The sequence below is a fragment of the Borostomias antarcticus genome, assembly GCF_949987555.1.
Source record: "Borostomias antarcticus genome assembly, chromosome: 5".
Classification (NCBI taxonomy): Eukaryota; Metazoa; Chordata; class Actinopteri; order Stomiiformes; family Stomiidae; genus Borostomias; species Borostomias antarcticus.
The window spans coordinates 3,776,309-3,838,808 of NC_140238.1; the positions used below are offsets into that span (position 1 = coordinate 3,776,309).

General features: G+C 46.6%; 3 protein-coding genes across 3 annotated transcripts in view; 1 reads left to right on the forward strand and 2 right to left on the reverse strand.

Moving 5' to 3' along the window:
- The window catches only part of pak6 (p21 (RAC1) activated kinase 6), a gene marked incomplete at both ends in the record, with an annotated part of 7,682 nt that extends 1,032 nt beyond the window's left edge, over positions 1 to 6,650 (forward strand). The window contains 7 exons of the mRNA XM_084438487.1: positions 967 to 1,623; positions 2,802 to 3,338; positions 3,566 to 3,699; positions 4,902 to 5,028; positions 5,144 to 5,269; positions 5,563 to 5,697; positions 6,483 to 6,650. Of these exons, the coding sequence (XP_084294613.1) occupies positions 967 to 1,623; positions 2,802 to 3,338; positions 3,566 to 3,699; positions 4,902 to 5,028; positions 5,144 to 5,269; positions 5,563 to 5,697; positions 6,483 to 6,650 (1,884 nt within the window). The remainder of the gene's footprint in view (positions 1 to 966; positions 1,624 to 2,801; positions 3,339 to 3,565; positions 3,700 to 4,901; positions 5,029 to 5,143; positions 5,270 to 5,562; positions 5,698 to 6,482) is intronic.
- Positions 6,651 to 8,483: 1,833 nt separating this feature from the next.
- ankrd63 (ankyrin repeat domain 63) lies at positions 8,484 to 10,058 on the reverse strand (the record flags this gene model as incomplete). The annotated part of the gene is made up of 1 exon (XM_084438376.1): positions 8,484 to 10,058. One exon carries the CDS (start codon positions 10,056 to 10,058, stop codon positions 8,484 to 8,486), a length of 1,575 nt encoding a protein of 524 aa, XP_084294502.1.
- Positions 10,059 to 22,333: 12,275 nt separating this feature from the next.
- plcb2 (phospholipase C, beta 2) lies at positions 22,334 to 45,076 on the reverse strand (the record flags this gene model as incomplete). Its single annotated transcript, XM_084438377.1, has 32 exons — positions 22,334 to 22,504; positions 23,302 to 23,385; positions 26,273 to 26,330; positions 27,013 to 27,066; positions 27,801 to 27,865; positions 29,025 to 29,166; positions 29,679 to 29,862; positions 30,366 to 30,590; positions 30,760 to 30,829; positions 30,972 to 31,039; positions 31,361 to 31,465; positions 31,656 to 31,755; positions 31,966 to 32,130; positions 32,875 to 33,026; positions 33,934 to 34,058; positions 34,262 to 34,346; positions 34,482 to 34,578; positions 34,662 to 34,744; positions 35,192 to 35,339; positions 35,819 to 35,903; positions 36,091 to 36,173; positions 38,423 to 38,580; positions 39,319 to 39,465; positions 39,745 to 39,911; positions 40,952 to 41,052; positions 41,242 to 41,317; positions 41,447 to 41,500; positions 41,609 to 41,688; positions 42,092 to 42,232; positions 43,704 to 43,772; positions 44,703 to 44,780; positions 44,993 to 45,076. The coding sequence occupies 32 exons, from the start codon at positions 45,074 to 45,076 to the stop codon at positions 22,334 to 22,336; spliced, it is 3,504 nt and encodes a 1,167-aa protein (XP_084294503.1).
- Between the last annotated feature and the right edge of the window lie 17,424 nt (positions 45,077 to 62,500).

Sequence of the window (62,500 nt, forward strand, 5' to 3'; positions counted from 1 at the left end):
TATAAAACCTTAGATGAGGTTGACATTGCCGGCTAACAACTTTCGGGGTCACTTTACACAATATGCAGTCTCCCCCCAGCAAACATGCGACGTCAGGGAGACGTTCAGATCATGTCTTAATAACGTCCGTCGGTCCAGAACCCCATTTGTAGGTCTGCTGGACCCCTCAATATTCACACGTCTGGCTTGGACCCCTCTAAGACGTCTCTGGACGTGCAGAACAGGTTCAATATCTAAACGTCTAAAAAAAAACTTTAATTCTGACTCCTAATTGGATGTCTTTTGGACGTCCGAAAAAGACATCTAAAACGTCTTTTAGATGTGTCTTTGCTCAGTGGGCCGTTTCTCTCGTCTCGAAAGGGCGCGGGGTGAGGTGGTAATATCGCGATGCCAGCGCCATGGCAGAGAAATAGGAGACGCTGTAGACAGAGAGACGAGCGTGACTTGGCCCACGCAGGCTGAGTAATAGGCCACAAGGCTTTGGCTCTGATAGGTTCAACTGAGAGCCCCCCCGGGTCGTCTTATCATCATTCTTCTCTGCCAGAGCAAGTTTGTGCTCTTTCCTCTCTGTCTCTCTCTGGCTCTCAAGGATATATGCAGAAGATCATCTAGGCCTAGCTGACACTGGGCATGATTGCAATGTTTACATTATTCAAACAGGGGAAGCGTTTATGTAGTGCTAAAGGGTTGTGTCTGCAGGGTACTGGGGACTTTATTGCTTTTTCTTGCAATATGTAGATACTTTGTGCGTATTGTCATAGTCAAAAGCCACCGGGGAGATGACTCAAGTCTGCGTCTTTGAATAATGACAAAACTGTCTTTTCAGACTCAGAAATCTAAAATTAACTTGCCTTCCAGCGATGATTATGTTACCCTCATTATTCTCTTTCAGACTGAAATACACAAGCTCCCTATAATGTGATCATTACAGTCCTAGCGGTGAACATGAGTCCCCTTGCCTTGCAGACTATCGTGCGTGGGAGTATGATCGGTCACGGGGAGTACATCTCGGCCATGATCAACGACATGAGCAGGCTGTCGGTGACCAGCTCCAACTCCCTGAGGAAGGGCAGCCCCTCGTCCAGGAAGAGGGCCCAGTCGCTGGGCAGACTGGGAGAGGTCACGGAGGGGGACGCCTACCAGTACGAGGGCCTGGGCCCGGAGGACGAGGACGAGGGGCCGGACCAGAGACAGTGGAGGGACAGGGCTAGGAACGTACACAGCGAGAGCGGGACTCCGTACTTGGGGATGAAGAAGAGCGTCACCCTCCAGCCGAACGGAACTCTCCCCAGGGCGAGGTCCACCTACGAGGTCAGCGTTAGCTCGTTGGAAGGACCCCCGGCTCCCCCCCAGCAGCCCATGCAGATGCCTGTGATCGGGGCTTACGTGGGGGGGGAGATGGGCAGCCCTACAGAGAGACTCATGGTGAGGAGGGAGTTCCCACTGGTCAGGGGGATGCCTCCCAACCAGAGGCCCATCGCTTGCTTCTATAGCCCGGCCGTGGCTGTCCACCAGACCCATGGAGACCCTGGAGGTCACATGACGGAGTTCCGTACCAACATACCGCTCTACATCCACTCCCACCACAGCCCTGGACGGCCCTACTCCTCCTATGACCTGAAGGTGGGCATCATAACACCATGTGATACTATATGCATTGCATGCCACACAAGTAAATCCACCATCAGAGAGTTCCATCAACTATGATTGGATGGAATGTTCTATAAGCTGTAAAAATGCAAAAATCGTCCCTCAAAACATGTCAGGTAGCCCATGACAGTAATTATGAATACATTTTAAAATCCCGGTCTGTGGAACTTTACTGCATCAAGGCCAAGGTCACTGTAGCATGTGACAGGCAATGTTTTTTCACGAGAGCCCTCTGCATAATAGGAAATGCAAGTGAGAGTGGCTGTAGAAAGCTAGATCTAATGGTCCAATCCCCTCGTGAAAGTCATATAAGGTTAAAGGATCCCGTCATCCCATAGCAGAAAATTGCTTCCTTAACTTTCTATACACTATGGACGAGTGCCCAATTAATACAGCTGGATTTTTTTTCATGGTGCTGCTAAAATATGCGTTAAGGTTTTAATGTGCTTGCAAATGTTAATAGAGGAAAGAGTTTTGCGAGATCATCAGGGAACGTTCTGGTGGTGTTTATGAACACAGGCCATATCAGGTGAAGTGGACGCATGGTGTGAAAGTGAAGGACGTCATTTACATTCAGCTACAGTATAAAGAAGGGCAGGGACCCTGGGACAACAGCCAACTAACACACTCTCTATATCTCTCTATCTTTCCTCCTTTCTCTCTCTGCCTCTCCCCCCTCTCTCTCTCCCTCCCCCCCTCTCTCTCTGCCTCTCCCTCTCTCCCCCTCTCTCTTTCTCCCTCTCTCTTTCTCTCTCTCTCCCTGTCTCTCTCTTTCTCCCTCTCTCTCTTTCTCTCCCTCTCTCTCTCTACCTCTCCCCCTCTCTCTCTCCCTCTTTTTCTCTCTCCCTCTCTTTCTCTCTCTCTCCCCCTCTCTCTCCCCATCTCTCTCCCCCTCTCTCCCTCTCCCTCTCTGCCCCCCCTCTCTCCCCCTCTCTCTTTCTCCCTCTCTCCCCCTCTCTATCTCTCTCTCTCTCCCCGTCTCTCTCTCCCTCTCTCTCTCTACCTCTCCCCCTCTCTCTCTCCCTCTCTTTCTCTCTCCCTCTCTTTCTCTCTCTCTCCCCCTCTCTCTCTGCCCCTCCCTCTCTCTCTCTCTCTCTCTCTCTCTCTGCCCCCCCCTCTCTCCCTCTCTCTCTCTCTCTGTTATCATACAGGCAGAGTCGGCTGTGAGACACCAGTCTGGCTTCCTCCCCAGTGGCACCAGCAGCCCTCTGGTAAGCGGCATCCGACCCCACAGGTCCGTCCGCTCGTCCGCCAGCTACACCCTGGGCCTGTCCCCCAACCTGGGCCAGCTGAGACCCGGCGTCCCCGAGCCCTTCCTCCGACACTCAGGCTGCCCCAACCCCCCGTTCCCCAGGCAGGACAGCCCGTCCCAGCCCAGGCCCTCCCCCACGGGGTCCCTGGCCGCCAGCCCCCCGGGCCCCTGCTCCCCGGCCTTCAGGCCCCCCCAGCACCCGTCCCCCCGGCCGCCGCCCGACCCGCCCAAGGTGACCCACGAGCAGTTCAAGGCCGCCCTGCAGATGGTGGTGGACAAGGGGGACCCGCGCTCGTACCTGGAGAACTTTGTGAAGATCGGGGAGGGCTCCACGGGGGTGGTGTGCATCGCCCGGGAGAAACACAGCGGCAGGCAGGTGGCGGTGAAGATGATGGACCTGAGGAGACAGCAGAGGAGAGAGCTGCTCTTCAACGAGGTACAAACCCAACAGGCCGTTCAGGGAGCAAACACAGTAGAACAGAGCCCGCGGAAATGTTCACACAATGTTCTTGGGCGTTGCGTTGTTTACAGCAGTGTTTTCTGTACGTGTAGCGTCGTATTTGCTTGGGGATGAGGCCCTGGACATGTCACCGGTACACGTCTTCTGGTCTGATGTTCTGCGCCGAGCGGCCCCGGTGTGACGTCGTTTGTGTGTCTGCCCAGGTGGTGATCATGAGGGACTATCAGCACAGGTGTGTGGTGGAGATGTTCAAGTCAGCGCTGGTGGAGGAGGAGCTCTGGGTCATTATGGAGTACCTACAGGGCGGCGCTCTCACCAACGTCGTGTCTGAGACCAGGTATGGACGCGCTATGCACCACCACCTCCATGTCCTAGTCACTTAGATAACCACACCCACAAATACGTCTATTTACATTGAGATGCCTGTGGAGAAAGACAACTGACATTTTGTGGCAGCTACAAAGTTATATTATGACACAGGAAAAAAATGCGACAGAATTCTATCTGGTTATGAAATTATGTTTTACGACTTTATCGACCACAAGGGGGTAGTGTGGTACTAACTAGTTGAGAAGATGGTGAACTAAGCAATGAATCCAGCACAGAGAAACCCATTCAGCCGCCTCTCTCTATCACACACACATGCACGCATACATGCACACACACACACACACACACACACACACACTGGAGCAAAACATATCATCCCCCCTATGGGAAAAAAAAATCTATAATCCAATATCATAACTAGATTTGTGCATGTTGAATTGACACGCGGAGAGTCAAATCTGGGACAAAAATGAGATTTCTCTATGCACCCGTGCAGTTCAATATATTGAATAGCGCATAAGCTACAACAAGAAAATTGCCCACTCAACAGCAGAGAGAAGCTGTCTGTGTGTATTATCTCCAACTGTCAATATATTAAACATTTTGAACCAAGTGTTGCTTTGTCACCATTCTATCACCCTGAAGTCAGATGTCTAGGGACAGTGCGATGGAGTGATTTCTCTCAAGCTCAGCGACATGTACAAATCTGCTCGCTGCCCCAGACGGTCCTTGTCAAAGCCTGCGTTTATCACCGCATTGATTGAACTGTCTGAAATGAAACTCTTTTGCTAAATTACACCTGCTCACATTCCACTCTGGCCCACGCATACGTTTTGAGGATTATCAATATCTCTGAGGTATTTTCAATATCTCTGAGGTATTTTCAATATCTCTGAGGTATTTTCAGAGATTTATCCGTTTCACAACCTTTCAAATACACCCAAGTCTGTTTTGCGACATCTTATGAGGATCTGCTGTATATAAAAATATATATATATATATATATATATAGATAGATAGATTTAAAATAAAATAAAAAAAGTAATCTTCTGTCGGGTGATAGTCTCAATGTGTGTGTGTGTGTGTGTGTGTGTGTGTGTGTGTGTGTGTGTGTGTGTGTGTGTGTGTGTGTGCGTGCGTCCGTGCACGTGTGTGTGCGTGTGTGTGCGTGCATGCGCATGTGTGTGTGTGTGTGCGTATGTTCTACAGGCTGAGTGAGGAGCAGATTGCCACAGTGTGTGAGGCCGTGCTCCAGGCCCTGGCCTACCTCCATTCCCAGGGAGTCATCCACAGAGACATCAAGAGTGACTCCATACTACTCACAGTGGATGGGAGGGTAAAACTCTCTCTCTCTCTCTCTCTCTCTCTCACACACACACACACACACTCCCTCTACCTGTCTCTCTTTTTAAAATTGAATTGTTAAGGTAATGTTATTATCTCACCTACAGATCAAGCTGTCAGACTTTGGGTTTTGTGCCCAAATCAGTAAGGATATCCCCAAGAGGAAGTCTCTTGTGGGAACACCCTATTGGATGGCTCCTGAGGTCATTTCTAAATCCCCGTACGGCACTGAGGTGAGAGACAGTGCCGATTCACACCCACAGACATAGAAACCAATACTTATGGCATACCGTACAAGAGGAATGTTGAATTTTTGTGGTTGTACCTAATGGCAACATGGTGTGTGTGTGTGTGTGTGTGTGTGTGTGTGTGTGTGTGTGTGTGTGTGTGCGCACGTGTGTGTGTGTGTACGCGTGTTTGTGTGTGGGCGTGTTTGTGTGTGTGTGTATGTGTTTGTGTGTGTGTGTGTGTGTGTGTGTGTGTGTGTGTGTGTGTGTGTGTGTGCGCGCATGTGTGTGTGTTCCAGGTGGATGTTTGGTCTCTGGGGATCATGGTAGTAGAGATGGTAGATGGAGAGCCCCCTTACTTCAGTGAGACCCCCGTGGCGGCCATGAGGAGGCTGAGAGATGAGCCAGCCCCGACTGTGAAAAATGCTAACCAGGTGAGAAAAAACACCCAGGGGGTGAAGTAAGTGGATGCAGGTGTATGAGCAAACTCTACTGCCCACTAGTGCTGGTGTGCAATGGTATTGGTGACTCCTGATTGTCTAAATGTCATGCTACTTACCGACACAGTCGCACATCACGTACAGAAGTGACTGCACTTCAGTTTTATTCATAGTTTTTGTCCCATTGGAATGAATAATGGAACGATCCATTGTTAGAGTTGTGGCAGTTGGTGATTTGAATATCCACACATTTTGCAAATTGTCGCTACTCCTACCATTTTCACAGTATTTTCATATGCTATACACCAAAATGTTCAGATTTTCACTTTCACTCACATTCAAATACTTAAATGATGCCATTAGTTTTAAAAATATTCAGTTCACACAAATGGTGGAATGCTCAGTGCTCCACTCTAGCAGCAGTTGGTAATTTCAAATTCATAACAATTTCCTAACTTATCACTACTCAGTTTTTAAGCTATACAGACACATTATATCTCAAAATGTTCCTTTATACTTCTTGTGATAGAGACCTGTCTGAAGCCGGTATTGGCAACTCCTGATTGGTCTAAATCTCATGCTACGCAGCACCGCCTGAAAAACATGTGCCTGCTAGGGGACAGCTATCAAACCACCCTGTGCATTGCTGGTTGACTAGTCATTTTATGCTTTTATGCTAGTGTGTAGGCCTACACAAGCACACTAGCATCCCATACAGTACACACACACACACACACATACACACTACTGAATGGCTTCTGTCTTTCCCCGTTCTGCAGATCTCCCCGGTATTGAAGGACTTCCTGGACCGCATGTTGACCCGGGACCCGGTGGAGCGAGCCAGCGCCACGGACCTGCTGGAGCACCCCTTCCTCCTGCAGAGCGGCTCCCCGCAGTGCCTGGTCCCCCTGGTGGAGCAATACCGCAAGCGCATGTCCCGCTGCTGACCTGCTGGACCCGCTCCACTTATACCCGCCCTCGGTCTGACCTGATAGGCCCCAGTATCCAGGCCAGTCTGAACCTGGCCCTGGCCCAACCCACCCAGCACCCATCCCGGCCAATGGGAGAGCAGAAATAGAGAGCAGACGGCGTCTGGTGTTGTTATATTGCTCATGGCGGGACGTTTGGTAGACGCAGCACGGGCCTGGACACCAGAGAAGCACTTTAGCAGGGAATTGAGGTTGTGTTAAAGGCCGCATGCAAGCAGTATTCCTGACAGTAACTCACTTCAATGACATCTGGACCTACCTGTGACTGACATCCAATGGTAATTCTCCTGACACAACACTAGTCTCACATTGGTGCATTCATGACTTGATCCAAGATGACCCTGAAATGCATTGTTATGAACATGTACTGCAATGGAACATTATAATGTTTGGGTACGAGTCGTGCATATTTTAACACTAAGGTCCCTGACTCAAGCTATGATAGCTCATGACTATTGGGGAGGCTGTTATGTAATATTACCTCTCCAGCCATTCTGGACAATGGACACACTGGAAACAGCTTCCAGCTTATTGGAACTGCACATATGAATGCACATATGGCAATGAACTGAACTCTGCATGGCCACAACGGAGGCGCACCTGGCCGGATCTGAATGCTTGAAACGCGTGCAACACTGAGACCAGTCTCCTTCATCACCATGACCAATGTGTATGAGGAATAAGCAGCTGCTTCTGTTGGGCTGAGGGAATCATCATGTTCTTTTGATATTTATTCTTGTTTTGTTTTGTTTTTTTGTTTCAAAAATGTGTTGTGGATTGTTTGTATGATGTGACGTTGCAAATAAGGTTTTCACTTTAGAATTATCCAATTCAAAATGTAGCTGATGAACAAATAATGTAAATACAAATAATACTGTACTTTAGGACCTAATACCTGCTAAGAGATGGATTGAATAGTTGATGATTTGACTTGATTTGGGGGCGGGAGGTGTTTAAACCTGGGATGCCGTGATAGTCCTCCAACACCCCCCCTGCTATATTTTGACTGACTTTCTAAACCGCAGTATGTGTGTTACTACTGAAAATATGTATGACTGTATTTGCATTGGTTTGCATAGATAAAGCACACAGGCTTGACATTTGAGGCTGAGGAACGTCCACCAGCGTTCACATTGCACATGGTGTTAGTATTCTGACAGGGATGCGGCATATTTCATGTATTTGTATTTCTATGTGTCATTCATGAAAAAGAGAAATATACATTATTTTAATTTTGTATAAATCAATAAATAATGCATATTAGATCTCAGCTAACCAGTCAGTCAATTTGATCTTTCTCTCTCTCTCTCTCTTTCTCTCTCACACACACACACACACACACACACACACACACACACACACACACACACACACACACACTGCAGTTTAATTAAAAAAACAATGTTAAGTATGTTCAGGTTTTTTAATAGACTTTATTAGTGAATCATACAGCTATACACAGCAATGCCTAGCCTAAGTAGGCAAACAGAAAACTTCAAAACTAGGCCTATATACATATTTTTTTCCATTATGAACAGATTGTATATAATTATGTATCAATAGCTTTTCAGAGTGCAATATCATACATTATGTAGGCTACACAAACGAACAAGTGACTGCAGAACCAGTTGCGCAGGTAGCACAGACTGAATTTACAAGCTCAAACATCAAAGTATAAGCTATGATTATTTTCCTTCTTGTAAGAATGAAATAGCTATTTACCACACATTTTATATGCATGCGCTTTTAAGTAATGCATCGACTGGCACCACTATTGCAATTTCAGTCTTTTTAGTCGAGAGTGACTCGAGAGCTGCTCTCGAATTCACACTTCACCCCGCTGATGCTGTCGACGCTGGGCTGGCTGTTAACTTTCTGGTGCGTGTGAGAGAAAGGGAAGGTTTCGGACCTGGACATTCTCCCTCTGACCTGCTGGGAGCCAGAGGAACAGTCTATAACCATTCTCATGAACTCGGGGGCAGTGAAACGTCGCAGCAACCTGGTTCCGAGCCCGGTCATTCCCGGTGCACGGATCGGAATCGTATCCGGCTCCAGCTCTCCTCTGTGGAAGAGAAGCTTGCGCCCAGTCGGCGGGAGACTGCCCCTCTTCTGACTCTCTCTACTGCTCGGTTGAGCGGTATCATCATCTTCATCTTCTTGCGATCTGGTGTTATCCTCGGGTGCTGCTCTCAGAGATTGATTCTTGCCGTTTAAAAGTCCTTTTGGCGCCGTGACAGTTTTCTCACCATCGTTTGTCACCGCGTTCTCAAGACATTCAATTTCTGCTATCAGGGATCTCTCGTCTTGCAGCGAGGCTCTCTTTAATTTACTGGCTGATATGCTCATGTCACCTACATCACCCTGATAGGACTGCTTTCTGCTGCTCAGGAGGTCCAGGTTAAATGACTTTGCTTTGCCCCAGAGAGGAATACTGTCCTGCTTTTTAAGTCCTCTGTCTCTTTGTATTGGCTCGGGGAGGTGGCTCAGTGTCTTAACCCCCCTCAGGTCCCTAAGCTTGCAGTTTTGTAACTGTTTGCCAGTGAATACAACTTCTCTGACCTCTTCTGTGTGGCCCCTCTCTGGACGGTGGGAGATAGTCTGGCAAGGGTTGTCGTGTTCTGGGGGCTGGTTCTGGTACCTGAAGCGATTCCACGACCCATTGCTGTCTCCAACCTTCAGTTGTCTCTGGAACACCCCGGGCAGCTGGTCTTGGCTCTTTCCGGGGGCCTCTTTGGAGAACCTCTCCAGAACCTGGACAGAGAGCTTGTTCGGCTGCCGTCTCCGATCTCCGATGTTGCTGAGCGGCTCCTCCAAGCCTGCACTCGCACCCCTCCTCCCGGGGAAGCTGAGGACCTGGACGCACTGGCTGTGGCCAAAGAAGCCGGCCACCTGGATGGCCGAGTGGCCCGCGTTGTTGGTGCGGTCCAGCCCGAGGCCCAGCCTCTTGAAGGCCCTGACCAGGAACTCCAGGACCTGGCTGTGGCCGGCGTAGGCGGCGTACATCAGGGCGCTGTTCCCCCAGGCGTCCGTCACGTCGGGGTCGGCGTTGAACTGCACCAGGAGCTTGACGGCGTCCAGGTGGCCGAGCTCGCAGGCCAGGCTCACGGCGGTGCGGCCGTTCTCGTCCCGGCAGTTGACGTCGGCGCCCCTGTCCAGCAGCAGACGGGTGAACTTGCCCCTGCCCCCGAGCTCCGGCAGGCACACGGCGAACATCAGCGGCGTGCGGCTGTTCTCCGTCTTGGAGTTGATGATGCGCCCGTCCAGCGCGTCCAGGACGAAGCGCGCCAGGTGGACTTTGCCGCCGTGCATGGCGTCCAAGAAGGTCTTGGTGCCAGAGCCCTGGCGTAGATCCTTGGGCCGCATCATACCTGAACCGTTACTTCTGGAACTTGGGAGCTGTACGTGTGTGTGTGTGTGTGTGTCCCAAGACAGAGAGGGATGAGAGAAAGAGCGAAGCAGCTTCTCGGGGCTCTCTCTCTGTGTTGACAGTGAGTGTGTTTACCTCAGAGTGAGATTGGGCACAGAGCTGTCTGTTTTTATAGCTCTCCCTCCGCATGGACCTCCCCACGTTGCCAAGGAAACAGCCATCTGAGGAGCGTTGCGTGGCTGCAGCAGCCCATTCAGAATCGGCGACCTCCACTCCGTCTGGAGGAAATATACGCTATTTGAGCCGAATAATTACTCGAGGAGAAAACTGTGCCCAGTGTTTTTCAGGTCTGCCAGGTAGAAAAAATCACTACAAAGGAAGGCACTTAAATCAGCCGCTTATTGTTCTTTCACAAGCTGCTCTAATTAACGTTTACCAGCCTCTCATCACATGTAGAATGCTCATATTCAGACTCCTTTGTTGTCAAAAGAGCAGGTAGAGTCAGGTCAGCTTTGCTGAACATAATTAATAGAGTGTTACAGTAGCCTAAAAGCATATAATGCGTGGCTTCTGGACTCCATTGTCTTGTCCTCCCAAAGTTTTCAGAGATGTAGAAGTCTGCTTCAGAGCACTGTACAGGGGAATGTAAAGGGGATGTTAATGATAGAAACGTTTTTATTATCAGAGTTGGAACTTTATTTTATTTTTATTTATTTATTTATTTTGGGGGGGGGGGGGGGTCCACAAGTTGTCTTTACAAACATGGTAGTTGTCTTCTTCACGAACATGGTATTGTGCCTCAGAATACAGATTTTACAAGCAGTATTTGTCCCATTGAAGGGTTTTCGTGGAACACCACAACTATAGGTGTGTTGTTTATGTAACACCATTTTCATGTAGGCTAATTGTGGATACTAGTGCAGTGAGCGTTCAAAACCAGGCCGATTGCTTGGCCTCCGGTGGGATATTGCTGCTTGCCGCTTTCTGGAGAACTGCTCATCCGAACAGCTTCACACTCAACACTGCCCTTCCTTGGGTCCTGAGCAATACACCTGCCGAACTTCATACAGTATATTTCCCGGTTCTCAAGAAAATCGAAATACAGACAAACATACTGTCGGTCTTCCATTATATCATGATTATGTTGCTCTTGAATGTCCTAGGTTCAATTATGCTTTCATAATGGACCTCTGTATTTGGTATGATACATAACTGTAATGATACATAACTGTCCACTATCACATGAGGCTCAAAGATAGGGGCTCTTTATTTAGAATGTTGTACCCCTATTGCTGCTCAACACTAGTCCCTGAGGCGTTCAGTACACTTTTATTCAATAGTTACAGTATAATTCTCTTTGAACCATTTTCACACAGAGAACCAATTGAAGTTTGTTGTATAATAAATTGGAGGCTTCCTCACTGCTGGGAAGGGCATGTCTGGTTTATCCTCATCATCCTCATCATCATCAGGTTGTCTGGTTCATCCTCACTTCAACAACATTTTCACGAAAAAAATGTGGTTTAAAACGTTAAGACCATTGATCTTTTGGCCTACTCTCAATATGGCATTACTGTTACTGTCCATTAAGGGATTTCCACCCACAATCATATATACTTTATATACTGAACATGATGTAGTAGGCTACATATAATGATATTATATAGGCTACAGAAGGTATATAACTCAAAACATTTTTTTTAGTTCTTCATATTACTTCAGAATTACCGACACCAGTCATCGTGCTATATGACTTTTCTAGTTCTTGTATTGTGACCAGAGCAGCATTCTTTGCCCAAGATCCTGGGCTTGTTCCTGCATGGTTCTGTGCATGGTTCTACAAAGAACCATTCTAATAAAGGTTCTCCGCTGCCCAAAAAAAGGGTTTCCCTACAGGGACTGTCAATCAATCAATCAAAGCTTTATTTATATAGCACATTTCATACCCAGAGGCAACACAATGCACTTTACAGAGAACAAGGGAGGTGGGCATACGACCCACTCTCTACATATTCCAGAGGGAAGCAAAAAAACAGTAATCACCCGGGGGCCAGATAAGTGAGCTGTAAAAATTCTTCCCTGACCCCTCTCAACAAGGCGATCGAGCAAGCTCCAGGAGTAGAAGACTAGAACCTCTATTTTATGAGTGTACATCCCTATGTTTTATGTAAACAGACAATACTTACAGGACAATGGGAGTCAGGGACCCAATTTCATAACTTGTGTACAGCAGCCATTCCCTCTATGCCCTTTCTGCTTTTAATTAGCTTTTAATTGCTAATATAAAAGACAGCAGGGGCAGAGCGGAGCCAAGATCATGTCTGTGAGAGAAACAGCGCTGGGGTCCACCTGTTCACCATCCGGTGACACAGACACGTCACTTCATCAGACCCACAGCAGGTCCCTAGTGTTCGTCAGAGACTGGAACTCAGTCAAACAAGCTGTCTGAGTCTGAGACATTCATACATCCACATGCATGTAGCATTTGGTGCATGTGTTGTCTTTACTGCACATGTGATGTCTCAGCCAAACCTCTGTAAATATTTTTAAACAATGCCACAAGGATATCATTTGTATATATAAGATGTAATGACCCATCTGCCATAAAGATGTATGTGTTGTCTTCCAATAGAAATACACAAAAGCAGTCGGAAGCGATAAAGAAACATGTAACCAAATCAAAAGAAGAAAGAAAAAAAAGAAAGAAAAAAAAGAAAAAAACAACAACCCGTCATTAATTCGGGTTAAGTCTATTTCCAGGAAGCAGCTCAGTCTGAGAGGTGTCAGCAAGGGGATTGCCTCTGAGGCTGGTGATTTATCTGTGGCTCTGAGCGTTTTGGCTCACCCCCTAGTCTAATTAGTGCAACTCCATGCTCTCCATACAGTAGAAATGAGACAGCGTTGATGTCTCCTCCAATGTTGATGACGTTCGAGGCCAATAAGGTTCAGCAGATTTAAACCAACACTATCCCCGAATTAAGTCAGATCAGTTGGTGGAATCGTAAAGAGATCTTTGACCACATCAGCAGAATACGATCATATTAACTAGCCTTTTTCACACAGGTAGCTCCCATCTACAAGGTCACCCATTCTCCTCATTAGATAAAACTGAAGCACAGTTGCTCACAGCTTGATAAAACTTGTGTTCTCCTTGAGGCCTGTATTCTGAGTTCTCAGAGCCCCTGACGGCTATTTCAGAGAACAGTTTTACCAGAAATAGACTGGATCACGCTGGACTGAATGTGTTTGACTTGTTGTGTTGGCACCGGCGCTATTGGCTACTCCAGATAATCTTTGCACACTGACATTTTCTTGCTGTAGCTTTTAGGGTACAAAAGGTACTATTTTAAGATTCATGATTGGGTTGCAGAAATAACTCAGAAGTAGAAGTGTGTGGCTTCCGGCACTCCAGCTCTTATCCGGCACTATTTCCAGTCGTACATGAACATATTTCACAGAATGTGCACTGCCACTGACAATCCCAAGGCTTCTTATGTAGGAAATAAGAAAAAAGCTATAGTCTTACAGACAGTGCCTTTGATTGCATTCAGATGAGACAAAACGGTCGAGATTGCAAGTGTCGTTAATTTACACTGCCTCCCTGAGACAAAGCTGAAATATGCATGTCTGAATGAGCAGGGCCCATGAGGCCATCTAATTGAGGAAATGTATGCTAAAAGACAGAGATGCTACCGTAAATATCCAATCTCCCAGTCCCTGAACTCTCCCTTGCCTGCAACAGCCCCCCTGAATGTCTGATTAGAAATTAAGGCTCATGTAAAGCTGGTGTGTTATCACCACTACTAAATGGCTTGATTAGACACTAGGGAGAATACACTTCCAAAGATACTGAGTCAACAAGGCTCCCGTGACAGGAAAATGGAAATAGATAACCCCCACAAAAAAAGAGGTAAAACCTTTTACTGTAGCTTTTGTCATCTATCTTGGACTGATGGAGGAAGTCAGAAGGTTGTTTGTTTGGGACCTGACACAGTGACACTCTTTCATTATAATTGTAAATCACTCTTAACAGGTGCCAAGAGGCACACAACCGATAACAAGTTGCCATGTATCTTTTCTTGTCTAATTGGAGCCCACCTGAGAATGCCTGGATCGGTAGTATTACCCACGATGCACTGTGGAAAACAGGATGTGTCTGCTCTGGTGTTGTTGCTGTTCCCAAGACACACACTCCTTCTGAGAAAAATATAACGAGCCAGGGCACAGAAGGGCCCTCCGATTTAATCAACAAGTACGTAGTTATGTAAGCTGTCATCCATCTCCAAGGACATTTACCTAAGTTTACTTTGGACTTCATCTGAGCTTTATTATCCTTGACCTTGAATGTTAATAATAGTTTTCCAGGCCTTACAGAGTCAGACCCTACACCTCGACAGTAACATTCTTTGTGTACACTTGTTGCAGGACCTTTGAACTTAAATGGAACTTAGAACTGTGTTCCTCCGTCACATAACATCTGAACACTTTTTTAAACTTGACACTTAAAGGAACACGCCACAGATTGGCTTATCTGTATGCAGCAGAGACAACTCGTTTGTCTCTTTCTCCTCAGTCTCTATCTGATTCCTCTAATGCCCTTTGATTTTCAACAAGGTCGCACCAGCTTGGGCTCAGAGGAAGCTTCGCACCCCCATCACTCTGAGGGGGGGGGGGGGGGGGGGGGGCGGGGGGGGGCAGCAGCTGGCACGCTGTCACGCTGCCGTGCCCAATGTGTACCTCCGCTGGGGGTTCAGGTGAGGATAGCGTTGTTGTGTCACACAATTAAGAGAGAATGTCACTTTGAACTATGCTGACTCCCTTTAATCAAAGTCTCCAATTTGAATTAAGTCACTTCGACATTGGCACTCAATGTTCTCTCGGCAGAATAAAAACTCAGAGTGAGTGAGTTTGTTGTTAAAGGGCTACATATTTCCGACATACAGCCAAGGCCGTGGCCGTGCAGCTAGCTGAGAGGACTATTACAGAGAGTTAGAGGCTTTCAGCCGGGGAGCCTGATTCGTTCCAGGACCTGTCAATCACGCGGTCCACAGAATTGCTATTGGCCACAGTCCCACCCAACCCCCGGACCCTCCGCTCCCTCACTCCTATCAATTATCGCCTCACCGGTGCTCACCATGACCAGATGGTCATTATCAGGCTGCGCTATCAGCCTGTGGATCTACAGTAGGGAGCCCTAATATCAGCCCTTTGATTAAGGCATTCTGGACAACCGAGAATTAGGGACGAGACGCAGCTCCCACGTTCCACGTAACCAGCTCCCGGCCTAGTGGTAGAGTGTCCGCCCAGAGACTGGGAGGTTGTGTGTTCGATCCCCAGCCGAGTCATACCAAAGACTATAAAAATGGGACCCATTGCCTCCCTGCTTGGCACTCAGCATCAAGGGTTGGAATTGGGGGGGCTACATCACCAAAATGATTCACCCACAGGGGATGGGTCAAATGCGGAGAACAAATTTAACACACTCAGGTGTGTGACAATCAGTGGAACTTAGTCTTAGTCCACTCTGCCCACTAATCCCTCCGTACCATCATGACGACTGGGAGACGGGAACATGAGGCTACACCAGTTTAAGCCCATTAGAATGACCATGACACAGCTACACTGTTCCAGCAACGCAGACCAATACAAGAGCAGTGTACGTTCAAACGTCTGTAGAACAGATCGACCTGAAAACTGTTCCCCTTGACATCTTTAATCACATTGAGACAGGCGTCCGGGCACCAAGAGGGACACCTGTACCCTATCCATAACCTTTCTACCCCCCCCCCCCCCCTTGAAATTCCCGGTCTCACATCTTGCGGATGAGCGCTGAGGGAGAGGATGTTGCCCAGAAAGCCCGCCCTCTCTATCTCCGTGCCTGACAGGTCCTATTTGTGGGCTTCCAGCCTCGCTCCCCGGCGACAGCTCAATAAATTGGACAATTGGATAACAAATGTATTTGTATGATGGCCACATCGGCAGGATGCTCGGCCTCACCTGGAGTAACGGCCTGCCAGCACCGATACGTTCTGGAAGAAGGCAGCTTTCCGCTGGGTCATAAAGAATGCCATGTTCCTCCGGTGTGATCTTAGTGCTGGTAAGAAGGCCAAGCCCAGCCAGCCAAGAAGGCCAAGCCCATGGATGACGACTACGAAGACTGTGGAGGTGGATGAGGATGATGATGAGGAAGATGATTAGATGGCCGGGAAACCCGGAGCTATTTACAAAACAATGTGAACCTGCGATGCCTTGTAACATGTTTATAGCGTGTCCATACACCCACGCGCCTGGTCACGTGTCATCGTTGTAGGCGTGAGATTCAATGTCGTTTAGCACGTTTATAGCATGTGGATTGATGGTGGTGTGCTGTGATGTTTATATTCTCTCTATATCATTTCCACAGGAACAATGCTTTGCAACCATTTTACTGTGGACCTGTTAAACCTATTTCTGTGTAGAATTAATAGTTTTTCAGGGTTTTTTATATAATAAAATGTTGTATATTATTATTTTAAAAAGCCAGTTCATATCTGTCTGATTAGGCTTAGACATAGTTACACCCAATGACAATTGTGTTACCGTTTATTCCTGCCTGATATTACACATTTTTTCTGATGTTTGTATTTGATAATACTGTACATTTTGATTGTAGGTTATGATTGTTTTTGATAATACTGTTGGTTGTCTGGTTGTTCAATTTGAGGAACTTGGTGAATTGACATGCAGCTTTCACCTATCTATCTGATGAAAGTACTGCTATTTTATTTTATTTTTTAAATCAATCTGCACACGTGTGTGACATTCAATTCAAAGGTATTCAGAGGCTTCAAAGCAATCTTTGTGATTTCTTTCTCTTGAAGAGCTTCACTTCCTTTCATATTATATTACCTTGTAGCCCTCAGACCCAAGGTAATCCGTTCTCTTCTGCACATAAAAGAACTAACCAATTGAGCGAAGTTAAACGTTCGACCCTGGGCTTTGAGACAAATCACATGGGGTCTCTTTTCTCTTCCCTGCACATGCTCACCCTCTCTGGTTTGTCAGCGCTTCAAGCTGAGTCCTTCACCAAGAGAGCACCAATTAGAGCAGTTCTTTGGAAAACACCGAGGAGCATAGAGGAACAGGTGTGCTTACTGTGCTTAAGAAGTGTTTCTTCTTCTTCGAATGGGTCGATTGGGTCTGCCAGTCTCCAGCGGAGTACACCAGCGCATAACACACTCAATCTCCGAGCCAGTCGGGGATTGGTTGACGAGAGACCAGTTCAACCTTTGATGGACGAACGTAGCGAGGCCGTGCTTCCTGCTTAGGATAGACCCAGCTAGAGTAAAAGTTGGGAGAACTAGCTTATCTGCTGATACGCAGTGGGCCTCCTGGAGGAGGATGACGAGGGCCTTGGTGGTGCAGACCAGGGGCTCGATGACATGCTTGAAAAAGGGCTTACCTCTAACAACTGAACATACAAGTGTTTACATGTAACAATAAGCCTTCATTTTAATTTCCATTATCTTCTGACGCGCGACTTGAATTTCATTCCTTCGCGAGTGAAAACAAGTGCACACACGCGGTCTGGTATCCGGCCATCAGTGCGCCCTTGAGGTCATGCACCCTCGCGAGGCTCCGCCCAGATGAGGATTGCGCCGTAGAAGCATGACACGGAGGAACAGTGTGTGTCTGTGTTTTTGACATCATTACTGTTGGGTAGTGCTTAATTGTTTTCAGGGAAGTGAAGAGGGAGATCTGACGCAGCTAGAAACAAGCACAGAGGGACAGGGACCACGGATCGGCTCCTTAGCCTCATCAATCTGAGCAAAGAGTGAAACCATCTAGAAAATAAAGAGTTGGTCTTAATAGCTTTGAAAAGAATCGGTGGCCCTGCATAGGAATTAGCTTTTCTGACAGTTTGGAATCCTGCGCCTAAGAACTCGACATGAGTCTGACATTTCTTACTCCCTCTTTTTATAAAGCCTTGACAGCAGCACTTAAGTTGAAAGGGCAATGTAGGAGTTCATACTTTTGTTAGACTGCTTTTGAGTTCCACTTAAATTTCCCTTTGGTCTCACCTACCAATTTGATTAATAGTGCAATCAAAATTGCAACTGCTAAATATACTGATTCACTAGTTCAGACTGAGCTTTGTTCATTTCTCAGAAATCTTAAATATATTTAAAGGATCTCTTTTGGCTGGTCGGTACTGTCTTTGCTTGGCTGACTTTAGTCTTGGACAGGTGTGAGAAATGAACAAAGCCCAGTTTGAACTAGTGAATCGGTACATTCAGGAAATGAACTGCTCGACGCTCAAAATGTCGTGGGGGGAGGAGTGATTTTGGGTTCATCTGAATCACAGGTCAGGTCCACGAATCGCCCAGACGCGGCTGGCCATTCACCTCCACCTGCATTTTTTTGTTCATGCTAAAACTACCAGACTGATTTTCATGAAACTCGGTGGAGGGGTGTAGCATGGGTCAGCTTAGAACTGACCATTCACCTCCATAATTTTTTGGGGACTTTGGAACGAAAAATTGCCTCCATCCATCATATTTCGACATGGGAAGGTCACAGGGTTTGGACTGGCATAAAAATCTCGACCTAACGAACGCAGCAATACCAAACGTGGACGCTCGCACAGAGCCACGAAATGCATTCACGGGCAGAGGTCTGCGCTCTCCAAGCACCATTTCTAGTTGTTATTGTTGTCTTGTCGTGCTCCGCCCTCAGCTCCTGCACAGCTACCCCTTTCAGCTCGCTGTGAATCATATAATGGGTCCATTTAAAAAGTTGGTCCAGGCCCATTATGGAGATATCACTAGGCAACGCTGTTTCCAGATGGTGCCGGGAGGTAGAGCGGCATAAATCATCTGGGCGAGCGAGGCCTGGAGGGACGCCGCCGAGTCCAAGATGCTGCCTGGAGAACGGGGGGCCGTTAAGATTCACGGAGCCTCACAGAAGAGCGTCGGCGGGGGTAGAGGAGGCGTGGCGGAGGAGGATGGAGGAAGATTTCACTGATTAATATGATTTGTTCGGCTTTTTGCGAACGGTCGCTTGGAAAAACACTTGAGGCACGTGTCTCGTAAACAAAGCAATACACCGAACGACATTATTCATGAGGTCCCTTGATGAGGATAGCTCATTTCAATTCACTATACTCTTGTCTAACTAGGTCTTTCAAATAGCATAGGGCCAGGACAGTGGCACACACACACACACACACACAAACACGCTCACAAACACGTGAAAAAGTTCTCGTGAAGTTCTCGTGAAAAAAAAACACACGCTCTCCCTTTCTCTCTCTCTGACACATATGCATCACTCATGAAAATCTCTCACATTCACACACACACACACACGCACGCACACACACACACACACACACACACACACACGCACGCACACAGTGCGACAGTGCAGCAGGGGATCTGTGAGTGAGTGGGATGTCTGTTGGGACAATCTCCTTGTTTCGTCTCCCACTCTTACCCAGTCAGAGTGTGGATCACATCCCTGGGGCAACCCTGCCCGGCCTCCCACAGGAAGTGTGTGTGTGTGTGTGTGTGTGTGTGGGTGTGGTGGGGGGTGGGGGGTGGAGAGGATCTGATGGCCTGTCATCGACATCCCTCATTCGGGCATCTCTTCCTGTTCTTGTTTTCCTGTGACGGTAAAACGTATTTGATCGCTGGGGCACGATGTAATAGCTCAGATGGAAGATGATAATGGTGTCTCACACACACACACACACACACACATGGTCTCTCCTATTTATGTGCATCTTTACAATATGCCTTCATGGACATGAAACAACATCATCACCCTCTAGATGGACGCAATCCTGGTCCTTATTCCCACAGAACGTGGTGTAGCTTCCTACATAACCTGACTGGCAGTGGGCAGAGGGGGCGACGCCTCCCCTGATCGGTGCTGTCGATGGCGGTAAGGACCGCGGAGGAAGCCGGGGTCGTCCCTGACCAGCTGGGCCGCGCGCCGCCGTTCCCCTTGTGTGTGATTACCATGTCTGTGACTCAGGACTGAGTGGTATCACACGCTTTCATCTCAGCAGAGATGGGGGTGTGAGGTGGCAGGAATCTCAGGCGCAAGCTGTCTATCTGCCGCCACGGCCACGGGCCTCCAGGACTCGTAGGTACGCCGAGAAGAACAGCCACCGGGAACACGTCAGTCGAAGGGTTTGAATGACGGTCACAGCGCTGAGTGACTCCCACGCCAAAGAACACAGAGAGGAGCTAAGTGCTCGTCAACACTTACCTGACCACTAGTATATTTTAGGATCTGGAGGTCTGACAAATGAGAACCCATGCTTCTCCCTGATGTGACAGATAGTCTTACACCCCTTTCTGACTCCTGACTGACTTCTATAGGGAGGAATGGCAGACTCCCAAGCATTTCTCAGCTCCTGGCAGCTTGCTCTAAGAGGGTAGAGAACCTAGCTTCACTTGCCATTCAGTAATCTTGCCTGTAATTCCACACTGTAATTGTGTGGAATTATGTATGAGTAAAGCCATTGTTTGTGAGCTTGCTGGAGTCCCACGCAGACAGACAGGGAGCTCTATAGCAACACAATGTATATTGACAGGCTGTATTATGGGGTGTGTAAAAAGACAGAGAGAGTGGTGGAGAGAGCAAGGGAAGGACAGAGAAAGGAGAGAGAGAGAGGGGAGCTACAATGGCACTCTTGCACAAATGCTTTACATAGACCAAAGCGCCTTCACTCATGTGCCTGCTATCATCAACTGTAAAATGAGGCTACAAAACAAAATAAGTGCTACAGAGCTCAACCAGTCTATATTTATAAATAGCGAAGCGTGTCCCCTCTAAATTGCTTCGCCCCTGTCTTCAACGTGTCTGCCATTTTAAGATGCACTTAGTTCACTCATCGATGGACTGATGATTCAGCCCCATCTTTACTTAAAAACTAAATATACAGCTGTTTATCTTCACACACACACACACACCCACACACGCAAGAAGGCACAAAACAATTGCACTGAAAGTAATTGAAAGTATATTAGTGATTGAAAGTGATTGAAAGTGTATTATCAGAAGGAGCAACTTCTATTATTAGAGGGTGCAATATTTAACATTAGAAATAACACACACTTTAGTATACAGCTGTAGGTGATGACAGAGCAACTTAGGGTTACTTAGGGACACTTCATAAATAAATAAATAAATGAATAAATAAATAAATAATCCTAGATTCATAAAGTATACACACGCATACACACTAGTAGGCCAGATAGTGAAATTGGAGGGCTGAAGTGATACTCAAGCTCAATGTTAAGGCAAGGGTGTTTGGAAATATGGCATTGAGAAAACGTTAAGGCACTGTAGATTGTATTTGTACTTAAAAAAAATAAATCTTAAGTGGTATATTATCATGAAAAGTTATTTTGGGCCGGGGGGGATTTAAACACCACCCTCACTTCTTAACAGATTCTGAGGTGCCCTTGGACTGCTTTCCTTCAGTAGGTGTTCCATTAGAAATCACCTGTCTAAATGCACTTCAGTCCTCCTTTTCAAATCCAAGCATGAACAAGTTTACAAACTATCATGGGCTTGGCCTACTGTACTGATAACAAGCTGAACATGTACTTTTTCAACAAAGGTTCAAGTCTAAATCTTCTGAATGGATTCCTTGCTCTCTTGGCTGATGAGACATATATGAAGAGTGTGGGAGTATGAATTTAGTAAAACCAAGTCCAATAATTGTGACAGATAGACTGAGAAAGCCTTCATGAAATCTCTCTGTCCTTCTGGTCACATTATACCCTATTCTGAAATTCATTAAGCTGAAGAAAGAATGTCTAGAGGCGCAAATAACAGAACAGAATCCTTCTAGAGTAAAGACCCAATTACCTCCTACCCAGGAGATGAACTATTAACATCAGTTGTGAACAGTTTTGAAAGAGCAAGCCAAATAGTTCAAATCATCCACAACTGTTGGTCTCCTATACCTTGGGTTGCTGTCAAGCCTTGAAATCTCAAAGACACAAAGAAAAGATCTCATCCCGTTTGTAACTGGACCCCAAATAGGTTTTCTCTGTCAATGACCATGTACACAGCACCAATCTGTCTTCTACAATTCCGGGTCAACACACACACACACACACACACACACACACACACAGAGGAAGAGGCTGAGTGGGAGGAGGGACAAAGGCAGGCAGGGTGGTGGAGATAGAGGAGAGGGTAGGAGGGGGTAGGAGGGGGGTAGGAGGGGGGTAGAAGTGGTGGTGGAATGGTCCGTGGCGGTGTGGCAGAAGCATGTCTACCCCAGGAAGACATCCCCGTAGACGCCCACCTCCTCCGGCGGCTTGACCCCGCCCTGGTCCACTTGTTCAGGGAAGTGGGCACCCACACAGGCGTTCACGGCCTCCCTCAGCTCCGCAGGAAGTGACCTCGTTTTTGTTGCGTGTTCCATCAGGGCTTCCTGGTTCAGCTAAAGATGGCGGGGGAGGGGTGAAAGGTGAAAGTCATCACTCAGATAGATACTAGTAAGATACTCTAAGGTTTCAGAGTGTGGTTGTTAGCTTTGAATGGGATTTATCTGTCCAAAGCAAGATGGCAAGCATTATTATCAATGTGTTGATGTATTGTATTCTGACATTCACATTTTGTGGTGTAGTCTTGACTGACTGCTGCCTTTCTTGGCCAGGTCACCCTTGTGAAAGAGACAGTGTCTCAATGGGTTTCTTTCCTGGTTGAATAAAAGTTAAATAAAAATAAATAAATTCTTGTTTTGTGATCAAAAGCAGTAAAACAAACAGTCAAACCGGGAACATTATCCATCTGGCTTTCACACATCAGCAACTGAATCTACAGCAGGAGCGTCTATCTCATTCACTCTGAGATGGCAGGACTCCAGCGTACCAAAACAAAAACTAGCCCACTGTCAAAGGTGTGATGACATCACTAAAACTGTAGGCGTTAATGAGCTGTACATTCTGAATTGTATCCACTGGATTTTTCATAGTTAAATACATAGAAACTACATGGTTTAGTCATCAAATGGCCAGCCCAAGAATAGTGAGATCATAGCTAAACGGAGAGTGTGTGTGTGTGTGTGTGTGTGTGTGTGTGTGTGCGTGCGTGCGTGTGTGTGTGTGTGTGTGTGTGTGTGTGTGAGTGTGTGTGTGTGCGTGCGCGCGTGTGTGTGTGTGCGTGTGTGTGTGTATGTGTGTATGTGTGTGTGTGTGTGTGTGTGTGTGTGTGTGTGTGTGTGCGTGCGTGTTGAACCTGATTAGACAGGGCTTTGATCTCCTCCAGTGTTGCTGCCTGTTTCCTCAGCAGAGCTTCTTGCTGAGGGCTGCGTTCTGGAGCCTGGGGAACACAACACGGGTCACGCTTCTACACAAACATCAAATCAATTAGAGCAGAGGTGTACAGTACATGCAAGTGTGTGTGTGTGTGTGTGTGTGCATATGCATGAGTGTGTGTATTCATGTATATATACATGTGTGTGTGTGTGTGTGTCTGTGTGTGTGTGTGTGTGTGTGTCTGTGTGTGTGTGTGTTTGTTTGTGAGCGCTTGTTTGCAAGCGTGTTTGTTTGTATACTGTATGCACGTGCATGTATATGTGCATCCATGCATCCATGTGTGTATTGGGAGCAGAGAGAGTGTGCATGTGTGTGTGTGTGTGTGTGTGTGTGTGTCTATATTAACAGTTCATCCACTCATGTTTCTAGCGTGCGGACGATTGTCTGCTGGAGTGGACCCAGGAGGAGCAACCAGAGAGAGAATCAATACTGTTGGGTCACAACAGGTGGGGCTTGTCCGATTCAATCACACACTCCCTAATGCAGCCAGCAGTCAGGAGGAGGGCTGTGGACACCAGACCAGAGCCATCGTGACGTGAACCGTCTCAGATATTACTGAGAGAAGATAGACTGAGTGAAGAGGCAATCAACCCTGTGTTTGAGGGGTTTTTTTTCCATCAACCAGACTGAACTGGTTTGAGAAGATGAGCTCTACCCGCGGACCACACGCTGTGGACCTGAATGGTGTGGGGGTTGAAAAAGAATGAAGATTTTAAAGGTTGTTGCTGTAGTTACCACGAATTTTAGAACAGAACCCGCACACCGAGCTAGCTACATGACGGATTGAAACGTTGTCGCCTTTTTGATAAATAAAGACGTCCGAACTATAGCTCGGTGTGCCTGGTTCTGTTCTAAAAATTAAGATCTGGACTTATCCCAGCACCCACCGTCGATGTGCCTATATCCAGCTTTTCACTGTTAGTTACTGCTAAACCAGTAACACGTAAGGACCAACGAGACATAAGCTGTGTTCGGAATCGCTCCCTCGTTCCCTCACTCCCTATTCCCTATATGGGGTTCACCATGTAGTGAACTACCTAGGGAACGGAGAAAATGTAGGGTACATGCACTGTTCCCTGGAGATCAAGGTGAATTGTGGGTAATAAATAGTGGACTATACAGGGAACGAAAATTCCAGGGAGAATTCGGACACTACAAACAAAATGTCTGACGCCCTATATAGTGCACTATACAGTGAATAAGGAGCGATTCCGAACACAGCTATAGAAAGAAGAGTGACTGGTCTCACGGTCGCTTCCTGTCGTAGAAGTGGGTTGTAGTTCATTCCTCTCACCCAGAGACGGCCCTGGAGTGGAGCAGTTGAACTGATGGGCGTGCGGCCCAGATACATTTGGTCTGAATATTGATGAGCCAACATGGTGGAGTGAGAACAGCCATCAGCGCTGCCAGCAAATCCACCGGTGAGTCATCCCCACACACGCACCTCCTCATCCCCACACACGCACCTCCTCATCCCCACACACGCACCTCCTCATCCCCACACACGCACCTCCTCATCCCCACACACGCACCTCCTCATCCCCACACACGCACCTCCTCATCCCCACACACGCACCTCCTCATCCCCACACACGCACCTCCTCATCCCCGCTCTCTGTCTACAGCCTGAGTAATCCAAGGCCAGCCCTGTGGTCAGGGATCGCTTATCTTTTGTGTGTGTGTGTGTGTGTGTGTGTGTGTGTGTGTGTGTGTGTGTGTGTGTGTGTGTGTGTGTGTGTGTGTGTGTGTGTGTGTATGTGTGTGTGTGTGTGTGTGATTGTGGGTGTGTGTGTGTGATTGTGTGTGTGTGTGTCTGCATACATCCAAGCCTGTGTGTGATTGTGTGTGTGTGTGTGTGTGTCTGCATATTATATCCAAGCATGTGTGTGTGTGTGATTGTGTGTGTGTGTGTGTGTGATTGTGTGTGTGTGTGATTGTGTGTGTGTGTCTGCATACATCCAAGCATGTATATGTGTGTGTGTGTGTGTGTGTGTGTGTGTGTGTGTGTGTGTGTGTGTGTGTGTGTGTGTGATTGTGTGCGTGTGTGTGTGTGTCTGCATACATCCAAGCATGTGTGTGTGTGATTGTGTGTGTGTCTGCATACATCCAAGCATGTGTGTGTGTGTGTCTGCATATACAGTATCCAAGCATGTGTGTGTGTGTGTGTGTGTGTGTGTGTGTGTGTGTGTGTGTGCGTGCATGTACGTGTGTCAATGTGACCAAATCAGGCAATCATGGTGTTTTGCTCAGTAAGAGCATCTCACTCCCAGTGTAACCATAGAGACAGACAGCCTGGTATGAATATCAGCACACGTGTATCTCCAGGTGATATGAATACCAGCACACGCGTATCTCCAGGTGATATGAATACCAGCACACGTGTATCTCCAGGTGATATGAATACCAGCACACGTGTATCTCCAGGTGATATGAATACCAGCACACGCGTATCTCCAGGTGATATGAATACCAGCACACGTGTATCTCCAGGTGATATGAATACCAGCACACGCGTATCTCCAGGTGATATGAATACCAGCACACGCGTATCTCCAGGTGATATGAATACCAGCACAACCAACCAATCACACCCGACCTACGGTCCAATTCTCGCCTGCTGCTGCTGCTGCCGTCACACAAGCCCGCGGTCGGCGATCTGGAAGAGAAAGCCAGCTACCTGACCCCATCAAGCACCTGACCGTGACTCCGAAATTAAACTAAGCAGTGGCCCAGTATGACACTCCCCCTGTGGGATCCGGCCATATTGGGATCTGGCGAGAGACCGGGGCGCGAACCCCGGTCCCCGGTGGACAGCAGCACCAGACCCGATGCTTAGACCGCTACACCACCGCGGACCGCCCTGCATCCTGTCATATCAGCGCAGCACTCACCACCGCCTCAGTCTGGACGGACTCCTCCAGAACCTCACAGCTCATCGACCTCTTGATCCTAAGAAAATAAGGGAAATGTGTCGAAGTGAGCATGTTGGACAGGAATACATTCAGTCTGTGATCACAGGAGCTTTTAAAGTCGCACTGAAACGGACGTTTGAGATCATCTAACTTCCGTAGTTTCACGTATTTCCGACGCAAACAAGCTATGAGGGTGGGACGTATGTTTAGAGGAATTTGATTGGAACATTGACAAGTGGACGGGTTTTAAGAACTGATTCGATAGAAGGAGAGCGTTGATTGACGGGTGGATGTTGTGAGATTATTGGCCTAAAATCTAAGGTACCTGTTGTCGTCATTGCACGTGACCTACCGTTTTCCAGGAAGTAAGAAATTATATACTTTGATATAAGATTACAACAAAAGTAGAAATTTGTAATTTTTTGGCATACATCGTTGAATAGGTGAACACTATGACCAATTATGTGAACCAAAATGGGACAGAATGCTTTTTTCATTTCAGTGCGACTTTAAATCGCAGTGGTTTGATACTGCTACAGTGTGTGGAGTACATGAAACAGGCAAGCTTGGCTTTCAGACCAGCGTTTAAAAATACACCTTTCTGATCTATACTTTGTTCTGCACTTGAAAATAGAGTGAATGAATGGTGTTTTATGCGTCATAGTTTCTGGGACTGTGTCACAGTGAGTCACAGTTTCAGGGTCAGGGTGTCCTCTCACCTTTTCTTGTCTGAGCACTTTGAGAACAATTTCTTCTTGGTCTCCTTGGTTTCACTTGAAAAATCAGACAAACAGAAGGTGACTCAGTGGGTCGTGCGCGGACCATTAAAAGAAACCTCCCATTCAGGCATGCCATATGTGACCTTTTCCCCAGTTCATTATTGTGGCGGAACACGGGTTAAGTGCGGTGTGAAGCGGTCTTCTCTGATCGCTGGGAGACCAGGAGAGGAGCTGTCTTATCCCCCGTGCTACTGTTTACACACCTGCCGGCTAATGGCTTCCCTTAGATAACCATCTGTCAGCTGGGGACACTGGATAACACACACAGGCACACGCACGCGCACACACAGGCACACGCACGCACACACACAGGCACATGCACACACACACAAGCACGCGCACACACACGCACACAGGCACACGCACGCGCACACACACACACAGGCACACGCACGCGCACACACACACACACAGGCACACTCACACGCATACACACACACACACACACACACGCAGGCACACACACACGCACACACACACACACACACACACACACACACAGACACACACACACTCCCTTTCTGAAAAGCACACACAAATTTGCATGCACACATATACAAATACACACAACACAAACACACCCATACTCACACAACACACACCCACGCACCTCTCTCTCTCTCTGTCCACTATAAGGGGGACTCACTACTGTATTTGCATTATTCCCACACACAGAAACACAGGCATGGATGTTGTTCTGCAATGTAGGTGGTGCTGTGCTTTCACACCTCTCCAGAGCCCGCTGTTCTCTGGCGTGCATCTCCATGGCCGTCTCCAGCAGCTTGGCTAGTCGCTGTCACACAGTAAACAGGAAGCAGGTGTCACTCTCACTGACCAACAGGAAGCTTTTCTAAAACAGCCCTTAGTAATCCAAGTGTACGTCTCCGCTGAAAGCTGTCAGCTAACCCCAACCCATTAAGAATGTGATTAACATGCAATCATTTCCGCTTTAAAACATGGTAGAGCGGGTCGTTCAGTGATCGAAGGGTCAGTGGTTCGAATCCCAGCTCCGACTGTCCACATGTCGAAGTGTCCTTGAGCAAGACACCTAACCCCAAAATTGCTCCCAATGAGCAGGCTAGCACCTTGCATGGCAGCTACCGCCATTGGTGTGTGAAAGGGTGAATGAGAGGCCATTGTAAAGCGCTTTGAGTGCCGCTAAGGTGGAAAAGCGCTATATAAGTGCAGTCCATTTACTATTTACCAATTACCCTGTTTAGACCTCTGCCATACATTTGCATGCACTCTGACCCAGTTTGCTCCGAAGCCGGGGCTCCCGACCATTAACATCCCCACGTGAGGCCTGTTCCCTGACCAGCGAGGTCGCAACCCAGGGAAGAAAATTAACTGATTGACCTCTCAATCATGCAGATCCCGAGCTTAACTGGGAGCCCCACAGAGCACCTAGATAAGATGGATAATCAATAGGCCATTATAGGCCTGGCTGCTCTCCCCTGGCTCCCACTGGGAGGTGAGACTCACAGCCAGGTGAGGGGGGTGGGGGGGGGTGGTGGGGGTAGGGGTGGGGGTAGGGGTGGGGGGGTGGGTGGGGGGGAGTAGGGTGACGCTTGTGCATTTTCACTATGAGACTGCCAAGTGCAGTATTACAGAATGATGGTTAGGCAGGTGTGGACATGACTAGAGGTTGGGCAAAGTCGTTGGAATGCGGAAAGCTAACTAGCCTAGCGGTGTGCACGGACGAAAGCGCATGACGACAGACATCTAGAAATTGCCTTGAATAAGACATGTTCAAAGATGCACTGATGATATAGCATACGTATCTGTATTGTCAAAATCTGATTGACATCATCTAATTAATATCAGTTGTGGTTCTATTCTCGATTCCTTGCCTCCTCTCTTGGGACTCATGGAAGAAGATCCAACGTAATGCATTTTAAGAAGGATGCAAGGAGTGAGGACACAAGGAATCAAGTGAAGACTTCCTCGGCTACCTCGGTGGCGTGCTGCTCCTTCCTCCTCTTCGTCTGGTCATACTGCTCCACCCACAATGCCCGGAGCTCCACCTGCAGTTTCTCCTTCTGCTCTGCCACCTTCTCTGTCGTGGGGCTGGGCTCTGGCGTGTCACCTCCGCCCCTGGGGACACAACCACACCATGAGGCCGGCCCTGGACCTGACCAGACCCGCTACTCCAATTCAGTGCACAATAAGACTGTGTGTGAGTTCGCTTGAAGCTAAAGCTTCCTCTTGAGTTCTGTGTTCTGTTCTTTTACCGTAGCATATTAGCATATCTTGCATTAGCATACCTTCAATTGAAGTGTGATATCAGTGGTAGATTCTGATTATTATTTCATGATATTTCAGCTTCCTTCCTATATCCAGCAAGCTTAGCCGGCACAACCGGGGGGTGATTATACTTCCTACATGAAAACCTCTCATCACTTGAGGGATATTTTTATCAACTCACTTCAGTAGTGGTAGTTTTTTTTCAGTAAAAAAAAAGCACTAGCCAAGGAATATTCACATATTTGTCTGAAACAAATTAGTAGTGTATGAACCTCCACCGTGAGAAAAAAACGTTTATACAACTTCCATTCAACAAGGAGTCACGAAACATGCTGGAAACACAAAGAAACAAGTTTCCTCACTCTTTTCTTTTCAGCGAGTTCTTCTTCTTAAGGTGTTTGAAGGTGTCTGCGTACTTCTGAATCAGCTCCTCTCCTTTCTTCTGCCACTTTTTCTCCAGCTCCTTCATGTCTTTCTCCTGTTTCTTGGTGACCTTAATGAAGCTTTTGTGCTGCGTCAGCTCCTCTGCGGTCACCGTGGAGACCTCTTGAACGACACAACAACAAATTCTCCTGTCAGAACCCCATCTGTTCCTGCTGTTGTTGACACTGAATATGTATTTTGTTTAGCAGACGCTTAACCTGAAAGGCTAAATCGGGTCTCAGGGGTTTATAAACAGAGAACTTCAATCACAGGACGAACGGTATGAACTTTAGGCACATGCAGCACATGGAAACTAGCCTTACCTGAACTGGATCCTGATTGAGAGGAGCCCTCAGCTGCAGCAGGGTCAGTGGATGTGATGGAAGCTATAACGGGTTTAACAGCTGGACTTGACTTAGTCTCGGTACTGGACTCAACATCTGGCTTATCCTCTGGTGTGGGCGTGGCCTCTGGGGTAGTAGGTTCGACACTTGGGGTGGAGTCAGTGTTGGTGTCTGTGCAGGTAGTGGGAGGAGCCTCAGTTTCTGGGGCAGGCGCGGTGGGTGGCGCTGCCTCTTCAGTATCAGGGGAGGAGCTAACATCAGGGAGGGGCTCAGGTGTGGTACTTCCTGCCTCTGGGGTTTCCTCATCGGGGGAACTTTGATCAGGGGTGTCAGGAGTGGGGTCAACTTCAGACTGCTGGGTGTCGGGAGCCGGGTCAGTTCCTCCAGTGGTCTCTGCTTCACTGGTGTCTCCGGGAGACCGGGAGTCGACGCTGGTCTCCTCTGGGGGAGGGGGAGTGTTTCCATCAGCCTCCTCTGCTGGGCTGGAGACAGCTTTGGTCTCTGGATCTAGCGGAGTAGAAAAAACACAATGTCTATCGACAACTAGTCGAATAGTCGAATATTCAGTCGAATAGTCGGCTACTGAAAACAGTCCTACACGTGTCTGTCGAGCTCTCCTTCTCTCGAACGTGGGCATATTCTTCATTACCTGTTGCAGGCACTGCATGTTCCTGACTTGGAGCCTTCTCAGTAGGTGTGGGGGTCACAAGAGGCATCTCGTACTGGCAGATGTAGTCAGCGGACGACTGTGGTACACGGACAACACGGAACATAGAGTCATCACACGCTAACAAGCATAATCCGTTTCCAGGAAGGCCATAACCGCCGTCATGTTTTCACCACAGTTGACGGGTTATATTTCACCCCGAGGAACTGAAATCGATTTACCTCCTGTGTCTTGGTACCGGTAGTCTTCTCTGAACCCTTCGTTGGGTTAAACAAGGCGTCTGTGAAATCTGAGACATCTAAATGCGTCAGTAAATGCCCATCATGATATCTATAGCCTCCTCCAGGGAATCATTATATTCTACAGTCAAGGAACACTGAATCATTATATTCTACATTCAAGGAACACTGAATCATTATATTCTACATTCAAGGAACACTGAATCATTATATTCTACATTCAAGGAACACTGAATCATTATATTCTACATTCAAGGAACACTGAATCATTATATTCTACAGTCAAGGAGCTACGCCTCAAGATGGCGTAGCACAGAGGTCAGTGCTAAAGACACTGCCTCTTGTGCATACAGTATAGAGAGTAAGGTCACCTGCGAAAGCCGCCGGGATGTAGTCCTTCACCTCAATGTAGACAAAGAGAGCTGGCAGAGTGAGCGGCATGTTGCTTTCGCTGCGCAGGCACATGTGCTGGAAGCCTGCGGGCACGAAAGCCCACAGTGAACGAGACAGAGAGAGAGAGAGAGAGAGAGATGAAAGAGGACATAAATTTGTCTCGACTTCAAGGTCTGTCTCAAGTCGGGTTATCGGGCTGAGAAAGGCCGGAGCTCTGGATGGTTGCCTACGGCTGCGGTTCTGAACTCAGGTGTTAAACGGCGTTTGACGAACCTGACTGCAGGGCCTCCAGAGGAATAATCCGGTGGCCCAGAAATTTGCCGTTCTCCTCGTGGACGACGATCCTGAGAGAGGCCATGTCAGGCAACAGGATCTGCCCCATGTGACAACAACGTAAACAACAACAAAAACCTCACTGAAATAACTATCTTACTGGTATAACCACAACGTCATATCACTCAGAAGCTAGACACACCAATCCTCTCGATTGTGATTGTGATGTTTATTGGTGATGAGAGTCAACCAATCCATGGTCATTGCACAGACTTCAGACACAGACACACACACACACACACACACACACCTTCTCAAAAACAAAGGGTTCCTCGTTCCACACTGGGTTAATGGCGTTTGTGGTTGCTGACCACTTGGTGCGATACTTCTTCTTTGGGTCTCCAGGCAACCCTATAACCTCGACCTCCACACCTGTCTTTACGCACTTGTCCGACAGGAACTGGCCTGAATAGATCTGAAGAAGAGGTGAGAGGTCAATCAATGACCCACATACTGTGCACACAGCCATATCCTACTGGCACACATGCTATGAAAAAAATATGGAATTTTCTAGTGAAAAGTGAGCTGCAGATGGAACGGGCCAAAACACATTTTTTACTGTAGACCTTTGGAAAATATAGACTCATCCTCAGCCAAGCTGAACATAAACAAACACAGACAGACTGCACACACACACACACACACACACACACACACACACAGTCCCAGGCTGTGTTGCCGGATGGAAGCCCTCAGCCACAAACAACCTGTTGTATTGACTGTTGTAAAGTGAATAAACAGAAAATGAACAAGCTGCAGTTTTACGTTGTGGTGATAATAAACACAACCAGCCAATTATCATGGTCGTTCCCAGCTATTCAAATCTATTTTTGAATCAACAGTTGTTCTGTGATTGGTATACTCCAAGATTCACTATGTGGAAAAAGTGGTGCTGAATGTATCATACAGTATGTATGCAAGATGATGTTTGCTCCCTGAGTTGTGTGTGTGTGTAAAGTCCTATTTTATGTCATTGGATTGTGTTTCTTATCAGTTCGGAGAAACAGATGTCTTAACAAAAACAATGCGAGTAGCAAGAACAGTAGCCTTTTAACAAAGGAACTGTGAACAACTTCTGGATGAACACACAACTCTTGTCCAGTACTGAAAGACACAGTAGATGCTTGTTCCCGAGTGAGGGATGGTCCAGTCAACCTGCCTTGATTGTCAGTGTGTTGGCCACAATGGTGTCAATCCGGTCAGTGTAGGGGTCAAACTTCTTGTCACTGCGCCTCAGGAGGTCATGTTTGAGAAGGTAGCCTGTCCTCCCGTTGAACTCAAACACTGACATGTTCAGCTGCATGGGGAAATCTAAAAAGTAAACAAGCCCAGGAAGAAATCAAAGTCATATCTAAAGTTCATGTTTCTTCTTTAATGAAATGCAAAATGGACCATTTGTATTTTTTATGTAAATGTTACTCCACCTCCATTGCGTCACCAACCAGTGCAACACTGACCTCCAGTGGTGAACTAAGAAACTTTTTTTAAATCACTCTCAAGATGCTCAAAAAGCTATTGTGTTCAATCAGCACATCACCCCCACCCTCATCCACCTTCACTGACTCCCCATCAAATCCTGCATCACCTACAAAACCCTCACTCATCACAAGTCCCTCCATGCTCTCGCACCTCAGTACCTCACCGACCTCCTCCACCCCTACACTCAGTCACGGTCCCTGCGATCCTCAGACACCGGTCAGCTCTCCGTCCCCCGAACCAGACTGACCTCCTCCACCCCTACACTCAGTCACGGTCCCTGCGATCCTCAGACACCGGTCATCTCTCCATCCCCCGAACCAGACTGCGGACCTTTGGGGACAGAGCTTTCAGCGTGGCAGCTCCCACCCTCTGGAACTCCCTCCCTGCTTCCAGAAACTTCTTAAAATTCACCTCTTTAACATGGCCTTTGACCTCTAGCTTCCGTTTCTTAATGTTGTGTGTCTCTGTCTACCATGTTTGTCTCTTGTCTGTTACTGCCCTTATGTAAAGCGACATTGGGTTTTATGAAAGGCGCTATATAAATGAAAGTTATTATTATTATTATTATTAATAATAATAATAATCACAATAAAGTATTTTGTAAGTATTGTTTACGCAACCGAGCAGAAACATTGGGCAGCTGTGCTGTGATGGTCATAAATGTTTACACAAGATTTTCATCCATATTCTGAAACCAATCCTACATGAGTGCTGATGAGGCCCTCTATGTGGTACAAACCCATAGTTTGGTAGTTGAGCGCCACCATCTGGCAGCCAGCATTCCAGAAGAGCTGCGGGCTGTAGTTGGAGGAGTCCATCCTGGTTCCTTTCGGGTAGATCCTACTCATCTGTCTCTTGTTGTACCTGGAGTGTCTAGTTAAGGAAAATGGTTTTGTCTAATAATAATGATAGACAAAAGATCACTCACTGCAAACTCAAGCTGCTGGACAACAAATGAGACTGATGATCTATTGATTTTAACGATGGAAAATGATTACCTCTATTTCAAAATGAGAGAAACCAGTGTAATGTCTAAATAATAATTACCAATAGGTGTCAAAGGATACTCGACAAACTCCACCGCACTCTTGCAGATCAAATTCTCTCCTTTGGTCTCCACAAAAGATGAGATGGCATAGCTCCTGTTTTTCTCTGTGAGATAGGCATCGTGTTGTATTTAAATGAAATAACCAATGAGCACAACCTGGGCAGTTTGCATAAATACAGGTGTTGCTGTAACATTTACTTTAAGTAAGGGGGGATTTTCAAGTCACAAAAGGGACTCACGTCTGGCGTTATCAAAAGAGACAAATTTGTTGGGCTGAATATAGTTGACCAAGGCAGACATCTCCTCGTATGCTGTCACTTCCTGTCCTGCTGTGCCCTATGAGGAAGTCGACAGGAAGTCAGCCCGTGTCTGACTGAAAGGACGACAGAAGAAGAGATAGAAGCCCCAATGTCCTCTACCTCATCGGAGTTCTTCATCTTCTCCTCATCCTGGTCATCCAGATCCTCGTGTTCCTCTGTGTCCTCCACAGGCCCCTCCCCCTCTGACATGCATAAACAAGGTCAATATTCAGTTATGGTAAATGGACTGCACTTATATAGCGCTTTTCCACCTTAGCGGCACTCAAAGTGCTTTAGAATGGCCTCTCATTCACCCATTCACACACCAATAGCGGTAGTTGCCATGCAAGGTCTAACCTGCTCATTGGGAGCAATTTGGGTTTAGGTGTCTTGCTAAAGGACACTTTGACATGTTGACAGTCGGAGCTGGGATTCGAACCGCTGACCCTTCGATCACTGAACGACCCGCTCTACCAACTGAGCTACAGCAGCCCAGTTGAAGGCAGCTGAGGCATTACTGAGCATAGTCACCTCTAGACCACCTTGTATATGCAGCAGCTATCCCACTGTGTATTGTTTTACATAATATATATATTTTATAATAAAACCTTGGCCCTCCTGGGTGGTAGTGGGTGCCGGCTGGTCAGTATCCTGGGAAGTGTTAGCCGGGTCTGGGCCCGGTGTTGTAGTCTTCTTTGGACTGTTCTGATTGGGTTTCCCATGACCGCCTTTCTTGTTCTTAATGAGGATCTTGCCCATGAGTTCTGCCGGGCTGGGGATCGGCAGGCCTGGCTTCATCTGCTCACACACAATCACACATAAATGAGGAAGAGGAGGCCGCAGGCACCAGCGTGCACACACACACACACGCGCGCACACACACATGCAAACACACGCGCATACACACACACACAGACACACACACACACACACACACACACACACACTCAAAAACACACACGCTCTCCCTTTCTCTCTCTCTCTCTCTCACTGATACACATGCTCACAAATGTCATAAATGACACAAACTACATCAGAGAAGGTTAGCTGTGCACATAAATCAGCTCTGCAGACTACAGGAGCTCACGAGGGTCAAATGCAGCCGTGATGAAAAACAGAGAAAGATGGCGAGGGTGAACTCTGACACATTGTTACTTAGTGCGTGCGTGACTGGACTGAAAATAATGAGCAGAGTAGCGTTTCCCTGTAAGTGTATGACCGAAACAGGCCATCTTGAACATCTCTTTTCTGTATATATTAGTACCAGCTCTACTCACAGGGTACTTCTCCAGAGGATCTGTTAGCAGGGCATCTCCAAATATGGTCTTACAGTAGTTGGCCATCTTCTCCTGCTGCTTCATCCTAGCCAACCATAACAACACAGGTTCATCCACTGTCTTTGCGACAAGACCTATTATATTCAACTACATAATGATAAGGAGGGTGCAATATGAAACAAGACAAATACTTAGGTTGTATATGTCTACATCCAGGTGGAAGGTGTGTAATATTGTTAAATTCTGGTGAAAGAAGAGGTTTAGTGGCTTACGAATCCACATGGTTTTCAAAGGAGAGGATCACAGGGTATTGTGACGTCTTAAAGGCGCTCTCTGCGATGGCCTCAATCACATCCTGTCACAGACAAGGACACGCAGACCCACAAGTGCACCCACACACCCACAGACACACACACACACACACACACACACACACACACACACATCCAATCAGAACCTGGACCAGGAAGAAACATGAATGGGAGATACAAAACTACAATGTACTCCAGACAAACAAGCTAAGGACAGGACAGCCCAACCGTCGTCATCATCATCATCATTATCATCATCATCATAGAGATCAGAGACTGACTGTAACCCAGGGCCTGTTCTACTGTATGAGTGCGAATCAGAGGTAGAACCCTGAGTGGCCATAAATGGCCGTGTGTTTTAGTGAGTGAGGCCAGGGGGGTGTTAGTGGGTTGAGGAGGGCGGTGGCCAGTGTCATCATGATGCTGTCCAGCCTGTCTCTAGAGCACCTGCTGGCAGATACAAAAAGATGTCTGTCTTTCTGAGACACGAAACAGCCAACTGCCACTTCCTCTCACACTGAACCCAGTGGCCTAGAACACTAAAGATTGTTAATTTACAGTACAACGCTAGTTGTTTTTATATCTAAATGTATTCAAGAACCAGTTACGCACAACGCCAATCACATCCATTGGTGTTGAGACAAATGTGTTCAGCTAACGTAGCTAGTGAACGTTCCCTCGACTTCAGTCATGTTCTGTCTTTTTTCTCACGTATTTGGGAAGGTGGTCCTCAGTATTTTTTTTTTACAATCAAGAGTGGGCTAAAAGGTTGGGAACCCCTGAACTAGAATACAGTGGTCGTGTACAGAGGGATGTGCCCAACACCACAACACCGTCCCGTACAGAGGGACGTGCTCAACACCGTCGAGTACAGAGAGATGTGCTCAACACCGTCATGTACAGAGGGACGTGCTCAACACCGTCGAGTACAGAGAGATGTGCTCAACACCGTCATGTACAGAGGGACGTGCTCAACACCGTCGAGTACAGAGAGATGTGCTCAACACCGTCATGTGCAGAGGGACGTGCTCAACACCGTCAAGTACAGAGAGATGTGCTCAACACCGTCAAGTACAGAGAGATGTGCTCAACACCGTCCTGTACAGAGGGACGTGCTCAACACCGTCATGTACAGAGGGACGTGCTCAACACCGTCATGTACAGAGGGACGTGCTCAACACCGTCATGTACAGAGAGATGTGCTCAACACCGTCATGTACAGAGAGATGTGCTCAACACCGTCATGTACAGAGGGACGTCATGTACAGAGAGATGCGCTCAACACCGTCATGTACAGAGAGATGTGCTCAACACCGTCATGTACAGAGGGACGTCATGTACAGAGAGATGTGCTCAACACCGTCGAGTACAGAGAGATACGCTCAACACCGTCATGTACAGAGGGACGTGCTCAACACCGTCATGTACAGAGGGACGTGCTCAACACCGTCATGTACAGAGGGACGTGCTCAACACCGTCGAGTACAGAGAGATGCGCTCAACACCGTCATGTACAGAGGGACGTGCTCAACACCGTCGAGTACAGAGGGACGTGCTCAACACCGTCGAGTACAGAGAGATGTGCTCAACACCGTCGAGTACAGAGAGATGCGCTCAACACCGTCGAGTACAGAGGGACGTGCTCAACACCGTCATGTACAGAGGGACGTGCTCAACACCGTCATGTAAAGAGAGATGCGCTCAACACCGTCATGTACAGAGGGACGTGCTCAACACCGTCGAGTACAGAGGGACGTGCTCAACACCGTCATGTACAGAGGGACGTGCTCAACACCGTCGAGTACAGAGGGACGTGCTCAACACCGTCATGTACAGAGGGATGTGCTCAACACCGTCGAGTACAGAGGGACGTGCTCAACACCGTCATGTACAGAGGGACGTGCTCAACACCGTCATGTACAGAGGGACGTGCTCAACACCGTCATGTACAGAGAGATGTGCTCAACACCGTCATGTACAGAGGGACGTGCTCAACACCGTCATGTACAGAGAGATGTGCTCAACACCGTCGAGTACAGAGAGATGTGCTCAACACCGTCGAGTACAGAGAGATGTGCTCAACACCGTCATGTACAGAGGGACGTGCTCAACACCGTCATGTACAGAGGGACGTGCTCAACACCGTCATGTACAGAGGGACGTGCTCAACACCGTCGAGTACAGAGAGATGTGCTCAACACCGTCATGTACAGAGGGATGTGCTCAACACCGTCATGTACAGAGAGATGTGCTCAACACCGTCATGTACAGAGGGACGTGCGGGAGCTCGCACCTTGAAGAGGATCTCGGTTGTCATGGTGAAGCCGTGAGTGATGATTGGCTCCTCGTCCGGGGGTTTGCCCTTCCAGCAGTCCAGCTCCAGGCAGCGGCAGCCGGCCAGCAGACACTGGCGGTACATCTCCGGGGACGACACACCGGAGAACTGACCAGCTGGAGAGAGAGGCGGAGAGAGGAACGGGTTTTTAATCTCTATTATACAAATTACCATAAATGTGACCGCCACTGACGGTCTGGTCCTGATGTCTGCACTCCTCAAAATGCACAAGAGAGCAAAATACTTTTTTTCTCCCCCTCTGTTTTGCTTTTTTTCATATTACGAAAATTGAAGTTGTGAAGAACCCACTCAATATAACAAACAACAGTTTTAGGATCAGTAAATAGTCATATTTTGTCATCAAAATCCATGTTCTGTCAGAAGTGTGAACAGCTCTGAATCTTTGAAGCCCTTTTTCTCTGCTTAGTGATTCCAGGTGTACCGACATTCACAGAAGCATCTTCTTCAAATATTTGGAGATATCAATGTATGGCACATCATTTGAAAGCTTACAATTTACAGTTTCAATATGTTAAGAAAAAGAAAAATGACCTTGGCAGACATCAAGACCTCCAGTGGCAGCCACAAATATCCAGAACCAGATACCAACTACTGACCCATCTAAACCTATTGACTCTTCAAAATGCTTCACAGAACATTGAAAAGAAATTCAAAGTATGGATCATGTTTAGGTTTAGAATACTGCATGAACTTGGTTATATTAGATTTGATTTTTTAAATAACCATCACGATCATCTGTCGATCGATCAAAAGTCCATATTGACATTGAATATGTACTGTAACACCAGGCTGGAAGACTGAGAGCTGCTGTCACAGCTGTCGTGACCCCTGACCTGTCAGGTAGGTGTTATGGGAGGACTTGATGAAGTAGTGGGGGAGTGGCTGGGACATGTCCTGACTCTTGGCCAGCTTGTCCAGGATGACCACCGACGTCTCCGGCCCCATCAGGTAGTACAGGAGACCCTCGGGAGATAGCTGACCTGTAGGGTAGCACGCCACACAGATACTACGCACTATAGCAGGGTGGCACCACCATACTGTACCCTATGTGCTTGAAACTCAAAGATAAACAGGTATCACTCACTCTTATGAGATAGGGTAGGGTACTATAACACACAGTTGACATTATGGTATGTTTTATATCGACACTACGATCATATTCTGGGTGTCTAAAACATCAGTCAATATGCATTATGATCAATTTAACGGTTTTCCAAGATGTTTTTATTTTTTTTGTGACCATGGTGGGTAGAGCTCACCTCTGTTGGCGTTGGAGGAGCAGGGTTCGTACTTGTCTATGATGGCCTTCACCTGTTCAGGCCTGATGCGTGGGTACAGCTCCTCGTTGAGTCGCGAGTCTCTCTGCTTCTCGTTCAGGAACTTGGTCAGGCTCTCCTTAGTCATGTAGGGCTTGGACTTGCCGGAACTGAGGGGGCGGCCCACACACAGTTAGCCATGACAAGTACATGTACTTACAATACAGTACAGTACAGTGCCGGACTCTGTGCTCACTGCCCACTGAAGATTTGTTGAGTGGGGGGGGGGGGGGGGGGCGCTAGCGGAGATTTATGCGCCGCTAATTGCCTTGTATGCCAAGTGCCCCTGGCTGCAAGGCACTTAATCTATTTATTCCACCTGGCCCCTAGGGTGGGTGTGTTCCCCTGAAGTAGGTTGACAGAATAGGTTGGTCTAACGCTGCGTGTTCCATTTCCAGCTGTCCGGACGGAAAATAAGATGAATTGAGCATCTCCTCCATTTCAGAATACTACTGAGAAGAACACAGGAGGAGTATGAGTCTGCTCTGTCACAGGAGAGGCTGAGGAGGAGGAGGAGGAGGAGGAGGAGGAGAGGAGGAGTATAAGTCTGCTCTGTCATAGGAGAGGAGGAGGAGGAGGAGGAGAGGAGGAGTATAAGTCTGCTCTGTCATAGGAGAGGAGGAGGAGGAGGAGGAGAGGAGGAGTATAAGTCTGCTCTGTCACAGGAGAGGAGGAGGAGGAGGAGGAGGAGGAGTATAAGTCTGCTCTGTCACAGGAGAGGAAGAGGAGGAGTAGAGGAGGAGTATAAGTCTGCTCTGTCACAGGAGAGGAGGAGGAGGAGGAGAGGAGGAGTATAAGTCTGCTCTGTCACAGGAGAGGAGGAGGAGGAGGAGGAGGAGGAGTATAAGTCTGCTCTGTCACAGGAGAGGAAGAGGAGGAGTAGAGGAGGAGTATAAGTCTGCTCTGTCATAGGAGAGGAAGAGGAGGAGTAGAGGAGGAGTATAAGTCTGCTCTGTCACAGGAGAGGCTGAGGAGGAGGAGGAGGAGGAGGAGTATAAGTCTGCTCTGTCACAGGAGAGGAGGAGGAGGAGTAGAGGAGGAGTATAAGTCTGCTCTGTCACAGGAGAGGAGGAGGAGGAGGAGTAGAGGAGGAGTATAAGTCTGCTCTGTCACAGCCTGGCTGAGGAGGAGGAGGAGGAGGAGGGCTCACTGGGAGGTGAAGATCTCATAGATCTCAGGTCGAGGACAGAGGTTCATGAGGAAGGACTTGAACGCAGCCTCTGTGAAGACGTCCGGCTTCATAGTGTCCCCCTGACAGAGCAACAACAACAACAACAACGACAACAACAATGACCTTTAACAGAACAACACAGCGACCTCTCACACATTCAGCTGTGCTTCAAAATAGATGGAGACGCACATATTGCTTTGTATATTAGTGTTTCACACTGACTGGAAGAGAAGCCAGACTGTTTTAGATAGAAGGAGCTCTTCTCGAACCTTTCCTTTGGGCAGGTGAGCTGAGGACAGGGCACCCTCCACCCTCTTCTTGTCTGATGGAAACATCTTGTAAATGCTGAGGAAGACATGCAAAATTCAGGCACAATTCTACACCAACACTCCTTGCAGGAACGTGTCCTTGACTCTCTGTCTCCACTCTGGATGTTTATGCATTGAACAGTCCATCTAACAGTATGGGGCTCACTGTTTGACAGGGATCTTGCCATCCTTATTGGTATGGAGGGAGATGCGGACATACCTGCAGGATGGGGACAGTCACATTTCATTAAAACTATAAATGAAGGTTGCAATCATGTTGGATTCAGCCTTTGATTTCGTCCCTGAAAGACAGACTTGGTACACTCACATTTTATCCAGGAAGACTTGTCTGCATGCATTGTTCCTCAGCGTGTTGTAGGCTATGGCTAGAATATCAGCAGCCCAGTTCTGTATCAAATACACACAGTAAACAATATTCTCAATACTATAGGCTAGTATGTTGTACCTTATTCATAAAGGTGTGATATCCTACCGATTCCGTCATCAAAAACATTTTTGCTGACTGCAGGTAGGTAGGCTATATGTACATGCTCTTTCATTTTCAACCACTAGAGGGCGCTGATCAGTATCAGCCTCGGGAGGACACTGGTTGACTCATTACGTAACTATGAACACAACCAAATCATGATTCATAACAGTTTATACTGGGTTTGGAGGTAATAACAGATATTCTGGTATTTGGATGACCTGTGGACAAGGCTCGAGCGTTAGAGCAACAAGGATTATAAAGGGCAGAGATACAAACACAGAATGATAAGCAGCTTGCACAGACAGTATAGTATAAAATTACCTGTGTCACATTCTCCTTGTAGGCAAAGAAGTTGTGGTAGGTCAAACTGACCATGTCTTGGCCTGAGACCACGGTCAGGGTTTTGGCCAGATGGCGGCTGTCCGGGAAATCCAGGTTGAACACATTCCTGACCTTAGGATGCTGATGAAATGACAGACGAGAGAGACTTGGAACAAGGTTACCAGTACAAAATATTAGCGATAGTCATCATCTGTCTGTCAGTGGGGAGGTGAGCTCTGCTGTGTCCCTGCTCTGTTTTCCATACACAGGAAATATGGATGCACTAGCATGACCACACAGCCAAATCTGCTGCGTAATGCATACAACCACCAAGTCCAACGCACTCATATGAGCTCACACTGGCCCTGCAAAGACACTAGGGTTCTTCGGCTATCTTTCAATATTATAACTTATCACACATACTATATATATTTTTTTTTAGCGTGAGATACAGAATCAAGCCTTATGAAATGGGGCTTGAGAGAGACTGATTCTTGCGTTAGGGCTAGTACTAAGGTAAAGCACATGAATATATCACTATAAAACGAAAATGAACATATCTCTCTCTCTCTCTCTCTCTCTCTCTCTCTCTCTGTCCAATTAAATAAAATAGGCTTAATGTTCAATGTGTCTAATATCAACATTAAACAGTACAATTTTGATTGTAGCCTTCTAACTTAACCAGTCATCATTCTACTGGATTGCTGTAGGGTAATGCATCTTCATCACAGTGGCAACCTACAGCCCCCCCCTCCCCCACCACCCTCTACTGTGACCACTCTGTGACAGGAAAGCACAGCAGGTACAGTTATCACAAATGAACAGCCTATCTAATATAAGACCTATTTATTACCATCAGCTAATGTTCTATAATGAGTGGGCGGACAGGCTAATGGACTTAAACAGTAGCAGACAGTGCAACTGTAATTGTAGGCTTTTAACCTTTGCTATAGCTCCTAGTAACTTGTTTAGAAAGGAGATGCACTTGTGAGTTCTGGTAAGTAGGCCTAGTGGTACTGACCTACATTAAAGTCACTTTGAATAAAAGTGTCTGCTAAATGACTGTAATGTAGGCTAATATCACTCACAGCAACATAGGATATGCAGCTAGGTAGTTTGCTAGCTATTTATGGCTAGTAGTAGCCCACTTTGTTTATTAATTTACATGACATATTTTGCTTATTTAGGTAAAAATGTGCTTTGCGCGCCGCACAACCTAAGTGCCCTTTTTTTTTTTTACTTTCGACCCTGCCCCTCTAACATCCAGTACACGTCCCTGTGTGCATGCGTGTGTGTGTGTGTGTGTGTGTGTGTGTGTGTGTGTGTGTGTGTGTGAGAGAGAGAGAGAGAGAGAGAGAGAGAGAGAGAGAGAGAGTGAGTGAGTGAGACTGAGTGACAGATACCAGTGCTTTCTCTTGTGGCATTTTCGTGACTACTGCCACTTTTGCAATGCAAATTCCTCCTTCTCTCTGACACGCCACACAGAGATAAAGAAGCAAGGTGTAGGTCTTGGTGGAACTTTTGAAGATCAGGGAGACCAATTCTGGATATAATGACTGAATCAGAGTGCAGTGAAAAGGCTATCTACTTCTTACATAATAATTATACTCACTTTAGGAAGTTTTGCATATTTCTCTGATCTGGCATCTCGGATGGTTTGTACGTCCAGAAACTCTGTCTCCTAGAAACAAGGCATTTTCTAAATCGCACATATCCTACAGACACGCATACAGAACCCAGTTTTATCACAATCAGAGGCAGTACAAGATTGTCTTTTGTAATTGTAGGGAGATGTACAGTATGAATTACTCTACACGAAAATGGTCTTGAAAATGTTTTGCTTGAGCCAACACATTGAAGGTACATGTGTATGTGATTTAAGATCTGGTTATCAGGCTAACTGAATGGCAGACCAGAAGGTGCCTCTGCCAGATAAGAAAGAGAGAGAGACAGGCAGACAGACAGACAGACAGACAGACAGACAGACAGACAGACAGGCAGACAGACAGACAGACAGACAGACAGACAGACAGACAGACAGACAGACAGACAGACAGACAGACAGACAGACAGAGGGCTATCAGCCTGGTGAGCAGTACTTTGAGTTCAGTTTTGCTGCTGAGGTGAGCTGGTTAACCCACATCAGCACCAGTCAGTACTGTCCTCAAGGCTGCTGGGACGGCCACATAGCTACAGCACAACCAAGCCTCACACATGATCTCATACACAGCTTATGTGGATCTGAAGATAAACATACATGTCTCATACAGTATGAGTGTGTCAGTAGCAACACTGCAGTCTGAACAAGCATCCAGTAGTATTCTTATATGGGAAGCTAAACCACAACTAGATCATAAATTGCAGTTGAAATGTTTATTCTCATTGCCCGGCTAGCACAGTCTGTAGAGCATGAGATTCTTAAATCTCGAAATATTTCATTAATATTTATGACAAATAAACAAGATTTTTTTAATTATTATTATTATTATGATTGGATTGCTATTACTATTATTATTATTATTTTATTATTATTATAAACCATGAAGGGTTGCAACCTGAACATACACAAAGCACCATGTTCATGTGAAATGTCACCTAATACCAGTCTGACCTTGCTTTGGTTGGTCCAGTAGAGGTAATAGCCCTTAGGGTCCATTTTCATGGTGACAGGAACAGTCTTGGTTGACTCCTGGTTTAAGAAAATGTCATTTTGGTAGTTTGCAAATATTCTCTCTTAATTTACTACTGTACCATAAAAAATCAATTCAAAATTATTTGTAAAGTGTCCATATTGACTTTCCTTTATTGACAATATCTCCATGAATATATTTTTCTATTAAGTTAACCAAGTTTTTTTTTTCTTTTCTTTTGAGGATATACTCAACCATCAACGCCACTCACCTCCGACCATTTGGTAAACCTGTCTCCTTTGAGCAAATACTCTTTGACCTCTGGTTTCTCCAGAGTATAACGCCTCTTATCCATTTTGTTTGTCCTTCTCCTGTCCCTGGTCCTCACTAAAGTGAAGTTCAGTGACTTCTGCCTTAATGAACTCTGTGCATCATGTTCCAAAGCAAATATGTACTTTCCAGAACTGTCCTATACTCTTTCTTGGCGCCAGTACAATCACAGACATGGGCGCGGACTGGGAGGAGAAACCCCAACAAATATGCATTGCAAATGAATGTGAACAATACCATAACAAAACCATATTGATTTGAATGAGTTATGAGTTTAGGAATATCATCTGCAGAGCGCCAGTGTCAGAGAACCACCTAAGCATGGGCCACCATGTAAACAATCATTTAGCAGATTTTGTTTGTTTTTGCACTTCCTCTCCAAGGCCCTTACAAGTAGCTTACATTGCACTAGGTGGGCAAACCTACGGGTCTCAAAGAAATGTCACAGCATGCTGCATTACCGTGAAAAATGTGTCACATTATATATTATGAAACGAGCTTTTTCAACCCATACTCTTATCAACGCATACTGTAGCTCAACCTACTAAATAGCCTCTACTATTTATTAAATCCTACTGTTTGTAATATACACCAAATCATCAAAGATCCATTATATAATGGTAGAGGATTATCGGGGATGGTAGTGATTGCTGGATTATATTTTTGTAGAGGAGTGCCGCCAGTCCCTTGTCATTTGAATAACATGTAAATGACCAGGCAGAAAGCAAATGCAGACAAAGTAGGGAATAGGGCACAGGTTAATCATTGTTGCCACAATATAGTCCCGTTCGTAATTAAACGGCCCCTTATCGTATTATTAAAATGATTCCCTGACGGGCATCATCCACCAAACCAACCCGCCTCCCCAAGTCATCGCTACATCTGCCGCTGTCCAAGGTGCTGAAAAGACCTCGCGTGCGACGGAGGCTGGAATAGGACCATTTCAGGTGGGAGGTCAAATTAGGGTTTTGTAGCCTATCTCCTCCTCAGTGTGGTCTGTCTGTGCATAACACTCATCTCAGTAATGATAGGCCACCTTGTATATAGCATAAGTAGTCTATGCTACTGAAGTCCTGGTAGTAAAGTCCTAGTAGCCTATACCTGTATCAGTGCGGTTTTAATTTGTGGGCATTTCTACAGAGATTTGTAGTGACAACTAAACCGGTTCCATACCAGGATGAGAAGAAATACAGTTTACGTCCATCTGTAACCTTAGCCTACAATGAGTATGACCTCCTATCTCTTAGTCTACGTTTAAGGACTCGTATTTCCTATAGGCGTAAGGACTCTTACTTCCTAGTCTAGGCATGTATAGGTCAGCCATTAGCCTTCATGCAAAAATAACAATGTTGAGGTGAGCTTTTGGCTGTTTCATTGGTGGGCTCCACGGCTCCACCGTGGCTGGTCCTTTAAGATCCTCCCCTTTCCCTGTATTTTTAGCTGAGCCAGCCAGTTCATTTGTTGGATAAGACAGACAGTTGTGTAGCCTACCGTAGAATCTTAAATATAAACAACGAATCCCTACCGAAGACGCATACAGGCCTTCTGCCTATTCCCTGGGAATTTCGTTGGGATAAACGTTTCTTTCCAGCTGTCGGTTTCTGACCAGCGCAATAATCTACGAGATGCCTCATCAATGATGTCCATGATGAAACGCACTGCTGCACACAGGGGATATAAACCGCAGTGCCTTCAAGGATGAAATGAATTAACCAAAAATCAATTTAGCAGCAAAATAGATAGTCCAACGGTGCAAGGAGCCGTGCGCCCCAGCGTATTCTCTCGCCTCACGTCTGTCTTCTCCTGGATTGTGGATAACAAGCAACCTTCAAGACGGACGGGGTGGCGGAGCATCGAGGGAAAAATAGGGGCAATATGAGAGAGCGGGACTTCATGCCCAACATGGAGAGGGGCAAACCTGCCACTTATACGGGGGACAAAAAGGCGAAGATGGCTGCGAAGACCAATAAAAAGTGGGTGAGGTTAGCCACTGTTTTCGCGTATGTGTTATCAGTGTCCTTAGCAGCCATCATTTTAGCTATTTACTACAGCTTGATATGGAAGCCCACGTCCGCTTCTACTCCGGCGGGAAAACCGGAGGTGGTCGTCGAGGTCACTGCCGCCGCGAACATCTCATCCAATATCTCCACTAGCACCAACGCCTCAGACACTAACTCTACACACACAGAGCTTGTATCCTTCAATGAGACCATGCTGAGCGCGAATAAGCCCCAGACGCACGCATTTAATTGGGATGGGAGAAACAGGAGCGCGGCGGGGTCCTCCGACGGCGTTCTAGCAGAAAGTACGCACTCTCAACCAAAAGCTCTCCACAAGTCTGCTCATGGCCACACAGGCGGAGGAACCGCGGACAGACTCAACGCTGTGGGGAGAGACTGGCTAGACTCTCAGCCCGGAATGAACCAGAGCCCGTCAAGCACTGGGGTGTATGAGACGGTGCATAGTGAGGACAAGGAGGGGGATGCGCTTCAATCGGTCCCAGAAGCGAACGAGCGCAACCCCGAGCAGCCACCTGCGGATTCGACTGCCTCCTCCAGCGAGGCCGCCTCCGCGACCAGCCAACGTGGTCTGCGACAAGACTGACCAGGCCTCCACACACTGATGGAACAAGGAGTGTTTGACGGACTGAACACCGCGGGTCGGATACAAAATAGACGATACAGTTGTAACAAATTTTCAAAGAATGAATAGGATACGAATTGCACAGGCTCCATGCGCGTATGCTATCTAAATGAGCCTATCTGATGAGTAGGCCTAACTGAATGACTGAGAAATGATCAAACTTCAAGTGAATATTATTTTTCCCAACAACTATGCGTTTCTGTTACTGTATGCCTTAATTTATACGCCATCTTTACTTTGGACCGCCTCTAGCAATTACAGGTTAGGCTACCTATCTATCCATATTTGTATGGACAACACGACATAACTGCTGTGTTGCATTATGGTTGGCAGGATATGTAAATTACGCATTACTTGCCTCTTGACGGAGTCACCTACTGCCATTCTGGTTGGGCTATTGAATTAACAGAAATTCCTTTTTTCACTACTAGACGATATTTTCTTTGACTGATAAATCTGGATTCCTGCTATAGAGGAACATGTATTATTGAGTTATGCTCAGGTATGTGCATATTATAACCATGTAAATGTATTGTGTATTTGGTATTGTACATATCGGGCAGATGTAGTCCTAGGCTACTAGATCGTTTGGCCTCGATCGAACTTTTAGTCTAATTAGATAGGCCTACTTTTTATTAAGACATGTATGATAGGTAGGCTACAATATATACCACGAGGCAAATAAAGTTCCTTGTAAATGAAAATGTTAAATGGTTTTGTAAAATGTAGGCCTACAAGAAACTCTATAGCCTAACAATCTCACATTAAATGTTCATTGACATATTTAATTAATAGTCACATCACATTATCAAAAACATTTTGTGAAAAGTAACCTGATGTCTCAAATTATGGAATTATAATTAAGTTATTTTCAAATACCCAAGCTTTAGTAACTGAATAGGATAGCCACAAGGCCATTGCTGACATTAAGTTACATAAAGCTACTATACCCAAATACTGCCAACCGAAATTGACCAGTAATAATCCTGCCAGTTATTACACATGACAAAAAACTGTCAATCTAACAGCCTGACCTCATCTTGTGACTCTAGCAGTTTTTCACATGTCTGTGTTTTACAGTACAGCCGGAAACCCCTGTGAACTGTAGCCTGTTTGCTAGAAAACACACGCCTTTGCTGAGAATTCTGCAACTGAACATACATTCTCTCTCACACACACTCATACATTATCTCTCTCTCTCTCTCCCCTCTCTCTCTCTCTCCCTCTCTCTCTCCCTCTCTCTCTCCATCTCTCTCTCTCTCTCTCTCTCTCCCTCTCTCTCTCCATCTCTCTCCCTCTCCCTCTCTCTCTCCCTCTCTCTCTCTCTCTCCCTCTCCCTCTCCCTCTCCCTCTCCCTCTCTCTCTCTCTTTCTCCCTCTCTCTCTCATTGCTGCTGCCCCCTCTGAGTCACTTCTGGTGAACTCAGTGGATCGGGGGAAAAGTCAACAATACCGTATGTTTTTTGCTTTGTTCTATTTAGCTCTGAACAGCGCGCGAGGGAACTGTAGGCTATTGATTGAGAACTCCGTAGTTACATTGCACAAACAAAAAAGGAGCACATTACACAATACTGATCTGTGCTATTTCCAGCCAACCCTCTGCAAGGCATGTGTTTCACTGTGTAGAGGAGAGGTTTTGGTTGTCGATGGTAAGCATCACTTAGAACACTGGAATGTAAACCTCAGTTCAAGGGTGCTGTACAGAGAACTGTTTTACACTGTGATGCAAGCAACTACAGCAATGTGACCAACCAGGGAATAAACCCAGTTTATCTGTCAAATGAAAGACTGTGTGCGTCCACTAACCCAAAGCCCAAGCATTTTCCCTACATGGCTTTCACTCAAACCAACATGTTTCCTCTGGGGTTAGCCCAAGGTCTATCGCAGCAAACATAACAGCAAAATACCTGGTTTCACTGCTATCTATGATGGATGAACGGCAGAATGGAGAGGTTATCGATAAATAAGTAGATCAGCTCTGACAGTTACTGCTGATTGCCTCTCTGCTCCCGACCCCCTGGCCTCTAGGCCCGTCTACCCAGACAGATGATCACAGGCAGCAATCCTCTGAGGAATGGTGCCTCTCGCTGACACCATAAACAAGCCAGAGATTATATCAAAAGGATTAGGATCGTCCTGCAGCCTCTGGCAACAGGAGAAACAAGATTTCACCATCCCAGGCAACCGTATATATCTGATCCAACTACAGAGCAGAACAGCGATAGCACAGAGCAGAACAACCTCCCAGAGCACAACTGTGGTGTTCCTGTACAGTGCTAGACGGGAAGTAGCTTGTATCACTTGAGTTGTTATTCATCTATAATGCAAACACCATGTGACATGTCTAAAAACAGACAGGATTTCTAGTGTGATTACCACTGGCCTGCAATGGGGCTTTGCGTCTCATAGGTTTGAGACCTCTTTTACCCATCAGAATCATGGTGTCATTCCGTTGCACTAAACGCCATCCCAGAGCATTTTAAACTAAATAAGTGTAATCAAAGTGTTTCAATATCCCATCGTTGGAGCAGTACCCCATCACAGGGGCTACAATATGAATTATTAGCATGCTGTGTCATAATAGAGAACAATATGGAGCCAGCTCATAATAGGCTTTTCACCTAATGTCGGGTAGAATTATTGGCTGATTAGCCTACATTACTAATTACCAATACATTGCAAAAGGCAAGCCTGTGCCATAGTCTCTTGACCATAAGCTAACTGGAAGTCACAATGTGCTATCTGTTCAGGGCCCTTGTATCCAGGAAGTGGATGATATTTACTGGACTATGAAATGTGTGCATGGACTCACCATCGCAACATAACAACAAGGGACACAGGTGCAAGTGACATAATGTAATCGGCTTACAGGACATAATCGCATGTTCTCTTGCACCGCTGTGTAGAGCGCGGCTGCTTACTTGATCACGCCATTGTCAGCTGCCCAAACACAGTCCTGCTTCTCAAATGCACTTATTCCATAGGGACCAACTGATGAAATAACTAGGTCTTAGCAGCCATTCCCAATAGATTGATGGGAAGTCTCAGGGTAATAACAAACACCTGTTGTATTTGCTTGTCCCTGTTATAGCTCTGGGGCATGTATAGACGTGATTGAACAGATTCATCTCCTCAAGCAGTCAAGGATATCCTACTGAAATACAGACCGGTGGTGACAAATAAGTCAGAAATTGACAGGAAAAATGAAATCTAAAGATAATACATCCAGTGGTTTGACATGCTGTCTGCTGAGGCTGCTTTGCGACATACTAAGTACCAACTGAGACATGACATCACTCAGATCTATACGACAGACTGCACACGGACAAGCTGGTTGGCTCAGAGCTCGGGGGAGGGAGGGATCAAAGTCTGAAGTGTGCCGTCGCACTAGGGCCAGCTGCTGAGGGTGTGGCTGCTACATCCTGGATCCATATAAGGGCATATGGATGACGCACATGCTCAGTAGGGAAAGGTTTGTCTAGGACCACCTGTCTGTGAAGAGACAGCCAAGGAATCAGGGCAAGGTCAGACCTTCCTAATAAGGTAATAATGTCAATCAATGACAATCAAGTTCACTCCAAGAGCAATCTAAAATTGTAGCCTGGCCATATCTTCACTACACCAAAGAGTATAGTTAGGCTTTGTAAATACTTGTAAAGTGTGTCTTACACCACGTTGCTTCTCACATCATCTTGTTCTTTCCAGCATTTGCGTAGGATAGCTTAAAGGGGCTTTGAATTTCAACGCCCACCCTGATAAAAGTTAATGTCGCAGCTGGCACTTTCTCAGCTTGGTATGGAAAAGTCTAATAAGGCTGACAGGATGTGAGTAGAACTGTGAAAGTACGTGTGTCTGAGAGATTTTTCTTCCTAGAGTCTCTTTTCCAGACACGTGTGAAACCAGCGGTCAGGACTGAGCCCTGTTAAGTTCCTGGGAAAGGCCTGGCGTCTCTCACCGTGACAATGATGACAGGCTGAGGCTCAACGCCCCTAAGCTACCTAGCATACTTGGAGTTGGAGTCTCTCTACTGTGTGGACAGTTGAGAAATTCTGAAATTCCACACTCCAATCCTCTCATTACAGTTCTCATAATTTGTTTTCATAGCTACTTGGAACTACTTTGTGGCGTATTCCTGGTGCATCACTCCCTGATGAAAACCCATCACCATTACCTGTCACCACTGGGATCTCTGCAGAGGGAGAGTGCAGAGATAACAGGCTTTTAGTTTCAAACGGTGCTTCAGCAAATAAATGGAATGAAAAGCAACAGCGCGTGTCCCCATGGCAGTGTTTTGGAAATAACACCTATTTATAGTTTAATTAACACTAAGACGGCCATGAAAGTCAGAGGCAGACTGTCGTTGAATCACTAAGAGCCACAAAGTAGGTCCATAAGTCACATACTGTACACACCCCTGGGACCTGGACGACAGAAGGCTTCCCTGGAGAACGCCTGTGGAAAAGATAATTAAAAGAGTCACACCCCCGAGAGGTCCGACCAGTGGAGATCGAAGGAGGCAGTCGCCAGAGCGACAGGCCCACGGAGAGCTCATTTTGAATTAATCAGACGTGGGTCCCACTCGGAGGCAGATTAACTCTGCAGCATCTCAGCAACCCGTTCTGTTACACTTCTATCTTCTATCACTCGTAAATCATCGAACCTGGGTCACATCGAGGACAACGGTGCTCAGACATGTATGGGGTTCTCCTCTGCTTTCTGCTCCACCAGCATGGTTGCTTTTCTCTTTCTCTTCCCCTGGATTTGCCCTGGGATGTTTTCCAATGTATTTACAAGCATGTTAGCAGGAGACAGGTTCATGTGCAAGGGGTATGACACTCCAGAGACAGAAAGGGGGGGGGGGAGGGAGAGAGAGAGAGAGAGAGAGAGAGAGAAACTAGCTTGGCAGTTTTCCCATTCCGCTCAAAAATACACTCTGTATACAGTTTAGATATGGGAAAGTTAAGCATAATCTATCAAAAACAAATAAAGCGTACTACGTGTGCAAGTGGCCTATTTATACTGATACGACACAAATTGGAAACACATTTTGCATCAACCGATTTCATGCAGTCTCTGTCTTAATAGAACAGAAAATATTATTGCCTTCTGTCATGTCTGTACAACACTGTGCAAAGCATGATACAGCATGTCATATTGAGTAATGCAGTTAAACGCCACAAAAAGGGGAAATAGGGGAACCTTTATTAATGCACTGCATCATCATTTCCAACAGAAGATTTGCACATACATCAGTACACCAGGACCATTTCTTGACAGTAAAAAAGCTGCTAACAGCTCTATGGACATGGTCATACAATCGGCCAACTCACGTACACGCGTGCATGCACACACATACATATATACTGTATATATATACCTGTATATATATATATATATATATATATATACAGACACATACACTCTCTCACTCACTCACTCACTCACTCACTCACTCACTCTCTCTCTCACTCTCTCTCGTTCTTTCACACACACACACACACACACACACACACACACACACACACACACGCACACACACACACACACACACACATACACACACACACATACACTTAATTCAATTATCCGGTGTCCATGGTAAAGTATAAAGATAAAGATAAACACAATTAAACAGGTGAGCAGTATCGTCAACCACCTCTTTCATGTTCAAGTGTCATTAGGCAAGGCTTGGTGATAACACAAGTGTCAGACAACCCTTGCATTAATAAATAAGATGAGCACATGAACCATATAATCATTATCTAAAAATGAACAGGCACTGAGCAGGGAAGTATGCACTACTACACAGTAGCATGACTGAAGCCAGGTCAACTAGGCCTAGTTCTAACTACAATTCCCTACATTCAAATATCTTCATTTGTTAAGGGAGAAGATTAAACTTTCCCAACTAATTACTTCTACCTATCCGTGGATTTCACCAAATTCTGTTACCTTTCAAATGATATCAACGTACTTTACAAGCCAGACCATTTTGTGATCTTCCACTACCATCTGTAAACATTCCATTAATTGATTCCTTCACCTCTCAACAGCCAATACTGCCAGACATCCATGACGGTTGGGAATGGCCACAACCCACAACCCGACCAACTAACTTCTCAGGTACAACATGTTTTTACTCCAGTGTTGCCATACTTGAGGATTTTACAATAGATAGCAGATAATGTATTTGGCAGTTCAGAATATTTTGAGACAGAAACTGCCACTGTCTCTTCAGCATGAATATACAACAGCACTCTAGATTACAGATGAAGAAGAAGAAAAAGTCCTTTGTTAACTCACTTGTGTTACATATCACACCAAGCATGATGAAAATCAAATGGTATGAATTAAGTCCTACTGTATTTTCCATTCTTGCATCACTAGTATGCACATAATTGCTTTAGGTTAAGCATTAACATTCTGTAGTCTAATAGAGACGGGCAAATAAATTATGCCAACAAATGAAGTAAATAATTTGTTTGTAATTACAAACATGTGTTATACATGTATTATGTCATCCCAACTAAATAAGAAACCCTTCAATATTTGAAGAAATACATGTATGCAAGGCACAAACATGAGCCTTTGAGAATACTAGTCAGACTTCAAGGAGAACAGTCATGCTTGTTTCATCTGAGATTATTTGGATTAAATGCTTAAATGATGAGTGTAGGCCTTTTAAAAATAACTGTCAGTGTAGCCGCTTGTTAACTTTGTAGCACTGGTCATGGAAACTGTATTGAAATGGACACATAACTCCATACAATAATGCACTTATTGTTATTTACATTACAAAATACAACTAATCAGAATCTTCAAAGCTGTAAACTAGCTACTGTATGACAAAAAATGGGTGAACACTGCATCAATTCATAGTTTATAAGTGCAAATGGTACATTAACACAGATTACCTATCAGCATATAAAGTTCTTTACATTTCACTATTCAAATTACCACAAATTACCACGTTTGAGTGGTGCAGAAAATAGAAGGCTAGGGCAGTTAAGGTAAACTATTGTTAGGTACTCAACTGAACACTCATTAATATAAACATTAGGGTTGGTAGTATGTTTAAATAAAACTGATGATCAATGTAATAAACTGATCAAATGTAAACAGAGACAGCCGTTCAAAAATAAGTTTGCAACCCAAATGACACATTTAAGTAATGCATGACATGTCAATCATCATACCTCAAAGAATAAAGTGCTTGTAAGCAAAGTATTTTCAAGCAGGAAAACGGCTCAAAATCACTTCCTTTGACCTTTGACCTGCTCCTCAAATCATTCCTGTCTCAAACATCTGCCATCTTGGACTCCTTTAAAACTCACATTACAACATTTCAATTACCTTTCCTAACTGTACAATATAGGCGTGTAGGACCACAAACTAGCCACAATACCATCTTTATAAATCACTGTGACACAAGGCATATCCAAAGAGCCGCTGGAAGTCACAAGGCTAAAGGTAAATGTTCCATGTTTTGGTTTCATACTGTGACATTTCAACATAAAAAAAGGCCTTTAGACAATCTTCCCATTCTCTCTTGCCTGAAAAACAAAACATTTACAGTTAGAACATTGATTTTTTTTTTTTAACAGTCATGCAGACACTGTGTTGCCTCTATACAGCTCCTCTACTTGCGTAAGTGGGCGGTAGAGCAATCATCACACTACTTACAACTACAGTGGCTCGGATGAACAGCCGTTCTCAATTGGGCGGCCGTTTCTATTCCATCCGAACAATGGATCTAAGCCTCAGCACAGAACTATACCTTTGTCCGAATCCGATATCTCACATAGCAATGCAGGTAAATCACATTCTCATTGCTCTCCCTCTCTCATCCATGGTGTCTTTGTCGCAGCATGTTAAGCTGAACAAAAATCACAACAACATTCCCCTCCACTCATCCTTCCATTATGGTGGACCTGTACTGACCTTATCAGTGCTGGTGGTGCGTGTTGGATCCGACTCTCCGGACTCAAGGTTCAGTACAGAGAGGCTGGAGTCTATCAGCTCCTCTGTGTAAGCAAACCCAGCGTTAGTCACGATAAACAACTTCTATGTCCCTCTATCAGCAGGTATTGCCAGGAACTTTTAACTCATTGCCTACCTGTGTTTCTGTTGCTGTTGCTCTTGGCGTGTTCTAAGGGCTGGACAGAGTTCTCCCGTGGGGAACCGCAGGGTTCCTCATCAGCGTGTGAGCTGGGTGTAGAGGTGAGTACACGGTCACGGCTGCTGTCAGCACATTCCGGTCTGGAGGCCACGGGAACCTCGGGGACCTGCTGTTGCCGTCCTTGCCCGTGAGAAGAGCTCGGGGGTGGGCTATCTCCAGCAGGTACGTCCCCCTGATCCGGGGCGTTACCAGTCTCCACCAGGGCGTCCTTGGCAGCCCGCGCCGGCACCTCCGCATCACGGCTGACCTTGCTGGGGGAGGAATCTTTTAAAGAGCCGTCGACCTTGGTTTCTGTGGTGGGAGAGTTTTGGGCCCCCGTACCGGGCTTGTCACAGGCCCCCCTGATCATTTCATCCGAGAAGCGGACTTTTTTTTCCGAACCCTTGGGGGACAATGCGTCCAGCCTGGGCGTGTCCTCTGCAGAGGAAATGACAGGGGCGGGGCCGGTGGGTCCGGTCACATCCACACTCTCAGCAACGGCGCTAGAGACCTCCCTGTGGTCATCCTGCTGCCGCTGCTCCTGCTTTTCCACATCCGGTATGGGGGAAGACTCCATTTTGAGGTCGCCCTCTGTGACCTTCGGAGCTTCTGCAGCTATGTCGTCTACCTCCGGGTCAACCAAGGCGTCGAGTTCTTCCAGAAACTCCTCCAAACTCGTCTCAGAAGCCTGAAAGAGCTCCCCTTCCTCGTCGGCATCCCATCTGCGGGAAATGTTATGATCAGACGTATTCTTAAAGGAGAGTGCGATGAAAAAGACAGGATATACTGTATAATCTTTGCAAAATACATTTATCAAGCAACATATCACACTGGCTTTTTTTCGGCAAATGGTGTGAGTTTCCAACGGGGAGAGAGAGAAAAAGAGAGAGTGTATTTAATCCCAGCTGCTCTAGCCAGCAGCCTGTGGTCTCACCATAGGAGCCTCTCTCTCTCCACACTCCGCTCTTTCTCCTCCTCTCTCCCTCTCTCCTCTTTGAACATCATCCACAGTAGCAGAGCCTAATAATAGCCAGGGCCTTCTCTACAGTGGACAGACCTGAGTGAACTCTCCCTGTCCCCCCCCCCCCCCCCAGTCAGGGCATCGGGGGGCGTACTGCTCCTGTCTCATCGTGCACATCGACACACCTGTGTCATCGATCGTTGTGGGACCGGATCGCAAATGTGAGTCGGCTTTTCTCGGGCATAGTGTCTAGACGACTATTTGAATGGCGTCAAAAGCTTTTTATAGGAAGTCCCCATGCGAGAGAGAGAGAGAGAGAGAGAGAGAGAGAGAGAGAGAGAGAGAGAGAGCGAGAGAGAGAAAACAACCTTTGCACAAAACTGTTTTGCATACTCTCCCTCCACCTAGGAGCCTAGTTTCCCTATCATTAAAAGTGTGTGTAGTCATGTTGCGGCCTCCGCTCACCTCCTGGCCCTCCCGGTCAGACGGTCTTTGCCCTGGGCCTTGCTGCTGACTACCGGCACGCCCTTGCCTCTCTTTCCTCCTCGGACTCGCGTCTGGTCACCTGAAGCGGACAAACATCGCAAAATAGACCAAATTAATTCATCCAGCCGGTCAAAAGAGTTGGGTGTTTGGCGCATACTCACTGAAGTGAATCGTTCTGTCCAATGGCATCTATGGTTGCACATATAGCCTTAGAGAGAAGGAAAAATGTTTTTGCACATCTGCACGGGCAGGTGCGTAGGAGAAACTCATGAGGACTGAATGAAGGAAAAAGCTCCCATTCATTGTCCTCTTCACTTGCAGCAATTTTAATGAACTATGTTTTGGCACTAGGCCCTCATCAGATTCAAATTTTTATTTTTTTAACCTAATCATGGCCTAGTACCGAAACGTTGTTCATTAAAATTGCTGCAAGTGAAGAGGACAGTGTGCAGCAGCTTTTTTAATTTATTGCACATATCGCCTAAAATAAGCACAGACAGTAGCTCTGAAACGTACCCCGCGACTCTGTATTTGATTTGGGCTGACCTCTCCTCGCACCCCTACCACCTGAGAACCAACAAACAATTCATTAGATGTCGCTTTCAATCAAGAGTTGAGTTTCTCAGTGTCCATGTTCTCAAATTGAACTGAGCAAGTGTCGCACCTCTGGTTGGAGGTCCGCGGTCTCTCTCCCCTGCAGATTTGTCTGAAAACCTTAGGGCAGAGGTTTAGTTTACAGTGGAAGAACACACACTAATACACAAGCTGAAAACCTTAGGGCAGAGGTTTAGTTTACAGTGGAAGAACACACTAATACACACTAATACACAAGCAGCGCGCACCATAAACATGGATTAATGGGCAATGGCTTGGTGTTCAAGTTAGTTTGTTTCGCTGTTCAGGGCTTGATATTAAAGGTGCAGTATGCAGTTTGTGATTTCCTGTTAGATGTGGGAAACATTCTGAAAGATGCTGAAAAATGCAACTGACAAAATCCCCTCCCTTCAGGCCTCCTCCCAAAGCCGCTCCTCCAAACTGGGGGAAAACAAATGACACTCGCTAGGCAGGTTGACAGGCAGGTGAGCCAACCAATCATTTCAAGTTGGCAACTCAAAATGATTGGAGGCACTTATTACAGTCCTGCGACTTCCACAGATTATTTCATTTAAGTGTTTTAAGCAGTTTATTGATTGCTGTCAGTATGTAATGGGAATTGCTAAAAATATAACAAAAAGTGCTTCTGAGCCAAACCACATTTCCTGTTAAGACTATGGAACATTTTGACCAAGCCACGGTTTTCTAATTGAGAGGTGGAAAAAAGAAAAGAACAAAGTGAATTTGACCAACTAGACTTCACTAGCACTGGTGAGACCATTGAAAAATGTCAATCACACTGGACAGACAAATGGTACTAAGTGCGAGCAATTTAGTCCCACTCTGGCGCCCTGGCAGGACTATTCGTCATGTTTATCTTCTTGCCAAGTGTGTCATGTCTAGTAGGAGATGCAGTGCAGCGCACCCTTGTTTGTTCAAGTCCTGCCCCTTCACTGCTCATTCATTCAGAACATCTAAACTCTTGAATCAATACGACATTTCCTTAACCATTCAGTCTCAAGGGGCCTTTTTATTTTTAAACCTCGCCAAAAAAGGAAAGGCATTTCCAACCCCGTCTATAAATAGTCTCCCTTTCCCTCGTCCCTTTAAAGTTCTCAGCTTCTTCTAAACAGTCCGTTTGTTTACCCTGCTAGTGGGCTGCGCTGAACTCTATCAAACACCAAGGATAGAGGCGTTGGTTTTTCTCTTGCTGATGACCAGAGACTGAAAAGATTTAGTTGATAGAATTATAAAATGGTAGGTTTCCAACACTGTGGAGTACTTGTGTATATGGAGGGATTCTAGATCAATCAGATTTTTCTCAACCACATACATTCTCTAGTATCACATCTCGGTTGGGTTAGGGAGGTCAACTCTGTTTCTCCCACGCTCATGTAGTTCAGTCTATTGTAAGGCACAGTGTGTGTGTATGCGTGTGTGTGCGTGGATACTGTCTACACTAGGACAAATATTGTTAAAAGGAGCACCTCAGGACATATCTGAGCTGACATCTCTCATTCCCTCAGCTTTATCAGTGAGTTTCTAATGTAATCTCACAAAAGGCGATAAGCAGAAAAAAGTCCTCACATTTCAAGAAACGACACACGACGATGTGGCATCCCTCCTTTATTCAACTCTAACAGTATCGTTTGCCTTTTCCATCGTGATTGAATTAGGTGCGACTTGCTGCTAATGTAATTGATGGGATTTAGTCTGGCGATGGTGAGAAACCGTGGTCTTGACTGAATATCCACAACATTCACATCTACCAGCCTAATTCTCCACTCTTAACAGTTAAAGAGAGGAATGGGGTCAAACGGATCAGTTTCTCCATCCATAAACTATGAAAAGAAAACACTATTTTCCGATATAACTATACTAAGCCAAAGTCATTTTCTCACTGGCTTAAATTTAATTGGTTTCAACAGAACAGCCATTTGGTTGCTACTCAATGAAGTTAGTTCTGTTAGAATTAAAACAACATGGTTTGCAAAGCAAGACACAAGAGATGAGTTGTTAGCACGAGCAAAAGTCAAATGAAACAGCACAAAGAGAAGAATACTATTAAAAGCAACATGCAAACTGAGTGTTTTAACAGCAAACGGAACAGGCAAACATGCACAAACTGATTGATTGATTTTAATGGGCAAACGTCATTAGCGCGGGGTGAAGCAGCCGTAGGGTGGAAATGGATGGTAAGGGGGAGGAGTCGTCGGTTCGGCGCTTACACGTACATATTCTCCGTTTTGTCCATGTCCCACGCCCGCCTCCACTGGCCCTTGGCGTTTTTGTGGCGCGCCACCCTCTCCCTGTCGATCTCCTCGCGCTCCATCTTCCAGCGCAGGTACTCCTCCTGCTCCTCTCGGGTCACGAGGATGGTGAGGTCCGTTTGGCCCGGCTGCTGGCCCGAACCCTCGGCATCCTTGGGGGAAGACGAGAGCGGTGAGTGACGATGGTCCGACGCGGCACTACTAGACAAACCATTATCAGATACATGTACCTCTCGCTTGACTCGGGGATGCGAGGCCCTCTTCTGTCACCGTCCAAGTGAAGCGGCAGCAATGAATAACACAATTGAATTGTCAATCCCCTTCCAGATAAAAGCAACAACAGGTGTTCTTATAAACGAATAGCAGCTGGCCGTCTGTCACACAGCCCAGGGTTGCACCTTGAACACCACCAAACTCTCTAAGAAAAGCTGTGGGAACAGGTGGCTCATAACAGAGCTATGTCACTGCTGACTGCGCGTGGGGAACTGCATGATCGATGACCTCTGAAGAGATACAGCGAACACACTCGCGCTGAACAACAGGACACAATCAATAGGAAGTTTCATTTATGTCCTATCAGTGCAGGTTTTCTAGCAAGAGGGAAAACAGGACCCAAAAGCGAGAGAGAGAGTGAGAGAGAGAAAGAGAGAGAGAGAGAGAGAGAGAGAGAGAGAGAGAGAGAGAGAGATGAAGAGAGAAATAACAAAAGAAGGGTAAAGGAGGAGAACAAGGAGAGATGACGGAAAGGAGGAGAAACTGCGGTCTGACGGGTGATGTTTTCCAGCCAATCAGGGCCAGGTAAACATGGCCCTCCTGCAGGCGGTATCCGAGAACATGGCGTCCACGCCCACCTCTCTGTTTTCCTCTCTGTCTCCTGCCCTCGGGTGCCAGGGGACGCAGGGGACGGTGTGTCTCACATGTTCCAACAGGCAGTCCCCCCCCCCTACACCCCCCACCGCTACAGCGCTAATTAGCACTTTCAATTTCCTGTCTCTACGGGGCCTCCCAGGGAGGGTGGCAGGGGCCGGGCCAGGGAGGGGCCTCTCACTCTGACCTTAACTGAGGGCCTGGCTTCCATCAGACAGACAGACAGCCAGCCAGCCTCGCTGGGGTTACACGGAGGTGCCAATGCAAAAGCCTTATAACTAACCTAACTACAAGCAAAACCAAAAAAATGACCAAGGACTGTGTGTGTGTGTGTGTGTGTGTGTGTGAGACAGACAGACAGACAGACAGACAGACAGACAGACAGACAGAAAGCTGCCGCTCGCCTGGTGTTCAAACATCCCAAGTTCTCCCACACAACTTCCCTTCTCCGTTCGCTACACTGGCTCCCTGTAGCGGCTCACATCCAGTTTAAAACTCTGGAACTAGCCTACAGGGCAGTGAAAGGAACAGCCCCCTCCTACCTCCAGGCTATGGTCAAACCCTACACCCCCTCCCGACCGCTACGCTCTGCTACCTCAGGGCGACTGGTTGCCCCGTCACTCCGAGGCCCCTGCGGCCGATCGACACGGTCACGGCTCTTCTCCGTCCTGGCCCCGCAGTGGTGGAAAGAACTGCCCACTGACGTCAGGACAGCAGAGACGCTGCCCATCTTTCGACACAGGCTCAAAACTCATCTCTTCAAGAAGTATTACAACGATCCTCCCTCTTAAGCACCTATTGTATTTTAGATCGCTATTCTTGCACTTTGCCTTCAGCACTAGATTATGCTCTTAGTCACTTGTTTTAGAAAGAAGATGCACTTGTGAGTTCTGGCAAGTAGTAGTACATTGGCATTACCTACGTTAAATGCATTTATTGTTAGTCGCTTTGGATAAAAGCGTCTGCTAAATGACTAATGTATTGTAATGTAATATACTGTATATATAATGGCCAAGGTTCTCTACCGAGTGAAATATTCAAGGCAGTTCTAGCTTGGATGTTGGGAACGTTCCGTTCTCTCAAGCAGTGCTGAATACCTCCCTTATATCACCATAGCTTATCTACAATATAACAAAGTATGCTGGTTAGCATAGCCAGAGGTCTTTGGTTCCCTCCTGCTTATGCAATGCCACAAAATGTACGTTGCATAACCTGCAAGTAGCGTTCTCCAGTCGGGCTGAAAACAAGGCGAGCTGAAGCAGAGAAGAACGAACAGCATTACTTGTGGGTGTCATGTGGGTTACGCTCTTTCCTTCTCCGAAGCCCCTGTTTTCTGTTCCCTTGTCGACCGTCCTGGAGGGTCAGTAGGTTCACGTTGTCTCTTACCTGGTCACACTCTGATAACCAGAGACACTCCTCGACCCGTCTGTGCACCTGCCCCACCTCATCCTGAGAGAGAGAGAAAGAGAGA